Source organism: Mauremys mutica, chromosome 3 (assembly GCF_020497125.1).
Source record: "Mauremys mutica isolate MM-2020 ecotype Southern chromosome 3, ASM2049712v1, whole genome shotgun sequence".
In the NCBI taxonomy this organism is placed as follows: Eukaryota; Metazoa; Chordata; order Testudines; family Geoemydidae; genus Mauremys; species Mauremys mutica.
Window position 1 is genome coordinate 199605054 of NC_059074.1, and position 72089 is coordinate 199677142.

Below are 72089 nucleotides of genomic sequence, written 5' to 3' on the forward strand. Positions count from 1 at the left end.
TAAAGCAGGAACTTACCACAGTCTATGAAGGGGAAAAGAGGGTTCCTTTTCTGTTGACCATGTCTATGGTATGTCTACACTACCCGCCAGATCAGCGGGTAGCGATCGATCCAGCAGGGATCGATTTATCGTGTCTAGTCTAGATCCTTGAGCGCTCTCCCGTCGAGCGGTACTCCAGCGCTGCGAGAGGTGCAGGGACAGTTGACGGGGGAGCGGCAGCAGTCGACTCATCGTGGTGAAGACACCACGGTAAGTCGATCTAAGTACGTCGATTTCAGCAGCGTTATTTATGTAGCTGAAGTTGCATAACTTAGATCGATTCCCCTCCTCCCCCCAGTGTAGACCAAGGCTGTTTCAATCCATGTTCTCTTCTCCTTTCTAGAAACTCATAAAGCCAGATTCTCCTTTGTTCTTTGCCTTGTGGAGTCATCTACACCTATGCAAAGTGATTGTTTGCAATGGTGGCAAAACACTGCCAAATCACTACTTAGTGTTTTTCACCCTCATTGAGTAAATGGCTCCTCACGTGCAAGTATATAGTGTAGTTGGAGCCATGTCAGTTCCAGGATATTTGCGAGATCAGGTAGGTGAGGTGAGGTAATATCTTTTATTGGACCAACTTCTGTTGGTGAGCAAGACAAGCTTTCCCTACACCTGCCTCCCAGACTCTCTGCCTCCATGACTGGCAGAAAACCCACACTGGTTTGCTAGCTATGTTCTCACTAACTTATTCCCCTAATAATGCTGTTGCTGTGATCTCGAGAAGAGGGGTGCCAATAACTTTAATGCTGCTCTCATAAAAAGTCAAGGTGTTTGTCATTCCCAGGTAAGGGGCGGTTCCTTTCCATCTCCCCTGTTCTGCCTGGCTGCACCAGATTTTTGCACATAGGACACTGCTGCATCTTGGTTGTGGAGAGCCTGCTCTAGAGGCATTGCCTAGTTAAGTGACTCCCAGTTATGTACCAAGGAGCTATAAGCTGTTCACCTCCATGCCCCATAGGCCCTCCCATTTTAGTCAAGCATGAGGCAGCTGCCACTCCCTGATTCACTTTCCCTCACGGAGGTTGGTTTCCTCAGCTTCCCAGACACTGGTTTGTGCTGGAGATGTGGCTTAGCACCACAAACATAACCCTTCCAGGGTACCAAAAGTCCAAACTAAAAAGTCCCAACCGAGCAAAAACATCTCTCTGCTCTTCAGGGCTTCTCTTCAGCTCACCCTCTGGGCCTTGCTGCCAATGCTGTTCTGGGCTCTGTACCTCATGTCCTTCCCAGCTGTGGTATAGAGCCCTGGAGGGCCCTTTTCCTTGCAGCTCATGGTCTTTCAGCAGAGCCAGCTTGCCTGCAGTTTCACCTTCTTTGTGAGCTCACTTTCAGTTCTTTATAAGGCCCAGGTCCATTAATTTTTCACCTGACCCTCCTTAGTCCTGATCCCTAAAGCAACTAATTAATTATGGCACAGGAGTGGCTGGCCTCATCTCCCATTAAAGGGACCAGTCACCCTGTGACATCTGTGTCTAGGGGAACTTTCTTCCTAACCCCGTGAGTGGATGCTTGATGTCTCATAACTTGAGGGTTTATATGCTTTCTATTTTGCCCTACCTAATGTAACTGGATGTTCTCGTTGTCCATATAAATGTCTAATAGTCTTTTAAAATCCTGCTAAGCTCTTGTCCTGAATGGGGTCATAGAAGTGAGTGTCACAGGTTAATTATGTAGTTATGTATGAAGTATTACCTGTCAGTCTTAAATCTGTTGTCTCTCCAGTCCATTGGCTGCCCTCTTCTTGTATTGATTAGGAGTGCCTGAACCTGCCTTCTCTGTACAGTCATGATTTTATATACCTCTATAATGTCCCCCTTTTATTCTTCTTCTCCCTAAAATAACATGAGCCTTCACCTTTTCCCCTTGTATGGAGACATTTCTAATCCTCTTGTTGCCTGTCACTGGACCTTCTGCATTTCTGGGTGGGGACCAGAACTCAATGCAGTGTTTCAGGCTGAGGACGTAGCATCACTCTCTAAAATGGAATTATACTATTACAACCTCACATTTTATATCCCCTCACTTTGTTCTGTTTGACCATCTCTGGGCATGGAACATGTCAGGGTTGTTGTTTTTTCCCTGCGCAGTTACGGTTACTTTAGAGGAAAGCTGTGTGCTTGAATAGTCAAATTATTCTTTCCAATATTCTTTACGTTGCGTCTTGCATTTGCCAACACTGACGTGTCTGCCATTGTGCTCCCAATTCATTTAGCTCAGTTAGGGTCTCCCAAAAGATTTTCAGTCTTCTCTCAGTTTGAGCAAGGGAAAATACTTGCAACCTGAAAATGTTGCCACTTTCTGGCATTCGCCCTTTCATTATTATGAACAGAATTTGAGGCATCCTACTTAATCTTGCCAGGTTGAAATCTCAGCCTTTATACATACTCTGCTTTCTGCCTCTCAGCCAGTTTCTAATCCATGACAGTAATTTTTACCTCTCACCCCATGACTACTTAGCTTCCTGAATAGCCTCTTGTGAGGGATTTTGTCAAAGGATTTCTGTAAATCCCAATAAATTATAGCAGCCAGTTCTCCATTATCTCATCTTCCTGACACATTCAAAAAATCCTAGATTAGGTCATTTTAGTCATGTGAAAAATGGTCAGTTTTATAGTCAATGACAGCTCTGCATTTGGGAACCTGGGGTGCTGACCATTGCAGGAAAATGAAAAAACTGAGTAAAATTCTTCCTCATCCCACTTCTGTGTGCCATTCACAGCTCTTAATTTAACAGATTAGTTCTTCCAGCTGACGGAGCAGGGTGAGACATTTGTCCCCAGGGACCTGTTGGCATCTGTCAATAGTCAGATGTCACAGGTGGTGCAGAGGGTTTTATAGGGACCCCCTGGGTTGGATATATGCATAAGAGTTCACAAAGGTGTCATATGATGTCTCTGCCAAGAGCCAGTGGCACACTGGTCATCATAATAATTGCAAAATGTATGTATGGATAATATCTAAGGAGTTCTGTATCTAAACTGCAAATTACGTTAAGGTTTTGGAGTTAGGGCAGGTCACCAGGAGGTGATATATTTCAGAAATATTCCTTTCAGGTAACAGATGCCTATCTCCCGGTCTGGCCATTTGTGCATTGTGTGTTGCATGCCTCACACTCAATGCTTGTTTGCATACTGAGCTAGTTGCAAAAATTTGCCGAATCGGCAAGAGAGGAAATATACCAGATGTAACAAGCAGCAAGGACAAAAGATGGGACCAAGGCTAATGACAAAGGATGGGACTGGTATAAATCAGGGAGGGAGCAAAAGGCTCCTTCATCTAGGAGGCAAGCTGTCTCATAACGGGGTGGGGGGAGGGGAGCAGCCAAACCTGGCTGTAAAGAGCTGCAAGGATTTGGGGTCGGCAATGCTTGGTGAGACATGAGAATACCTTGTTAATTAAGTCCAGACTTTAGCATGCATGTTCTGATTTTATTTATATTATTTGTTTCCAGTACTTGTGACTACTCAAATCTCTGTGCATTGTTAAATAATCCTATACTTGATTTCACCGCAAACATATCTAAGTGGAGCAGTGATCTGAGCTGGAATTGGTAAACTGGGGGGTACTACTGATTTGGAGGCAGCAAATCTGGGAATATTGTGAGTGGCCAGTGGACCAGGGACTGGGCACTCCAGGGAGATGCTCAGAGAAGTTGAGAGCTGGGCTGTGCCAATCGTTAAGCTGTAAAGAAAGAGCAGGACCTGGCTAGGTGTGGGGCAGCTTGTGTTGCCTGTAGCTGGTGGAATTGGGAAGCTGATCCCTGGATGGGCACAGCCATTGCTTTGTCATGCTAAGGGAGGTGGTACCAAGATGCCTCACAACCATTGGTAGCCCCCAGGGAGCATCACATGGGGTCTGATGCTCCTGTGGCCCAGGCCTCTACTGAACACAGGCAGGTTCTGATAGGTCTCCAAAGCAGCTTCAGGACTCCATTAAACAAAATGCCTGATGGCCACTGCTGGAGGAACAAGGGTCAGTTGCCAGAGTGCTCTTAACTATTCTGCAGGTGTGTAAGAAAGTTGGTTTCCAGTGACCCTCCTAAACTTGTGAACTGGAACCTCCGTGGCCCTCAATTATTTCAAGCTTCCTGCAACATGGAACAGGTAAGTGTCCTTCAATGACACTTCAATGTCAGACCGCTTAAAACAGGCTCACCTCCTGAAATATACGAAAATGAATTCTAAGCTTGCTAAAAGGCTTTCTGCTGCTGTGTTTTTTGTTTTTGTTTTGTGTCTTAGATGAGCAATACGACCTTGAGAAAACAGCTTTGTAGTTTAAGGAAATAGGAACAGCTGTTCAGGGGCTTTTTTGTATTGCAAGAATTTATGGATTGAATATTTAGACCATGTTCTCTGAAGGAACACTTCTTAATAAAAATGATTCACACACATCCACAGCAAGCTCTGCAGGTTACTCTATACAGGAAGCCCCTATACTATGATGCAAGTGTCTTGCTAAGCTGTTGTATATCGCTGCAGCCGTTGTGTGCCTGGGACGGGTGTTTTTTAAATCCTATCATCACTCCTCGGTTTTATTTGAAGCTACATAGTGAGTTTCTGATTGAAATTAAGAGAATATGAATATTAACTGTTTACTTGTACTTTTACGACTACCTTATTCCCACCGGGCTTTGCGACAGAAAACAAAATCAGCAAGCAACCAATTTGTGGACATTCACGCAAAAATAACTCCCATGGAGGAAAACATGAGTTAAAAGAAGAGCTTACCCAGGAAGGGTAAAAGAGTGAAGCAATCGTCCTACCAACTTCCCCCTCCTGCTCAGAGCATGAGTTTGTATTACCGTTGCTTTTCTTTCTCCCTTCACTGAATTCAGCACCTCAAGGTATATCACAAAGGCATGCAAGTGGTGGAACTAATAAGGTCATGAACCTTTAATTCCACTCTAATGAAGTGTTTTGCTATAGTGCTTCCGTGGCTGCAGTTAGCTAGATTGAGCAGTCTAATGCTAGCTTGCCCTGTGACATGCAACACAAAGCCATAGGCTCTTACGCTGAAATGCTTCCATCTTGGAAATCCTTTTCTTTAGCTCCAGTTTTTCTGTAAATCTCTGAGCATTAGGAACTGGTACCCAGTTGTTTCATATCGGAGACTGGAATTGTCAGGGGAACAAATCTTTCCCCCTCTTCTTGCAATACACAAAGCCCATAACACATTAAAATGGATTTGGTTTCACAGTATAGAGGTAGGCAAGTAATGCGAAGTGATGGAGAGAGTCCTATTTGAACATACATTCTTATATTCCAAGGCTAGAAGGGACCATTGTGATCATCTAGTCTGACCTCCTGTGTAACACAGGTCATGGAACTTCCCAAAATAATCCTACCAGGGTTTCTCAACCTGTGGGTCTGGACCCAAAAGTGGGTCACCAGAATGTTTCAAAGGGTCACATGGCAGCTCCTGTCCTACAGGGCTGGCAGGGCTCTCTTCCCTGCTCCAAGCACTGCAACCTCTGGGATCCCAGGTCACTCAGGTTTCGCCCAGCTGTCATGATGATGGGAGTCCAGATAGGCTAAATATGAGTGAGTGGCACTGCAACCCCATGAGCCAGGTCACGACTCCACTCACACACATTTGGTCCAGTCAGTCCTGACCAAAACCTTCCCAGGCCCTCCACCATCAGACTATTTACTGGGTCACAACAGGCCATAAACATTTACAAATGAGTCCTGAGCCCAAAAATGTTGAGAGCCACTGTCCTAGAGCAAAAAAAACCAAGGAGTCCTTGGGGCATCTCAGAGACTAACAAATTTATTTGGGCATAAGCTTTCGTGGGCTAGAACCCACTTCATCAGATGCATGGAGTGAAAAATACAGGAGCAGGTATAAATACGTGAAGGGATGGGGGTGCTTTACCAAGTGTTAGGTCAGTCTAACGAGATTAAATCAATTAACAGCAGGATACCAAGGGAGGAAAAATAACTTTTGAAGTGGTAAGAGAGTGGCCCATTACAGACAGTTGACAAGAAGGTGTGAGTAACAGTAGGGAGAAATTAGTATTGGGAAAATTAAGTTTAGGTTTTGTAATGACCCAGCCACTCCCAAACCGGACAGTCTCTACACAAAAGAATAAATGGACACAAATCTGACATCAGGAATCATAACATTCAAAAACCAGTAGGAGACCACTTCAACCTCTCTGGTCACTCAATAACAGACCTCAAAGTGGCAATTCTTCAACAAAAAACCTTCAAAAACAGATTCCAGCAAGAAGCTGCAGAATTGGAATTAATTTGCAAACTAGATACCATCAGATTAGGCCTGAATGAAGACTGGGAGTGGTTGGGTCATTACAAAACCTAAACTTTATTTTATGCCCAAATAAATTTGTTTGTCTCTAAGGTGCCACAAGGACTCCTTGTTTTTTTTGCTGATGCAGACTAACACGGCTACCACTGAAACCTGTCCTAGAGCAGATCTTTTAGAAAAAAATTTGATCTTGACTTTAAAATGGTCAGTGATGGAGACTATACTGCGAGCCTCGGTAAACCGTCCCAATGGCTGTTACCGTGCTGATTGCCCAGCCACAACTCCCTGCAAAGGAGAGTCACAAGCAGTGCAGAGGAGATCGTGCACCCTGCTCCTCAACAGTGGCTGCAGAACAGCTTTGCAGTAACCGTGTGGCCTGGAGATAAGATTCCTTCTTATACCACCCCTTCGCCCCTATGGAGATCCCCAATGCTCCAGGTTTAGCATGGTTTATCAACATGGTCCTTGTTTACACTTGCACCTAAGGCTTATCTACACATGAAAATTAATTCAGAATAAGGTAGAGTGTGAGTTTAAAGTAGATTAACTATTCCTGTTTAATACCATTTGTGGATGCTCTCGTTCTCAAGTGGATTAAGGTAATTGGGAATAGGGCCCTCTTATTCCAGAATAATAGCATCCACATGTGGAGTTAATCAAGAATAGTTATTCTAGGCAAACTTCTTGTGCAGACAAGCCCTAAACTGTCTTCAATCCTGTTTCAGCCATACCAATTGATGGTACCAGGTGATTTTAGTAATGTAGACAAGGCTTAAGAGTGCAGGTCTCGTTCAAACAGATCGCAATCTTACAGTTTCCAGGCTCAGAAGCCAAGTGGAAATCAAGGGAATGACTTACCGTTATGTTAAGAGCCAGGCCTCCAGCAAATAGCACAGACTCTAAACTTGCAATAATGTCAATCACAACTAGCGGTGGTTGGATGGTTTGTAGCGTTTTTGTGGGGAACAAATTGACAACGGGGGAAAAACACTTGTGAAAATTTTGAGCTGAAAAATTTGACTTTTTGTCAAAACCCCCCTAAAAACCTAAGTGATTTTTGAGGGGGCTATTTAGGGATCTGGGGCAAAAATCTGTCTGGAGATTGGTCCTGCTCTGAGCAGGGGGTTGGACTAGATGACCTCCTGAGGTCCTTTCCAATGCTGATATTCTATGATTCTATGACTAGTACTATGAGGGTTTGCTTGGCCTACCTCTTCTGATGCTATGCATGGACTCTCATTGTTATGTGTGGACTCTCGTTAAGGCTATGCTCTATACAAATACACAGATTGCAGGAATGGGAGGCATTCCAGCTGTCTTTGGAGATATAGCTCTCCTCATCACAGACCTTGTGAAATCAGCTATTATGCGGCAGGGCAGTAATTGGTTTGACAAGATGTGCAATGATGTGAAGCTATCTGTGGGCGGGATGAAACCTATAAACTCTGCTGACCTAGGGGTGGGGGCTCTGAAGAAGTCTCCTATGGACCAATTTCCTCACCTTTCCTTAAAGACTGTGGTGGGGTTGGCACAGCTCAGGGGCTGAGGTGTTCTGTCTTTGGGGCACTGAGCCAAATCAAACCAAGGGCTCAATTCACCATTGCCCTCTCCCCTCTGGAGTCACTTACACCAGCGTCAAGTGAGAAAAACACGTTACCGAATCAGAACAGTACATCTGCTTCACACTGGTGCCACTGACTAGGTGCAGGGCAATTGTTACTTGGGGACAGGCATAGTAGTAAAAAAAGGAGTGTGTGTAAACTAACCTAACCTGAACTCCATATTCCCCAAATGAAAAGCAGGTAAACTTAATTTAACTGATTTACACTTTACTATATTACTGCTTGGGCCCACAGTCAGTAAAGTACCACCTGGTTCCTGATCAGTAACTGAAAGAAGTTCATGCACTTAGTTAAATTCCTAATGGACATGTGTCCGAATCCTAAGTGGCACATGCATTGGTGGTCTCGGCAGGCTGGAGGAGCATGCAGGCTTGGCTTCCCTCTTGCCCTGAGAAGGGATCTCTTCAGTTCAGACTGGGGCATAAATCTAAGGTTGCTGATCACTAAAAATCCCCTGGCATTTCTGCACAAGAGACGGTGTGTTTGCCTCTGGTGAAATTCAAATTTCCAGTGCCTCAGTGTGTGGCCTACACAGGGGAAGAAACTCCCCTAAGACAAATGGAAAATACAGTGACCAAGGGCTAGCACAGCAGTTTCTACTTGTATCATCTAGGTACCATTCATGAGTCCTAGAGAGTCACTTCCCCATGATTAAAAAGGACAACTTAAATCATCATAACCCATCCTCGTTTGGAGCTAACTTATAGAGCTGGGCAATTTTTTTTAATTAGTAAATTCACTAAAAGTACCTTATTCTGGGGGGCACCAAAGTTCTTACATTAATTGGTTCATTTTTGCCCCTTCAAAATGAAACATTTTTGTTTCCAGCCGGAGGTTTGTTTTGGAATTTAGCCAGCTGTCAAAAATGAAGGATGAAAAACATGAATCCAAAACCCTTAGTTTCAGTTTAAACAGAATGTTTTTGTTGAGAAAACCTAGAAAAAAATCAGTTTTGGTTCAAACCGAACTGATTTTTTTTTCCAGTTCAGCCCCTGAATCACACTACCAGGCCTTATGCATTTTTCTGTGCTTTCTAATGAGGGTCTTTCCACCTTCCACTGAATTTTTTTTTCCTTCCAGTAATGAAGATGATAACATTGAGACAATCAATTTAAACCGCACTGAGTGAAAAGCAGGCTAACAACATCCAGAGCATTCAGAATTAAGGCCAAGGTGCTGACCTCCACACCTGCAGTGGTATTAACAAGTAGTTAAAAACCACCCCAGTGGGTGACAAGTTAAGGGTGGAATGTCAGCCTGAGCTATGAATTGCCTGTTTGTCACAGCCTTCGCACTATGCAACAGGGGTTCTTATCTGTGAATAGTTATAATGTGCCTTGCGCTGACAGTAGGTTATGTCTGAGCAGCTTTACACTACAGAAGTTTTAGGCTTTCTGGTTGTCAGCTTGTCTAAGATTAAAACAAAGATTTTCAACAGACTGCACAGATAGAATTTTAGAGGCATTTCGGTCACTCTCTGTTATTTGGTTCCCATTTGGTTTCATTCTGAAGATCTGATTTCTGCTTAATGAGATTGCAGTGGGCTTCGAGAAGAACTTAAACTGTTTCATTAAAATACAAAACTGGTAGATCCAGTCGAAGCCCCAGTTGGGACAGGATCCCAATGTGCTCGGCATTGTACAGAAAGACTCATAAGAACATAAGAATGGCCCTACTGGGTCAGACCAAAGGTCCATCTAGCCCAGTATCCTGTCTACCGACAGTGGCCAGTGCCAGGTGCCCCAGAGGGAGTGAACCTAACAGGTAAACATTAAGTGATCCATCCTCTGTCGCTCAATCCCAGCTTCTGGCAAATAGAGGCTGGGGACACCATTCCTGCCCATCCTGGCTAATAGCTATTGATGGACCTATCCTTCATGAATTTATCTTGTTCTTTTTTGAACTTTGTTATGGTCTTGGCCTTCTCAACATCCTCTGGCAAGGAGTTCCACAGGTTGACTGTGTTGTGTGAAGAAATATTTCCTTTTATTGGTTTTAAACCTGCTTCCTATTGTGGTCCTTGCGCTGAGTTTTATGGTAGCAATTCCCTTAAGCCTGAGCCAGGCACTTGGGATTGGAAACTTTAGCCAAAATGGTAAAAATTTGTCAAAAGTTATAAGCAACTAAAAATAAGGTTGTATAATTCGAGGTGCTGGGCAACCCTAAATATATGTATTGCTACCAGCTCTGCCTTGGGGTGTGGATGCCTTGACATAACTCATAACAGTTATTGTTTTTTTAGCACAGCAATATAACTGATTAAAATGTATTTGATGCATCAGTGCCTCAGATACAAATAAATGGGACAAAAAATGGTAGTCATCTTAGATGAGTTATTTGCTAAATTATGTCAGATGGATTTCTCCAGCTGTGACCTGAGAAGTCTGCTTGCTAGGAATAGCAGATAATTCAACGATCCTTTATGCAAGCTCAGCTCAGGGCTTCTCTTAAGGAAGGAGTTCAGTCATATGAAATTTGCATCACCACATATTAGTCCTATGATATGAATAGTGCTCATTAGATTTTATCTGAAACCAGCAAATTCATTAAGCTCAGCACCTCTGGATAAACTGTGTCTTGAGAGCTGCAAATGAAAGGTCACTGTTTTGCCAGCTTTGCTGTCCAGCCTTCTCTCATTAAATGTCCATCTAGTTAACTGCATATTTTGCTTCTTAACAAGCAAGACGTTTAAAAAAAATAGGTTTACGTTTGCCAGACCAAGAGAAATCTGACAGGTAGGAACCTGTCATAGGAATCCCAAGATTTAAGAAATGGAACCCTCTTTGCATCCCTCGAGCATGACATCTGCCAAATCTTTCACTGTAGTTAAGCAACTAGTGGTACCCAGTGTAGCGGGTTTCCTTGTCTGTCTTGGGGGGTGACACCTGTTAGTTTGGGGCTTCACTGACCTGGAAAGGCTTGAGTGCTTGAAAGTTAGACAGGGCTAGTGCACACCCAACTGATTAAACCCAGGGGCAGGTGGGATAGAGTGACCTGATGTCCCGATTTTATAGGGACAGTCCTGATATTAGGGGCTTTGTCTTAATAGGCACCCCATCCTGATTTTTCACATTTGCTATCTGATCCCCCTAAGGTGGCTGCAGAATTAGCATTCCCCTGGTTGCTGAGCCTGCAGCTCAGCTACAAAAGAGATGGTAGGGGGGAAAGGTAGTGATGGCATCTCACTGGTAGGAAGAGCTGGACAGGTAGCTAGGGATGGTTTTGGGTCCACGTTCTGGGGGGAAGGCCAGGAAGCAATCCCCATGTGTGGCCACTACATTTTGAGGAAACAGGATCAGAAGAGATGCTTTCCCCAGATCTACCAGCACTGCTGGAGCTTCCTGGTTAGGAAATCATACAGGAGTATAGGCTGAAGTAGAATATCTGGCTCAGAAACAACCCATCTGTTAGATTCTGCAGGGCTAGAACTGACAATTAGGGAGGTTCTGGGCTGCTGATGCTGCCACATCACTATAGGAGGCTTAGGCTAGGCTTCTACCGGAGGACCCTGTGAGGTGGGGCTGGGCAGGAAGTACCGCCCAGCAGGGCCGGAGCGACGTCTCCACAGAGCCTCCTGATTGGCCGATACAGGTATATAAACCAGCAAGCCATTAAGGGGGACTGCCTGAGGAGCAACAGTACAGACAGCCTGCCTCCCTCCCTCTGCTTGAGACCCTCAACTTCAGCTTCTAACTCTGGTTTGTCCTCAGTCTGGCTATTTGATTGCTGTCTGTAACCTGATGCCTGACCCCGATCTCCAGGTAACCTGACCCCACCTGCCTCCTGACACCTGACTCTTGGTTTGCCCTCTGGCCTGTCTCAAACTCTGGCCTCCCAGTACCTGATTTGGCCTGACGTCTGACTGCCTGTGTCCTGGCTGTGACAGTTTGCTCAGGCCTGCCACAAATCCATCCAACCCCTCCACAGATGATGGAAGGTGTGGGCTGCCCTCCAACCACAGGCTCCCGGCTGGCCTAGGATCTGCAGGACCTAGTCACCCTTCTACAGGCAGAGAACCTCACATTACAGACCCACACTATACAGTGTGCACTTGCGTGAGCAATTAGACTGGTCACAGGCTCAAGTGGTGCAGCTCACTGCTGAGGCACAGATTGTATGAGAGCAGCTTGCAAGCTCACAGGGAGAAGCAGTGACACCATATGCCTGAACAGACAATGCATCGCCTGAACCAGCCCCTGAGGTTTCCTGAACTAATGCAGGCTTCTCTTCCTGCTCCACCTCCTTGCATGCCCCACAGACAAGACTAAGGTGGTGCTGGTGGTCAGCCGGCTCTCTGGTGAAGCGCTCAATTGGGCCTCCCCACTGTTGGAGCAGAACAGCCCAGTGTTCTCTGACTGGGATGCCTTTGCGACCATCTTCTATGACCCGGATTGTGTCCGCTCTGCAGAGGCTGCCCTCCGGAAGCTTTGTTGGGGCACAGGCTGGCCACCTCCTAGGCCACCAATTTCGGACAGCTCATGGGTAAGGCTGCGATTCTGTCATGGAGGTGATGGATCCTGTGACCTCTGTGACTTCTACAGAGGCAGCGCCCTGGACTGCCCCATCCAGAACACCTAAGATTTAGTCGGGGTATTTATAGTAGAAAACATGGACAGGTCAACAGCCATGAATTTTTATTCACTGCTTTGTGACCTGTCCATGACTTTTACTAACAAATACCTGTGACTAAATCATAGCCTTACTCATGGCTGATGTTAGTTGGTTTAAACTAAAAGAACTTTATGGTGAGAGACATCAGCTTTCTTGGCCTTGTAACCTGCTGTCTGCAATTAAATTCAGGTAGACATCCTAATAGCTTCACTGCCTAACAGGCGGGTCTGAGGGCAGGAGATGCCTCCTCTCCCATACGCAGTGAAAAAGCACTAGTTGTTGAAGCTTGAAAACTCTTCCTTCTTGATGAACACAGATCGCTCCTGCCACCCAGCATGGGTTCACAGCATGCAGCTGAGCATAATAAAAGCTGTCAGACTGGCACAGGAATCAGGCCTAGTGGCTCCTCTGATACAGTTACTGTCTGCAATAAATCACACAGAAGGGCTACACTAAGGATTCTATGAAAATCTCTTCCCATTGTATGAATATTTGGGCTGGCAGCAGTGATAGCACAGCTCAGCTTCTGCTGCAGTTGCCACCTTGTCAGCTATTGCTGCTCGGAGCAGATCTAGACGTTACAATGGGTAAAGCTCCCGTGGCTTTTCTGCACTGCCACTCCTCTCAATGCGAAGCTTCAGAAACATGGGAGACTTCCACAAAAAAACCTCAGTAGGGCTAAGGCCTAGGGGAAACAGGTTAACTCCGGTGGATAGCCTGAAAGATAGCGCTCAAACATGTTTCCTGGCCACATATGTGGACAGGAAAGAGCCTGTGTTAAAACCACGTATAGCATGGCTTGCCCATTACCCAGCAAGTTTAAACAACTTTATGTAGAGGTGGCTGAAACTTCCGGAATTAACCCCCCCTTTTTTAAAAATCAAAAAGCCTCTTTTCAAAAGCAAATATTTTCATGAAGAAAATTGTTTAATTCCCATTCCCCAATTGATGAAACCCCCAGTGAAAACATATTCATTTTTGCCCCTCTTTCAGTGACAAAAAGGAGGAACATCAAAAAAAGTTAATTTTTGCAAAAAATGTTGACCGGATAGAAACTGAGCGAAGGAGCAATCTGGAGAATGAAAAAATCATTCACAAATTGAACTATTTCCATTGAAGGAGCTGCGCCGCTTCACAACATCTGAGTATACAGTAACCCTGTGAGGTGAAATTAAAAAAAAAATAAATCAGAATGTCTCCATTTAAAAATTTACTCTCATCAGGAAGAATGTTTTAAAAATGTTACCATCTTTTGTCAATAGGTATTCTACCCCACTCACTCTCCTCTTCTGCATCTGCTCCAATGCTCTCTCCTATTACAGCTGCTTGAGTGGAAGTTTCCAAAATGCACAGTCATCTTTAATATCATTCCAGGTCTGAAGAAGTAGGCGAAAATAGCCTTCCAGATTTCTTTTGGCCTTCACAAGCTTATAACTATGCAAGCAACGAATGAGTTCTAGCCAGCATATGGAATCTGTGCACAGGTTGGAATCTTCATTTGTCAGACTGAGGTGATTCTGTTTAAAATGCCCCAAAAGGCTAGTAAATACAGGTAGGGCCTGACTCTCATAGAGACTGAAAGACTTCACCTGGAGTGACAGGCTATAGAACTTTCCTAAGATAATTCCTTGAGCAGATCTTTTAGAAAAACATCCAATCTTGATTTAGAAAATTGCCCGTGATGGAGAAACTGCCACAACCAATGATCCCTGTCAAAAATGTACACCTTATTTCCAGTCTGAATTTGTCTAGCTTTAACTTCCAGCCATTGGATCATAGTATACCTTTCTCTGCCGGATTGAAGAGCCTATTATTAAATATTTTTTCCACATCAAGATATCTGTAGATATCTGTAGATCTGTAATCAAGTCACCCCTTAACCTTCTCTTTGTTAAACAAAACAGAGGTCCTTGAGTGTATCACTACAAGGCATGTTTTCTAATCCTTTAATCATTCCCATGGCTCTCTTCTGAACCCTCTGCAATGTATCAATATCCTTCCGGAATGGCGGGCACCAGAACTGGACATAGTATTCCACCAGTAGTCACACCAGGGCCAATTAAAGAGGTAAAACAACTTATCTACTCCCCTGTTTATGCATCGTAGGTTTTCATAAGTTCTTTTGGCCACAGCGTCACGCGGGGAGCTCATGTTCAGCTGATTATCCACCACGACCCCCAAATCTTTGAGTCACTGCTTCCCAGGATAGAGTCCCCCATCCTGTAAGTATGGCCTACATTCTTTGTTCCTAGATACATACATTTAGCAGTATTTAAGTATGTGTTGTTTGCTTGCATCCAACTTACCAAGTGATCCAGTTTGCTCTGAATCAGTGACCTATCCTCTTAATTGCTTACCACTCCCCCAGTTTTTGTGTCATCTGCAAACTTTATCAGTGTTGATTTTATGTTTTCTTCCAGGTCATGGATGAAAATGTTAAATAGCGTAGGGCTGAGAACCGATCCCAGATGGGGACCCCACTGGAAACACCCCTTTAGCAAAGACACACATAAGAGCAAAATATTAAGTATAAATGCTATTAAATGAAGGGCATCCTAAAGCCACATCTCTGATCACAGCCCCAAGGTCCATATACTGATTTCTTTTTCTTCATCCAGAGAACAATGAGTCTTCAGTTCCATTCCTTTTCCTTTTAAGTTTAACAATGGGTAGCACAAGTGCAGCGAGGATCCTATTCTGCACTACTGAGCTAACATATCAGTACATTAAAACCCATTTTGTCAGGCGTGCGGGAGGAGATCTGCAAATGAATTGTCTTCCATTCATCTTGCAGCAAACAGGACAGCCAGTAAAGGGCAGCCTGCCAGCCAGGCTTGCTCTCTGAAGCTGTGAATGACCTGTCACAGAAATTGGTGGTGATTTTGTTTTTTGTTTTGCTGCAGCTAAACAATATTGTTACCCTCGTTAGAAAGGACCGAGGCCCAGTCGGCAATGGACATTGGCAGGGGAATTAAACGGGGACAGGAGACGGCTGCTGCAGCTCATCCCAAACTGCATAACCACAGAAATGCCTGATGTTCGGCTGGAGAGGTTGATAACTAGCATTGTTGCTGTTCAGCCCCAGGACAGACGGCAGCTTTACAGTGCTGCAGCCTGGTCTCCGATAGGGCAACAGCGCTGCTCAAGCAAGAGGCAGGGGGTCTGACGCTCTTCTCACTCACACCGCTTTTCCACCTGTGTCACTCCGTTCACTTCAGTGGAGTCACTCCTGATTTACCCTGGCAGGAGTCAGGCCCAGCGAGGTAAGACTGATACAGCACTCATCCAATTTCTCCTGCCGGTGTGAATAAAGAGGCCGCAGCAGCAGCTGGCAGGCTGGTGAAGGGGGAATACAAAATCCAAACAAAACAAAGGGAGTCAGCACGACAAGAGGAAAGCGGTGATGCAGGAGCAAACGAAGAACAGGTGCTCCCAGAATGTTTGCTGTGGCTCCCGGGGTCTTGTCATCCGGCCATGCCAGTCCTCTGGCAGCGAAATTCTAAACGTCCTAGCGTGGTCTGGTCTGGGGCGCTGGGGGAGACCAACCAACTCTCACTGGGGTATAACTGTCTCTCTCATTCCAAATGTCACCCCTGCTGCATGGGGATTAGTCTGACAGTTAATTCAGGTTCAGAGACAGAATTTTCAAAAGCAGTTTGTCATTGGGATTTGAACCTACTCGAAAGTGGGAGGAAGCTGTCTGTTCTAATGACATACACACATATGGATATTTATGGCATATTGAGTCCCTTCAGACTCATTCTAATCTCTCACAGGTCACTGGGGTGACTCCTTTTAATATGCCAGAAAACGCTAGTGAATACAGCTAGCGCCTGACTTTCACAGGGACTGGAAGACTTCACCTGGAGTGACAGGCAATGAGAGTGTTAGTGTGGCTGTTAATATTATGTAAATCTATTAGATGTGCCTCTAATTTCATTAGCTGTGTGTAACCCCTCTGCCAGGTGGAGCCGGCAGTAACCAGGACTGGGTTCAATATCTAGGGTTTACTTTACAACAAGACAACACAGAACTTGCTCTAACCCCCACACAGTAACCTGGGGAAATTATACACCACCCCTGGGTGCTTCTGAGAGGCAATACTTCCCCACTCGCAAGCACAGAGTCTGACTATAGCAAAGAAACTTTTAATGAAAGGAGGGAAGTCACTTGACATTAATTAGGGGAAAATGCTGCAACTACGCTTCATAAAGCTAAAACTGTGAGCAGGACATCCACCCCAGAGTGCCTGGGGCAGAGTCTTCTGCCTCATGTTCTTGAGTTATACAACCAAAAGTTCCTTTACTATGCTCCCGTCTGCTCCCACACCACACCCACTCACAATGGCTGTCCTTGGTCAGTGAGGACACAGGGTTCAGAAGCGCTCTGTGTGAGTTCACCTCCCACACGGGGAAGAAGATACCTGGCTTGCTGCGCCATCTGAGCACTTGCTTTGGCTGGCCGCCCTACCAGCTGACTGCTCGCCACCTTCCCCGGTCACCCATCAGTCACCTCCCGCTGCCATCTGCCTCTCTGCTGTGACCTTTGTAGGTCAGTCTCTTAGTGATTTTCAGTTCTCAGCAGGCTGGGCAGAAACACTGCCCCACCAGGAGTGATTTCAGCTCTCATTGAGAACTTAACCTAATAAAAGCCTCCTAATGAAGCTTATTTAGTTCTATCTGTGAACAGTGGGGAGGAACAGGTTAAACCAGACCAGGTACACAGAGGGAGAAGCCATACCTTCTGGCTGGGACATCTGTCTCCACCTCCATCTTATTTTCACAGGGGTCTAGCATTCCAGCCCCTAGCTTAACGAGGTCCTTTCAGCTGAGGGTGATTCCCCTCATTCGGGACAGGTTAAGCACAGTTCTGCTCCCCTTTATTCATACAATACAAAGAACAGTGTTGATAACAGCATTTCACTACCCCGCATTCAGCACTAGACTGATTTGTAACCCAATACCTGCCAACCTTGATCACTTTGAAAAACGCCCTTCTATCTCCTACATATCTAAGCAGAGTGTGTTCATGTAAATACAGTTTGCTCCTGAAGTTTCTCCCCCTCCCAGCTAGCTGTCAGGGGAGAGTTCATTCAGCCCCTGCTTACATATATAAGGGACTTTGGTCATGGCATGACCACTTCTTCTTCATTGTGTGCTAATGAAGATAAGTGGAGGAGGGGACAAACGAGACAGGTAGTAAAGGGGAGATACAAAAGTCATCTCAGAAACCTGCTCTTTCAGAGCTGGCCATCCTCTTAAGGGCAAACTAGAATTCTGTGGTGTAGAAAAATCTACAGTGCTTCCCCAGTCATCTGGAAAACAGGGACAATTTGTCATAAAAAAGACTGCTGCTTCTTGTCTGTGTCACTCACGTGTGCCCGAAGAGATACAGGGAGGCAAGGGAGTAAACAGGAAATAAATTGTTAAAAGACCGTGAAAATGGCCTCTGTTACTGTTCCGTGGCAGGCACGAACTGCAATCAGCTCTCACCAGCTGGGTCCTCTTGAGGATGGGCGTTCATCTCCCACTGTCTTTCTGACAGGCCTTTCTCCCAGTGACTTATAGTTGAAATATAAGGGGATTGTTAGGCCAAAGTTGCACATCACAGCACATATATTCACTAGGTCCTTAAGTGTCATTTTTTCCACTTCCTTGTTATGGGCAGAGAGGCCCTACACCCGCAGAGAAGGGGTTAAGGAGAGGCTGTGGCCCCAGCTAGCCCCGCCTCCACTATACATGAAGCCAATGCCAAACTTGGAGGGGGAATAAAAAGAGAAAGCCTGGCTCAGTTGCAGACTGGTGGGCCAGGAAGAAGGATGGAGCTCTGCCTCTGTGCTGCTAGCTGGAGCAGCCAGACGCCAGGAGTGAGCAATGTATGAGCAAGAGAAGATGGGGCGCCCCACTGGAAGACTGGGGGCTGGTCCAATATTGAGTTGGATTTGCTTTTATTTTGGAACTTTTGGGGGTTCAACTGTCCTCCCCCACCAGGGAAAGTAAGACTGGAGGGACAATTAGCTGGTGGGCTGGAGCTCTGCTACAGCGGGCACTGGAGGTGCAGACTTTTTCCCCAGAAGACCTGCAGCCACATTGGGACAATACAAGGCCCACAAGAGGAGTCTACTCCTGCCACGGCACTACACTCCTCCTTTTCAGCTGCAGTTTGAGCCTCAAGTTTTTCTACCAGGCCAGTAGAAACATTATCCTCTGGTGAGGAGGCATAGGTGAGTATAGCTGAGCAAATAATGGATATTTTTTGGCTCGCTGATAATTCCAGGGGAGGGGGAAATGTTCATGTTGAATCGGAATTGAAACTTTTCTAAATTTTTGGTGAATTTAAAAGTCAAAAAATACTTTGTTTAAGGTTGAAAAACATTTTCGGTTGTTTCAAAATTTCCTTTATTTTTTTTAAAGTTGTTTCAAACCTAAAAACCAAAAGATTTCATTTTTAAAATGTTGAAACAAAACATCTCTGTTTTTTACATAAGTCTTTCACACTGTTTTTCCAACTGAAATGTCTTGGGGATACTGAGGCGAACTTGTGTTTCATGTTGATGAATCTGCGTTTATCTGCCGAAAAAATTCATCCAAAAAAATTCATCCATTTCTACACATGAACACCTTAACAGATCCAGCTTCTGGGCTCTGTAAAGGGGAAATGTCAGCTTCTGTTGAGAAAATAAGTGTGTTTCTAACACCTCTCCTTGCATAGATAACCTTGAAAATGAAAATCAATGTAAATTGATCTGATGAAACAAGGAGCTGAGCTGCACTCAGACTCCTAGCTGCTTACCTGTGTGTGTGTGTGTGCCTGTGTGTGTGTACCACCTCTGCTTGTTACCATTTTCAGCCATTTCTCAGGTGGGAGCTAAGCTGAAGGTTATCTACAAAGGCATCTATTTCTGTAAGAGGAATGCCCCTTCTCATCTGAAGCATTGTGTCCATTCTGGGCACCACAATTTGGGAAAGATGTGGACAAAATTGGAGAAAATCCAGAGGAGGCAAACAAAAATGATTAAAAGTCTAGAAAACATGACCTATAAGGGAAGATTGAAGAAACTGGGTTTGTTTAGTCTGGAGAAGACTCTTAGACATTAAGGTCAGAAGGGACCATAATGATCATCTAGTCTGACCTCCTGCACTATGCAGGCCACAGAATCTCACCCACCCATTCCTATAACAAACCCCTGACCTATGTCTGAACTACTGAAGTCTTCAACTTATAGTTTAACGACTTCAAGGTGCAGAGTATCCTCCAGCAAGTGACCCATGCCCCAAGCTGCAGAGGAAGGTGAAAAAATCCCAGGGCCTCTGCCAATCTGCCCTGGAGGAAAATTCCTTCCCGACCCCAAACGTGGCGATCAGCTAAACCCTGAGCATGTGGGCAAGACTCACCAGCCAGCACCCAGGAAAGAATTCTCTGTAGAAACTCAGATTCCACCCTCTCGAGTGTCCCATCACAGGCCATTGGGCATATTTACCACTAATAGTCAAAGATCAATTCATTGCCAAAATTAGGCTATCCCATCATACCATCCCTTCCATAAACTTATCAAGCTTAGTCTTGAAGCCAGGTATGTCTTTTGCCTCCACTGCTCCCCTTGGAAGGCTGTTCCAGAACTTCACTCCTCTGATGGTTAGAAACCTTTGTTTAATTTCAAGTCTAAACTTCCTGATGGCCAGTTTATATCCATTTGTTCTTGTGTCCACATTGGTACTGAGCTTAAAGAATTCCTCTCCCTCCCTGGTATTTATCCCTCTGATATATTTATAGAGAGCAACCATATCTCCCCTCAGCCTTCTTTTGGTGAGGCTAACCAAGCCAAGCTCTTCGAGTCCCCTTTCATAAGACAGGTTTTCCATTCCTCGGATCATCCTAGTAGCCCTTCTCTGTACCTGTTCCAGTTTGAATTCATCCTTCATAAACATGAGAAGACTGAGAGGGGGACACAACAGTCTTCTAGTAAAAGATTCTATAAAGAGGAGCATGATAAATTGTCTCCTTAACCACTGAGGACAGGACAAGAAGCAATGGGCTTAAATTGCAGCAAGGGAGATTTAGGTTAGACGTTAAAGAAAAACTTCTTAACTGCAAAGGTAGTCAAGTACTGGAACAAATTACCTAGGGAGGTTGTGAAATCTCAGTCATTGGAGGTTTTTAAGAACAGGTCAGCCAGAACTTCATCTGAATCACCCAGGTGAGGTCCAAACCAAAAGGGTATAGATCAAGAGTGCAACACTTAATATATACATATTAAGTCCATCAATGGCTACTAGCCAGGGCAGGGATGCAACACCAGGCTCTAAGTATCCCTAGCCTCTGTTTACCTGGAGCTGGGAATGGACGACAGGATCACTCGATTGCCTGTTATTTTCATCCTCTCTGAAGCACCTGGCATTGGCCACTGTCGGAAGACAGGATATTGGGACTATTGGTCAGACCCTGTATGGCTGTTCTTATGTTCTTATATTCACAAACCTTTGCCTGGTCCATAAGAAAAATATACAAAGCCAGATTCTGCCGCTCTTACTTAAGTTGAGTAACACCTTACTCTAGAGCAGTTCCACTAACTACTCTTGGTAGATGATGCTACTCAGCTTCTAAAAGCATATCAGAGTCTGGACCTTAGGAAAGAAAAAACAGCATTAACTTAACTGCAGCTATATTAAACTGTTTTAACATGTCCAAAGCATGTAAATCCTGTGATAGAAAGGTTATAGGAATCATTCAAGGTTCATCCACTAAAGCCCTATTGAACTGTGCCCATCTTCAGTCAGAACTCCCAGGAACAGGGTTAAGGAACAGCTTTGTAACTAGATAAATCCTTCAGCCACCTTCTAAATCCCACTCTCCTGGGAGGACTATGAGACGTTTGACGTATTGGCTAGCTCCTTAATCACTAATTTTAAACATCATGTCCAAGTTAGAGATGTATTAGCTCCTGTCCTTGGGCTCTGTGGAGTGGGGCATCTGATTCTACTGTGAAGCCATTGTCCTTTAATGTAATGGTGATTTAGTAATCCCTCACTGCCAGCTGGCAAAAGGTTCACTGTACTGTCACAGCTGCTTTTGTCAAGCCTGACAAACTCATTACGTTGAACACTTTGGTGCCATAGTGAGATCTTAAATGAAAGCCAAAATCATGCTAGTCCTTAATATCACTGTGAAATGTACGTGCTGGTTATATTTAAAAAGTTGTGTGTCTGTACTGAAAAATACATCCTTATAGCTTGCATCAAGGTGTTACTCCCCAGCACAAGTGGAAAAAAACTGATTTTGCCAGACCAAGGGATGTACGTTCTCATGTCTACTTAGGTTTCCATGCAGAATAAGCAATTATCAGCCAAATACAATGGGCAACAGGAGGATTTGAAGACAACACACTGGAGAACAAACAACTGGGTGCCATCCTGGCTCTGGGGTCAAAACAATGAGTTGGGGGAAATATAAGGAGAAACAAAAAGACATTTTGTTTTCCTTCACTGAGGAAGCAAAAAGGACATTTTTGCAGTCATGAAAGTCGGATCCTGGCCATGTGGGCTACTGATTCAGGGAGATTGCTTTAGGTGAGACACTGTCATGTGTCTCGAAGGTTAACTCTGTGTTCTAGCATAATCTTCTGTTCCTATGCTCAGGCATTAAACACTCTCTTGCTACCTGATTGTTGAATTGTTTTTCACCAAATCATTTCAGAAGTTCCCCTCTAATAATCTCTCTCTCTAAATTGCACAAAGCCGCTCCAAAACAGGTTTCTCACAGAGCCCTCTACTAATGGCACAACAAAACTGGACTGTATGAGCTGACCCTTAAGATGGCGAAATATTCTCCAAAGGCTAGATTGTGCCCCCCGAAATCACACTGGGGAGCACAAGCTGGGGTGCGTTGGGGTGTCACAGTCTCGTCCTTTTGGCCCCACTCGCACTGGGTAGTACTTTACTCGGCAGGTAGCCCTATTGAAAACAAGAGACCTACTTGCAGAGCAAGGTACTACCCAACGTGGGTAAGAAGAAGGTGAGAATCTGGCCCTGAACATGTCTATGAAAAGGTGGATGTTTTCACATTGCTGCTCTTTTGGCCTAACCATTTAGCCAAAATTCCTGGCCTGGCAAGGTTGTTTCCATGAGGATGAGACACCGAGCCATAAAAATCAGTTATATTGCTGCAAATATGTTTTGTGACTAACAAGTCCTGCTTCCCTGTGCACACTAGAAACAAACAACAGCAAGCAGAAAAGCCCCAAGTGAGCCCCTCCAGCGAGCTGTGTGCCCAAGAAGACCAGTGTCTCTGCTTGCTCTCAGGGGCAGCTCATAACTCCTTTTGACTTGTTTCCTTCTGTAAACACCGCCTGCTACCCCATCCTACACCCTGCATTTGTAACCATGGGACAGCTCTGTCCTGGCCATACGGCCTCGTGCCCTGGGCAGTAGCCCCCATTGACTACAGTTGTTTTCACTATATAAAGGTGCATGGTTGCTCCTCCTGCTGAGCCTACAGGAAAGTGGTTGGCAGGCCCATTGGCTTCGATGGGGTCTGTGACTGTCTTTGGATCCAAACCCCCTTGTGGCCAGCCAACAGCACTTTTCAGCATACCCATAGCTTCCTTGAAATACCTCCGGGGGTATAGGGGAGGGCCAACATTCAAGTTCAGTCCTTGAATTTTTGGTATTAGAAGGTTTTGGTGAACTTCTCCAAGGTGTTTTTGATGGGGGAGGGCGGGGAGGATTGAGGGCATGGCAGGCTCAGGAAAGGGGGCGGGAAGGAGTGGAGTGGGGGCAGGGCTTGTGGCAGAGCCAGGGGTTGAGCAGTGAGCACCCCCCACCGCACATTGGAAAATTGGCACCTGTAGCGCCAGCCCCAGAGACGGTGCCTATACAAGGAGATGGATGGCAGAAGAGAGATCACTTGATCATTACCTGTTAGGTTCACTCCCTCTGAGGCACCTGGCATTGGCCACTATTGGCAGACAGGATACTGGGCTGGATGGACCTTTGGTCTGACCCAATATGGCCTTTCTTATGTTCTTATGAGCTGCATATTAACTTCTGAAGAGCTGCATGTGGCTCCAGAGCCACAAGTTGGCCACCCCTGCTCCAGATCAAGAGATGTGTCCCTTTGGGGGTATGTCTCAGGAGGTGACCTAATCCCAACCCAAAAGGCAGTAATGCACCCTTATTGCTAGCTCTGATATGTGCAGAGGAACTTAATGGAGTAGTTAGGGAATTTCCTAGGTTTTTTCAGCAGCCACACACTAGCTGTTTGACCCCATAATCTCTACTGTGTGGTTTCTGGGGACTCCTAGGGGGTTCCTTAGCTACCACACTAAGGCATATGCAACATTAGGGCTGTAAGCCATTTCTGTCATTTAGACTGAAAACTGCTTGAAGCAGAGAGTGCCCCTTCCTCCATGTTTTGTACAGCACCAGGCACAATAATAATAATGAATAGTGTAGCAACCACTTCCTGCCCCTCCCCTCTGGAAAAAGGAACAAGACCTCTTTGATTACCTCCATTCCATAATCACACTGATGTCGTATCCTAAGGTTGTTCTTAAATGCCCGGTTGCTGATTTGTTTTTAAAGAGCAATTAACGCTTTTGTGATGACAAAAGACACAGAGAATTACAGAGACTTTGCAGAGAGAGACAGGAAAACAACGGGTGTCAAATCTGGGATTTACCAACCTTGACAGCTTCTCCGTAAGTTTGTAAAGTGATCATTTTCAGCGCAATGGATTTTAATTAATGCTCTTTTTCTATTAATTATATGACGGCAAATTTTTACCTGGCATGTGTCATTTCTGATCTGCAGTATATTAATTAGTAGAATAATATCACAAATGAAAAGTGTCAGGAAATGTATTTCTGTGGAGCTGGCCTGTCTAGCGTGTTAATGAAGTGTGATATGGCACCAGCATACCATTGTGTACAATGATACAAAATGAATGTGGATAATATAATTATTTATGGTGTAGCACAACGGCTGCTCTAGTAGTGTAACTGACAATGACTGTTGTTCTGATAGGAAGGTCCTGCTAATGCCACGTAGTGTTAACATCAATTCTTGAGAATATCATGTGACCCAAGCTAATAAATTGGAGATGATGTGCATTTTGCACACTTATCTGTATGTGAGCGAGGGTTTGTTTGCTAATACGGCTATAAAGAATCCTGTTGGTAAAATTATCAGGAAGGCTGTACTTTGAAAACAAACCATCACCACTAACAACAAAAACAAAACCCAAGCCTCCTGGGGTGGGTGGGTGGGATGGCGTGTGTGTGTGTGTGTGTGCGCGCGCGCGGGGGTGAGGGTGGGGGGGGAGAAAGGTTGGCACATTTGCTTCAAATGGAAGTACAGCACACTAAATAAAAACGTAAAAGTCACCTTCTGCAAAGACAGCAGAGCAGCAGGGAAAAAAAACAACCCACAAAGAAACCGTAGGCTTGCTACGAGCCAGGACTGTTACATGTGCTAATGTAACACATCCCTATTGAATTTCTAGTGGTGTGAAAAGCAGAACAGCTTTGGCTATCACATGTAATGCAGTGTGCAATGGCAGGCCCTTGGGTCTTGTTTCTGCTGTTTCCAGGCTTGCCAGCTGCATTGCTGAAAAATAGAACGGTCGTGTCAGCAAGAACGAGGCGTTCCATGTGCGCACGCTGGTGCAGAGACCAAACTGAAACGGCGGGAGATAAAAGAAGGGCATTTTGTCTCTGCTTCTATACAAAGTGAAAACCTGTGAGATGTGTCAGCAGGTCTGGAGAGACCCTGTCATATGTGTGTCACCAGGTTGGAAAAAGCAAAGAGAAATTATTCAGGGAGGCTCTGCAAGCTCCCACATGAAACCTTTATCCTCCCCAGAGAGTGTGAGCAATTCTCCTTTGAGAGGCTTAGGGCTTGTCTACACAGTGCTGACACAGTGCTGGCAAAGTGCACTACAGGGATGTGATTTGAAAAGTACTCTAAAGCTCTTCACTCTGTGTTAGCGTGACCAGATGTGCCGATTTTATAGGGACAGTCCTGATTTTTGGGTGTTTTTCTTATATAGGCTATTATTACCCCCCACCCCCGTCCCGATTTTTCACACTTGCTGTCTGGTCACTCTACTCTGTGTAGATCCTACGGGCCTGCTCTGAAAGGAAGCTAAATTCAGGTTAACATAATCTGCCTTAACATGAAGTAGGTACCTTTTTAGATCGCACCTGCAGAGTCTACGTGGGTAGTTAGAGTGCAGCACATGAGTGCTTTACAAATCACACCTACCATACCGTGTAGACAAGGCCTTATAGGAGGGATGATGGGTAGTATAATCCTTGCCATTCACTGACGGAGCAACTTGAGCGATCGCTCAAATGAGGCAGAGATTGAAAAGGGACCAAACTCTGGTGAGAATGCAAATGAAGATTTGAAAAGTGGCGCATTATAATGATGGAGAATATGGGAAGATTAAACATTAGAGGGGATAATTCCCAACAAATGTATTCAATACATTTCCTCTTTTCTATCTATCTTAAATATGTATCAGGGCCCCATCACAATAATACTTTAGCACCTCACAACATGTTAATCCTTGCAGCACTGCTGTGAAATAGGAAAGGGCTATTATCCCCATTTTACAGGTGCAGAACTGATACACAGAGAGCTTACGTGATTTGCCCAGGGTCACCCAGGAAGTCTGTGGCAGAGCTGGGAGTTAAACCCAGATCTCTGGTTAGCGCCCTGACTACTGGACCATCCTTCCTGAGCTGTCTGTGAATAGCTTGGGAAAATCTGGAGTGTATTTGCTATTCGGAATTATTTTTCAGCTAGTAATTTTGGGACTGCAGATAATTTGAATGGGAAAAAAACCATTAAATATACTGTTCACAATAAAGAATGGAGATTTTTAAGAACAGGTTGGATAACCCCCCATCAGGGACGATCTAGGTTTACTTGGTCCGGCCTCAGTGCAGGGGGCTGGACTAGATGACTCGCAAGGTCTTTTCTAGCCCTTCATTTCTATGAGTCTATAATAGGATTTTCCAAAGTGCTCAGCACTGGCTTAACTCTGCTCCCACTGAAGTCAATGTGAGTTTTGCCAATGATTTCAGGAGGAGCAGAGAAAGGCTGCCACTCTAAAACTGTAACTTTCGCAATTAACAAGCACAGCATGAGTTGCAAATTGTAGAGCAATAACAATGTTGAGTTTGTGCTGTGGAAGGAACAGAAAAAATGCTCCATGACCTGCATAACGCCCTGATCCTGCAATTAAATTGACTTCATTCAAACTCTACACTGGCACAGGGATCCACCCAAGCAGCTCTGAGAGCAGAATCAACTCCTAAGCCACCAGTGCAGTATGACTGGTCAAGTGTACAACTGAGTATAAAACTCACAGTGGCCTCAATGGGAAATGTGTTTGTGGGACAAATGCAGGAGAGAGAGCAGAAATTTAAGAAGGGGGAAGATCGGTTGACCCTTGAACACAACATCCCTCTGGGCCCTGGCAGCTTCACGTTTTGACCCTTAGACTCTGAAGTTCAAAAGAGAAATAACAGTAGGCCCCATTCTGGGCATTTGTGAGGGAGGTTTATTAGGAATCCAATAGCAATTTCCAGTAAGACAGACTCCTATCAAATGCTCTAGGACTGTGAATACGATATCAGCTAGGTCTAGAAGCTGATGTCCTACTGGCAGGTGAATGGGGAGCAGGTTAATGGGGGAGGGGGAAAGGAGCGTTTGAGGAGTAGTTGCAGATCTTGTGCCAGAGGGTAGGGATTTGGCAAGATGGGCATTTGGTCTGTGTGTTGTGTCTCTACGGGATCCTTGGGTGTCAGCTTTTGGGGTTCTGATTAGGCCATGTGTTGGCTTTGGTCTGTTGGTTGTGTCTCCGAGAGGCATGTGACTGGGCTTCCAGGCTCATTTATCAGGCCCAGGGTTTGAAGTCTGAAGTGTTGCTCCTTCCCTGTTAATGAAGGGGCGATGCTGACCAGCTACTGCAGATATATTATATACACTAGAGGCCAAGTGAACTCCTGAGAAGGTTAATGGGCGTTTCTGAGAGCGTTTAGGCACTTTCTGTCTAGGGTACACGTCTACATGAGTGACGCCGATGGCCACTGATGGAACAACTGTTGTGACTCGCACTGGAGGTGCCATGTTTTGTCTTGAAGCAGGAAACCAAAGGCACTTCCTGTACATGAAGCACACATGGATGGATGTATTGGAAGAAAATATTCATAGTCTTAAGGATGACTATGGATTCTGTATAAGAATCTATGAACACTCCCCCTCCCAACCTGTGGACATTTTTGGTCCAGGTCTGATTCTTTCAGGCTCCTACAAGTCTTTCTGGTCTAATGCAATGTATTGTGGCTGTGACAGGTTGGATCACAGAACCCCCATGGGAGCTGCCAGTTGATGTGCCAAGACTACCTCTGCTCCTGTTTTCCCTGACAGCTCAGGACTCCAACACCCTGGCTTGGTGAGCCAGACACTCCTGTGTGCTCCAACAAAGACCCAGGGTCTGACTTACTTGCTCCAAAGCTGCAGGTTTCTGCATCAGGATTGGTTGATTCCAGCTGCTGTCTGAACTTAAGGAGACAGCGTGCCAACACATTCAGTGTCCCCCAACACACACACTCCCCCCACACACACACTTCTGTGGGCTTCTTGTGTTAGTGCTCAGCACTGTCAGTTTGATCATATAAGGTGCAAACCCTTCCCAAAGCACCCTGCGGCCAACTGCACAGTGGGATAGCTACTCCCAAGGCAACACTCTCTGTGTCGATGCAAGAGCTGCTAGTGTGGATGCGCTCCCATTGACACAAAGATCATAGTATGGACATGCAACAGCGGGGGCTGTACGTCGGCATAACGTGTGCCGACAAAATACTGTAGCATAGACGAGGCAGAGGGCAAACTCAGCTGCTGCTCACACCAGCTCCCTCAGAAAGATCCTGCCCTCCAAACTTAACAACAGAGCATTTCTTCAAAGTCTGAACTGTGTGTGCCTGCTCTGTAAAGTGATTGGAAACATCCCCATCTGGTGACTCTTGCCCTAATTGTATTACTGTAGGGTTTTCAGGCCCCAACAAGATCAGGGAGCCAGGGTGCTAGGCAAGGGACAGGCCCAGCCCCAAAGATCTTACAATCTAAATAAACAGACCAGGCAAAGCTGGGGAGGGAAAAGAGAGAAATGAAGTGATTTGCCTGAGGTCACAGAGCAGAGAATAAAATCAAAGTCTTCAGTCTCCCAGTCCAGTGTCAAGACAATTACTCCAGTGCCTACTACACTAGCCTGTCACTTACAATAATGAAGTATATTTGATTATCCTGCTTTCCTATGGGAATAATCAGTTTCAGACCCATCAGCCAGAACTAATTAATTCCTGCTAAGGTTTGGGGAGCATTGAAGGTGATTGGCCACCACTCCTTTTCTATCATTGTAAGGACAAAGAACTAGCAATATGCAGCAATTTAGAACTTGACTTTTCCAATTAAGGATTTGACTTGTTTTTAAGTCTTTTAAATGACAATATTTGTCAAGCTGTTTGTTCAGCCAATTGTCTGTGTGAGCAGTTGTACAAGAATTGGTTTAATTAAGGTTAATTGGTGCATAATTAGAGCAGTTGCCAGCACAAAAGTAATGGCTGCAGAGCTGGGAGAGTCAATTTCTATCCAACTCTGAAGGACAAACCGGGAGAAGAGCTAAGCTGCTGGAAACTGGCAGGCTGAGTAGTAAAAAGGTAATTGTTTAATATGGTAAAACAGGTTTTTGTTAAGCATTATTTTTTTGCTTTGTGGAGGTTCCCCCCTTGATTTTATTGGATGTGCTGTGTAGCTAAGCTCCCTACCCCTGTATGTACTAGCCAACAAACCTATTTTGAACAATGTAGGGTGTTTATGGTTGAACATAATCAGTTAGACAATGGTTCTCCCATCTTTTCAGTCTCCCTCTTAATGAAGGATTGTGTGTGACTTCAGCAGGGCTTTAATTCAGCTGGAGCAGAGTGCTGGTAAATGTTTTCAACCCTTGATTCCAGTTTGATGCTGTTGGTTTTCCACTGGGAGTCCTTGGCCTCCAAGGGGGCTGCAAGCTGGCTTCAGGGGGATCTGTGGGGCCCAAGTGGTAGGGGGGTGGTATAGGGGACTCTAGGGAATACTCTGAGAATTTAAACCCTGAACTTCAGAGTTCAGTGTATGGTGTTATAGGACACAACAGCTGTTCATGGAAGGCAGGAATTGGTTAATGGGCTACTGAAGGCCCTATCAGCCCAAATGGGAACATCTGGGGCAGGAGCCAGACTTTCACTGAGGCTATGGCTACACTTACGGTTTGCAGCGCTGGTCATCCAGCTGTGCAGGGCCAGCGCTGCAGTGTGGCCACATTGGCAGCATTTCCAGCGCTGTACTGAGAGGTGCATTGTGGGCAGCTATCCCACAGAGCACCTCATCCCGTTTTGGCGCCGTTTTGGCGCTGAGTATTGTGGGAAGGGGAAGGAAGTGTGTGGGTCATTCCGCTTCCTGTTCCAACGCCCCGTGGTGCATCGCTTCACTTCCCAGCAGTCACAGTTTCACCGTCCACGTTTCTTGCCATTGTGAGTTCAGCACGCTGTGAAATGGAGCCTGAGCTGCTGAGGAATTTGCTGCTGACTGTCGCCAGCACATCACGTTTGGCAGTTGAGCTATTCCTTCAGCTCCAAAGTGACAGTGAGGAGTCCGATGATGATATGGATTTGCCTAAAGCGGGTGACATGAAATTGCTTGTGGCGGTAACGGAAATGCTCAGCACCGTGGAACGCCGCTTTTGGACTCGTGAGACAAGCAGTGAGTGGTGGGATCACATTGTCATGGAAGTCTGGGATGACGAGCAGTGGCTGCAGAACTTTCGTATGAGAAAAGCCACTTTCATGGGACTGTGTGCTGAGCTCGCCCCCACCCTGCGGCGCAAGGACACAAGATTGAGAGCTGCCCTGACGGTGGAAAAGCGGGTGGCTATTGCAATGTGGAAGCTGGCAACTCCAGACAGCTACCGGTCGGTCGGGAACCAGTTTGGGGTGGGAAAGTCGACCGTTGGAATCGTGTTGATGCAAGTTTGCAGGGCCATTAATCGCATCCTGCTAAGGAGAACCGTGACTGTGGGGAACGTGCAGGACATTGTGGATGGCTTTTCAGAAATGGGTTTCCCTAACTGTGGAGGGGCAATAGATGGGACGCATATTCCTATTCTGGCACCACCCCACCTAGCCTACGAGTACATTAATCGCAAGGGGTATTTCTCTATGGTTCTCCAGGCGCTTGTGGATCACCGTGGGCGTTTCATTGATATTTACACAGGCTGGCCTGGAAAAGTGCATGATGCACGCATCTTTCGGAACAGTGGCCTGTTCAGGAAGATGCAGGAAGGTACATTTTTCCCAGACCGAAAGATCACAGTAAGGGACGTTGAAATGCCCATTGTGATCCTTGGGGACCCCGCTTACCCATTAATGCCTTGGCTCATGAAACCATATACAGGGAAGCTGAACAGGAGCCAGGACCGTTTCAACTACAGGCTGAGCCGATGCCGAATGACTGTGGAGTGTGCTTTTGGCCGTTTAAAAGCTCGCTGGAGATGTCTGTATGGGAAGCTAGACTTGGGGGAAAGCAGCATCCCTGCAGTTATATCCGCGTGCTGTACCCTCCATAATATTTGTGAAGGGAAGGGTGAAGCATTCAGCCAGGCATGGACCAACGAGGTGCAAGTCCTGGAGGCTGAATTTGCACAGCCAGACAGCAGGGCTACTAGAGATGCCCACCACAGGGCAACAAGGATTAGGGATGCCTTGAGGGAGAAATTTGAGGCTGAAAGCCAACAGTAATGTTTTTTTGCCTTGACCAGGAGTGACGTGCACTGGTTACAGTGCTTTTAAGTGCCTGTGTTTTCCTTGATGTTTGTTACCTGTGTTTTCATTGGGGTTTGTTATCTTTCACTTTATGCAATAATAAAAACTGATTCATAATCAAAGAAATCATTTATTTTAAAAAAAGGAAGTACACGGGCAGGGGGGTTGGTTGTTGAACTGTACATTCATAGTTTTTCATATGTACTGCCAGGAGTGCTGTGCACCTCAGGATTGTACTGTTGCATGGTGATGGGGGTTGAGTGCAGAGGGTAAGGGTCGTAGTTCTCTGGGCTCATAGGTGACCGTACAGGTGTCGGGGGCAGCTGGTGATGGTGTAGCTAAGAACCTGGATGCTGGGGAACGGGACTTGGAGCTGACATTGGTGCATAGGGGAAAGAGGTTTGGGAGGGTGGGGGTTTGGCACGGTAGTGCTCTGCCTGCATTGCTACCATTGACTGCATACAGTCTGTTTGGCGCGCAATGAGGTTTATAAGCTGCCTCGTGGTTTTCTTCAGCGTCAACGCCTTTCTCCTGCTTTCTGTTTGCCTCCAGTGATGCATCTTTTCTCTCCATTCCTGCGCATTTTTATTCTCTGTTGCACACTGGTTCATAACTGCCTTCACCAATTCTTCTTTGCTTTTGTTCGGTTTCCTCCTCAGGTTTTGAAGCTTTCTTTCAGTCACTGATAAGACCGGCCCAGGACTACTCAAGGTCACTGTAAAAATACAGCAAATGATACATTTTAAGAGAGCTTCCATTGTGTATAATCTGAAGTTATTTTAAAGTCTCACAAGCATTCCTCACACATTTCAGCAACTGCTAGAGAATTCACAGCCTCCCAGAAATGGTAATGGTAATTAACCCTGGGGTTTCCTTCCACGGTCTGCTCGAGCAGGGTGCTGGGGCTTTGTTAAACGCAGCAGTGCCATGTCCCTCAGGAATTAACCCTGGGGTTTCCTTCCGCGGTCTGCTCGAGCAGGGTGCTTCTTGCTTCATGGCTAGGCTGCCTGTTTCGGGGCTTTGTTAACCCTGGGGTTCCTGGGGTTCCTGCCTGCCGCGCTATGCAGTTGGGGAAACCAGCACTGAAACACTCCCTCCATTTCCCACAGGAGTTAATACTGGAAGATATCTCCCTTCTGCGGGTTACCAAAGAAGCAAGGGAGGGTCTCCTACAACAATGCGGATTCCGCCCGGGTCCTTATGCAGCGTGCCTCTGTGCAAGCATGGTTCCCCCACCCCTCCTGGAACAGTGGCGCGGACGCGTTAGCCTGAATGGGACAGGGACCACAATGGCTCTCCCTTTAAACTTGGTCACACGAATTGCCTATGCTCTTGCAGAAACTTTTGAAGAGATTACAGAGGCAGATTACTGCGACGTGATAGACCACATCAATGGGATATTCCATGTCTAGGCATGCAGCCATACCATCCCCCCTACTCTCCCAAAACCTTTGCATTGCAATAAAAGCTGCTTACCTGGGACCTGCTCCTGTGATTCTTCTGCACCAAGTTCCAGGGGCTGCGACTGGCTAGCTTCCTCCTGGCTTGAGAAGAGCTCCTGACTGCATGCCTCCTCCGGGCTGGCTTCCCCCACCACAGTAGCCTCACTGTCTGCCTCCCCCTCCCCCTCCTCTACCGGCTCTGAACTGTCCATCGTGGTCCTTGGATTTACAGAGGGGTCACCCCCATAAATCGCATCCAGCTCCTTGTAAAACCGGCAGGTCGTGGGGGCACTGCCGGATCTGCGGTTTCCCTCGCGTGCTTTGCAATAGGCACTCCGCAGCTCCTTTACTTTTACCCTGCACTGCACCGCGTCACGCTCATGGCCCCTTTCCATCATGGCTCTCGATACCTGGGCAAAGGTATCATAATTCTTACGGCTAGAGCGCAGCTGTGCCTGCACAGATTCCTCCCCCCAAACACTGATGAGGTCCATCAGCTCGCCATTGCTCCATGCTGGGGCTCGTTTGCCACGTGGAGGCATGGTCACCTGTAAAGATTCACTGATTGCATTCCATACCTGGCTGAGCAAACAGGAAGGGGATTTTTAAAATTCCCGGGGCATTTAAAGGGCGGGTCACCTGAGGCCAGGGAAGTAGAGTCTGACCTGATGAGCAGAGTGGCTGAACAGGCATTCTGGGATAATCCTTATACCCTGGAGGCCAATCACAGCGCTGGTGTGTGGCCACACTTGATGACCAGCGCTGCAGCACCAGCGCTGGAATCCTTATTCCCCATGCCGAGAGGGGTGTTCGGCCAGCGCTGCAGCCAGGGAGTTGCAGCGCTGGAAGTGCCTTGCAGGTGTGGCCACTTACTAATTGCAGCGCTGGTGGAGGCTTTCCAGCGCTGCAAATCGCCAGTGTAGCCATACCCTGAGATGCTTTAGAGGAAGAGTCCAGCTCAGGTGGAGGGGGCAGCCAGAGAAAGTGGATGTGGGGCTTTCACAGGGGGTGGGAAGGCTGGCCAGGGCCAGCAGATTTCCTGGAGGTAAGGGAAGAGTTTGTGTTTCATGCTTCTTTTGGACTTGGAGTGCCCTTCCCCCTCTCCCCTGCCCTTACCTCTGAGATGACCCTGCTGCGTGCTAGGAATAACCCTTGAAAGGTCTATGCACACCCCTCTTTCTTTCATTGGGCGGGAAGGATGATCCGGTGGTTAGAGTGCGAGCCTGAGATTTGGGAGACTCAGGCTCCATGGACTCTGTGTGACTTGTGGCAAGCCATTTCACTCTCTGTAAAGTGAGGATCACAGCACTTCCCAGCCTCAAGGGTGTGTCTGGAGGACACATACACTAAACATTGTGAGGGGCTTAGATACTGTGATAATGGAAACTGGCACAGGGTAACTGGCCCCTTTAAGTGGAGGGGGGGCACCCACCCTGTGCCATTATTGATTAGCTGCCTCCCAGCTTGGGGGGGGGGAGGGGGAGGAAGGAAGGCCGGCCAGGAGAGCATGAGGCTAATCTGGAGTTGGAACTACACGGAGTGGACAGGCTCCTGTGGAAAGCCCTGAGCCAGTGCCTGCAAGAGGATAGGTGCTTCCGAGGAACATGCCTGGGGACCCAGTGCTCCACACCAGAGCGAGACCAATTCACACAAGCCCTCTAGAAAGGGATTGGGGGAAAGGGCCCAGCAGAGGGGATGGCCTGAAGAAAAGCCCCAGAACAGCCTTTTTGTTCGTTGGGACTCTTCACCCTTTTCTGGGGTAGCAAGTTAGTCTGGGGCTTCGCTGGAGGGCTAAGCCACAGCTCCAGCACAAACCAGTCTGTGGAGAGCGGAGGAGACTGATCTTGGGAAGGGAAACTCATCTTCCCATTGATCTTCCTTTTAAGTGCCCAACTATATGCAAACTGGCCTTTTAGGTACCTTCTGTGGCTTTGAAAATGCCAGTCTATGATTTTTTTAAAATGCATCGATTGGTTTTATTTCATGCTTTTTAGTATTCAAACAAATAAAACAGTTTGACTATAGCTATTAATATTCAGATGACTTTGAAGTGAAGTGTAACGTTGGAGTGTAGGAGGGGGATTTCCTGCTTCTACCGCAATTTGTTTCCTTCTCTGGCTTATTATTTATTTGTAATATTGTAGCGTTGAGTGCCCCTAGTCAGGATCAGAGTCTCATTGTGCTAAGAGTAAAAGAAAACTCTTGCCTTACTAGAGAGAACTTATTCCCAGTTCATAAGGATATTACTGAACATTCTTCCATCCGCCCCCTGCATTTGCAAATCACCAACTGACCTGAATGTCCAGAGAGGTTTCCCAGGGAAAGACATCACCACCTCCCACTGGAAAAACTTCATCCTTTTCAACCCCCACACCTCCAACTTGCAAATGACTTACTGTTATTGCGGTAGAAAGAGAAACTGGAGATCACACGAGCTGTCTGCCCACCCAGAAGGGAGCAAAATGGCCTGCAAGAAGATATTTCTGAAAGAAAAATCTTTTTTGGCACATTTTCCTCAAATGTTACCTTGCACCAATCCTCACAGTTTCCAAGGCCCAGGGCAAACAGCATATGCTGTTGCATCAGAAACGAGTCATTTTTTTTAAGAAAACTATTATTGTTTAGCAGAAAACATGCAAAATGGTCATACTTAATGGATGTTCTTGTGTGTTAGATGTACCAGAAATGCTGCAAATCTCTAGTGGTGTGAAGTGGAAACATGTTGGTACAAATTCTGGAGAGGTCTGTTTTTTCAGTGCAGAATTGCCTGGATGGATGGTTTTGCAGTTAAAACTAGAGCTGATCAGAAACTCTCAAAAAATTTCCATGAGAAACACCCATTTTTTTCCATGAACTTTTTTTTTTTCTCTTTTCTGACCAGGCCTAAATAATATACAAGGCAGGGTTACAGGACCTGGTTTCTGATCTTGCTCTGCCACAGATTTTCTCTGTACCCTTGGGCAAGTCACACAGGGCTTCTCTACATGGTGGGGTAACAAGTGCCACTGAGATGTGAGTTCTAAAGCGCACCAATGTGCTATGTACTAACTGGCCAGCATAGGCCCAGTGACGCACACTAAGGGTACGTCTTCACTACCCGCTGGATCGGCGGATAGCAATCCATTTCTCGGAGTTCGATATATCGCGTCTCATCTAGACGTGATATATCGAACCCCAAATGCGCTCCTGTTGACTCCGGAACTCCACCGGAGCGAGTGGCGGTAGCGGAGTTGACGGAGGAGCCGCGGACGTTGATCCCGCGCCGTGAGGATGGGTAAGTAATTCGAGCTAAGGTACTTCGACTTCAGCTACGCTATTCACGTAGCTGAAGTTGCGTATCTTAGATTGACCCCCCCGCCCCAGTGTAGACCAGGCCTTAAAGTTCCCTAGTGCACACTAATGTCATATGCATTAACTGTTTCAATATAGCAGGATCTACATAGGTTAGTTAGCATGTAACACTTTGGTGTGCTTTAGAACTCGCATCTCAGTGGCCCTCGTTACCGCTCCATGTAGACAAGCTCTTATTCTGTGTTTTTGTTTCCTCACTTTTATGCTTCCTTTTCTCCCACTGTTTTGTCTGATTTAATTGTAGACCTTTTGGTCTATTTTAATTGTAAACTCTTGTGGGGCAAAGACTGTCATTTATTTTCCTTTCAAATTTGAGTACTGGAAGCTAGATAACAAAATCCATATTTAGACACCCCAGTAAGTGGTCTGTTTTTTTTTTTTTTAATTAGTTGCTCTTCACTTCTGCAGGAGCTGTCTTGTTGGCTCCTGTGAAAATTAGACCATTTAAGTGCTTAAATATGAAATTAAGTGTTTAATTTCAGGCACCCGAGTTCACAAATGTTAGTCTATGCCTCTGTGTCCCCCTCCACTGTAAAATGTACTTCCCTTCCTCAAAGCGTGTTGTAAGGACTCTGTTAAGCCATGTGACTAGTGCCATTGATGTTAGTGACTACTTGTGTGCTTAAAGTTAAGCATGTGTTTAAGTACCTTCCTGAATTGGGCCCTTTGATATCCTTGAACAGAACTCACTGAGGGCCTGATCCAAAACCCACTGAAGTCAACAGATTCCCATTGACTTAAATAGGCTTGCAAAGTAGTATTGTAACTTTTCAGCTGGAGTTGCTTAAGAAGCCAACTGAGTGTTTGCCAAGTCCTGATCCAACTCCAAGGACAAATTCACTTCCAAGCTGCCCTCTTGACCGGTAAGTGCTGTAGCTTTAACAAATTCATTAAGTGAGAGAGTGCAGGGGTAGGGAAAGAAAATATTACAAGACTCAGCCACACGTGGTCTGTAGGTGACTGCAGGTTGCTGAGCTGCAGGGAACAATTAAGTAAGAGCTTCCAAGGGAGCAGAGCAATGAAATAAGAGTGTAATAAAAAGCAAAGGCATCAGTGCACACGTGAACGGGAAAAGCAGCTTTGTTAAAGAGTCTTTGGTAGCTGGGTGAAACTGAAAATAAGGATGAATGTCTTTACTAGTGGGGGAGTATTATTATTTATTTTTTTTTATTATAGTTTTTATTGTGTGCTCTGGCTTATACAGAGTCTTTCCCCCCCACCCCCCAAGCAGGTAGGTTCATTACAGAATTAGGAGTCTCTTCACTCCATCCAGCACTGAAATGCAGTCTCTGGGAAAGAACACAGTAGCCATTATAACTCTCTAGTAGTTTTGAAGACAGGCAAGTGGTGAAGAATGCATCATCCAGTTGAAGCGACATGGGGATTTTAAGCAGGTAAAATAGTGTTCCAAATTGGAATTTGGCCACTAATGCTAGTATTAACAAATCCCCCAGACAGCCTTCAAAATAATCCAGCAAGGAAACAGAAGATAAACTTACACCACAGCAACATTCTGCTATAAGAAGCTACTTAGTACATAGGCGAACAAGTGACTTTGTCTCTACTGGAAACTGTGAAGGTCTGGGTCAGTTTTGAAAGAGAGCCTGTTAGAGGTGAAACCAGTTTCCTAAATTATCTTTATATTTGAAGGGCCGGATTGTTATCTGGTGTAAATTGGCATAGATCCACTGATTGGCAAGCAGCTGGACTGGCTCAGGATCTGGCCCTAAAAAGAATAGAGAACAAGCTTCTGCACAGCAGAAAATGGCTCTACCCTTGTTTCAATGTCCAGCAACAACATCCCAGAGGAAGGAAGGGCGGCCAGCTTGTATAACAAACTGTACTTCATTACAGCGCTGGAGAACAGCCCCTCCAAGGTATCGAACGTGACGTAGGTTCCTCACAGTCAAGAGAGCAGCCTCTTCTTTTTATTATTATTGATTTCAAGATCTCACACACAAATTGGCTTTGCAAGATGACCATGAGTGCAGAAGAACCAAGTAACAAATTTAAGAGTGGATCAATACTGCCAGAGCAAAATCATTAGGAACGTAAATAACAAGAACCTAGTGTCTATGGGCCGCCGTGTGGGGAAAAGTCGATGTAGGGACCAGGAAACTCTAAGCTTTAATTCACAGTATTTCCTTCACCATTTACATCTGGAGGGCAGGGTTTCCCTTCTGGCAAAGAGGGTAAAACACACCATACATGTGACGGTTCTTAGATCCATGGGTGGATCTAGCAGGATTTGGTCCTCTACAAAGGGTCATGTGACAGGATGAGCATCTCCTCACAGGTGGAGCACAGAAGTAGGCCTCTGAGTGGGGCAGAAGAAAGGGACAAATTCTCAGGAGGCTCATTTTAGGCCAGGAATTGGGATTCTGACATCTGTGCCTTGGTTGAAGGGTCCCTGAGAACAGAGATCCCATGAATAGGGGGGAAGCACCTCGTGTCTAATTTGTTGTGTGAGGGCTGAATTGGCAGTGACACCATCACCCGCAGACGGGATAGTTCTGGTGGGCTTGATTTCAGAGATGGAGAGCATTCCAGAAGGCTGTGGCGAGGCTGGGTGGAGTGCTGTATGGAGTTGTTTGTGCTAAGTTCACACGCTGAGGCAGAGGTTTCCGTTCCTGAATACCAACATACATTTGCTAAGAGCCCTGTGGTTCTTGATGGTCAGCAGTGCATTATCATTATCAGCCTCTTACAAGGGCTGTATTTCTGTCAATAAAAGGCCAGGGATTTTGAATTTGTTTAAGCAGGGGCAGAATTCACAGCCAGAATCTATAGAAGCAGGGCAGGGTAATAATCAGGCCCTTTGGGTTCTCCTCTCACTCTGGTATAAATCAGGAACCACTTCACTGAAGTCAATGGAGTTACAACAGGGTAAAAACTGGGGAGACTGGAGAATTTGGCCACAGTGTCTCTATGGTTATCCTCCTGGCTGGCTGTTACTCCAGCACTCCATAGAGCACAGATAGGAGTGCCAGTGTAACACAAGAATATCATCCACAGAGAAGTCCCTGCAGTACTGAGGAATAGAAAATGCCTCTCACCTTGCTCCCTCACAAGCTCAGGTGCGAGAGGAGCATGCTGCATAGCGGCTGCTCTCACATTTCTGCAGTTGCTGGCTGGCTTCCCCTTCGTCTGATTTCCCTCCTCCCATGTTAATGGAGGAGGGGAATATCAGACTGTGGAAAGCATAGCAGTTAAGCCTACTGTCCCTTGCCAGATGTTTGCTGTTCCATATATAGTTTTCTTCCGTATAGATGCAATTTCTCCAATGACATTTCTCCCCTTTAATAAATGTTGGCTGAGTATGGTATTTAATACACTCTGCTGACTGAATCTCTCACCCAGGCCATTTCATAAAAAAAACAAGCTAATTTATGGCTCTTTTTCATAGACTGAAGTTCAGACTTGAACATATGTCCCTGGGTGATTTTTCTAAAGTCTATTTGTTGATTCACGGTGTCCCCTTTAAATGTTGCTGGCTTATTGGTGACCCTGTCTGCTGATCCCGGTCAATAACTTACTCCCTTTGTGTTTCTGAGCATAGCTCCCCAGAACGAAAATCAGGGCTAATTGTGTTTTCACACCCCCGCCTCCTGCTAATAGGAATCTTCATATTTTCCACAGAATGAGTGGGGAAAACCTATCCTGAGATGTACAAATGGCTTATTTATCCCTTTAGTAGGATGTTCCAGTTACATTTGCCCTTACATCTACCCATTGGATATGCATTTTGCTCTGCTCATTAGGTGGTCTTACCAAATTCATATGGCAGGGTTTATGTACATTCACTAACAAGTGCATTAAAAACAATGTACACTGTAGCTAATGGTTACTATAGCCTGTGTAATGAATCCCATATTAAGCTACCACCCAGGGACCAGTTAAAACCACGTGCCTAATTAAAAAAAGATGCTTAACTAAATCCAAGTTGAATTTGAAGTGATCACTTATGAGACAAATGTATATATTGGCTCAGATATTCAGCTAAGGAATGACCAGTGCCGGTTAGGACCAGGTCGTGCAAAGGTGGCAAAATGGTTTGGTGTCTTTCCCATGAGGAACTTCAGTTTTTTTCAGTGAAAATCTGTATTTAAAAAAGGATTTGTTTGTAAATGTTGTTGCAGCACCTCATTTTATACTCCCAGGGTACGTTTTCTCCCCCTCCCTGACCCCGCAGAAAACGAAACAACAAACAGGGCAGCCACTCTGAAAGCCTGGGTCAACAGACGTGGGCCCGCACTCAAAATAGACACTGTTTGTCTACACTAGGGAGCTTGGTGTACACCATCTTGCTTGGCTGGAGCCTGCGCTCTGAGACTCGCCTCCCTTGCCAGATATCAGAGCCCTGACTCCAGCCAAGGGAGGTGGGTCTCGGAGCCCAAGCTCTAGTCCGAGCGGGAAAGCTTACGCTACCATTTCTAGACCTGGAGCGTGAGCCTGAGTCAGTTGACCCAGACTCTGAGACTTGCTGCTGTCGGCTCTTTTTCAGTGTGGCCACACGTCCCCGTTCTCTTCCATAGGCTGGGCTCCCAGGATGCACCATGATCTTGGAGGGGGAAGGTGTAGCCAAGCAGGGCCGGCTCCAGGCACCAGCCAAGCAAGCCCGTGATTGGGGTGGCAGATTCTAAAGGGCGGCATTCTGCCCAAACCTAGGGTGACGCGGCTGCCCTTTTTGGTTTGCTGCTCCCTGTTTTTGTTTTTTGTGTTTTGTTTTTTTTTCCTTTCGCCAACGACTTGCAGTGTGCCACTGTAGGGGGCGGTGGCGTGGAGGAGGGGAGCGCCCTGCTGGGAGTGGGCTGTGCGCTCTGTCTGCCCCAGCGGTGCCAAGTCTGCAGCAAGTCCAGCAGCCCACGTCCTTCACTCCCCAACGACTTTCAATTCACCTGCAGGCGGGAGCGGCGCGGAGCCCTCCCGGCAGGCAGCTCGGCAGGAGGGGCCGAGTGGTGAGCACTCCAGCTGAAGGAAGCCCTGGCCACCCCCCTTCTCTTTCTCCCTCCCCATCCCCCCCCACTTCCTCCCCCTGCTAGCTAGGGCACGCACTCTGCTGCCCAGGGCATGTCTGCAGCGCAGGGAGTCCCGGTAGCCAGAGTGCAGCTGCCCGCCCAGAGGCTCACCAGCGCAGCTGCGGGAGGCAGCCGTGAGCCACCAAGTAAGTGGCACCGAAAGTTTGCACCCTGTTTTTTTTGGTTCGCTGCTCCGGTCTCCCTGCACCCTTTCTCCGAGCAGCAAAAAAGCCAGAGCCGGCCCTGTAGCCAAGGATTACCAAGGCATAGGGAAGTTCTGACCATGCTCATTTTTTCCAGTTGCAGCAAACAAGGGTTAGGAGCCTTGATATAAACAAAGGATCCCTTTTCACTGAGTATTCCTTCAGGGGTCTGTCTGTGCCAGCTTTAGGACCTGTTGTGGTATTAGAGAAAACCTTGGTCTTAGTTTGTGCTCCAATTAGTCTTTAACATACAATTTTTTTTTTTAGGTTGCAGACTAAATTACTGCAAAGTGAGAAATGATGATGCAGCAGAATATATGCAGTAGGGCTTATACTTTGATCCACCTTGAATTCTTGTTCAGGGATTATCTTTTGTTGCTTAGTTACTGGATGCTGCCATCACCAAAAAGCACCGCTTTCAAGGATGACCAACAGGAATTGTTTCTGGAGGAGGTGGGGACAGGGAATCTGTTTAATACTTCAATGGTGTAAAAGAAGCAGTCAAATGTACACCTATGGGAAAGACTCTGATAATAAGGAAAAGTTATTTGGTGTTGTACAGAACTAGATTTGATAGAAAAATCTCAGAACACTTCAATATCACCAAAGCCCTGAAAATTAGGTTTGATGCTTGTGAAAGCCAAATATATTTGTTATGAAGTAGGCCCTATGACCACTACAGAAGCAGCCATGGTAGTGACCCAAAGAATGTAAGAGACAATGAGGGTGGCTGGATGTGGAAGCTGAGGCATGCACATTATCCTGGAATGGGTATTAAAAAGTGCTTCATTTGTATGAAGAGCCACCTGATGGACCAGAAGATCTGAGGCTTGGAGATGCAGGTAGAAACCATGCTTCAGTTTTGAAGGGGATTTGAGCAGATAATAGAGGGAAGGTGGGAGGAGGCTGAAGGGAAAACTCAAGACTCGCAGATGCAAGCTGGACTGGAGAACTGTGAGGGTAGACTGATGGGTGAGGAAAGTGGCCAATGGAAGCATGTGACTATGAGAACCAGGCAGCGTTAAACAGCTAGTGAAGGAGAAATAGAGCTCAGGAATAGGTTTGCTAGCCCTGCAGTAAGAGGAGGAAGAATCAATGGAAATAGCCAGAGTTCAGAGCCTCAGGAGGATAGAGAATGACTTGCAGAAGATTGCAAGGAAGAACAGAAGACAAGGACTTGCAGCCAGAAAAAACAGGAGGAGGAAGGTTGGAGAATCACACCAACAAAGAGACAGGTCTCCCTGATTGGGGACTCCCTACTAAGAAGAACAGATAGTCCTGTCACCAGCACTTATCCAGAGAACAGAAGGGTGTGCTGTCTGCCAGGAGCTCAGCTACAGGATGTGGCGCAGGAAAGAATCCACTGATTAGCTGTATCATTTGTTCCTACATTTAGGGCAGATTCTCACTGGAGTACATCCAGGGAGACTGCGCAAGGCTGGGGAAGACTCTTAAAGAAAGAGGGTCACTTGACTTTCAGTGGAATTCTACTTGTGCCTGGAGGACAAGAATGAAGGTGAGACAAAATCAAGATGATCAACAGATGGCTCAGGCAGTGGTGCTATGAGGAGGACTTTGGAATATTTGACCACTGGGAGGCATTCTCGGACAGAGGACTGTTCCCATTGGATGGATTCCACCCGCGTAGGGCGGGAAATAAACTTCTGGGATGGAGGTTGGCACAATTGACTAAAAACTCCAAGCTAGGAATTCAAGGGACATTGTTGAGAGATGCTTATGTAATTTCTATGCCTCCTGATATTGAGTGGGAGGAATATCAAGTAAAAAAAGATACCTTTCTCCATTGCTGTATGACAGAATGTAGAGAATGGCAGTGGCGCACTCTTTCCTCTTGATGTCGAATGATAACAGGTAGGTGATATTGGCAATAGAATGACTGTACCTAATCAAGGAATCTGGGTGAAGCCAAGCAGAAACAACTAAGATGTCTGTACACCAATGTAAGGAGCCTAAGTAACAAATTCGAAGAACTAGAACTACTGGTGCAGGAAATGAAACCTTATAACAGAAACATGGTGGAACAGTAGTCATGACTAGAGTACAGGTATTAAAGGGTATGTGCTGTTCAGGAAAAAAAACCCAGAAATAGCCATTGTGACGTTATTGACATGAACTGGGACCATATAGATCACTGTTGCAACCAAAGTCCTGTAGTGGCACCAAATTCTTTATAAAGGGGTCAAATAAGGTGTCTAAGACAAGGTTATGGTTTGCTGGTTATGATTATGCTGTCTGTGTATCATTTTTGTAATTGAAGTTATGAATATTGGTTCTATACTGTCTGTATTTCAAACTTATGCTATGCTTCTGGGTGACACCCCAGACAAGTTGGAGTCAGCTCTACCTAGCCTGCTTGATGGCTCATTAAGGACCGTCAGCTATACAATTGACCCATGGAGAGAAGGCAGATACACCTTGTAACTCAGCAGGGTGTGCAGGGACTTGCCCATGTGACTCCAAACTCCATTTTGCTGTAATTTTCCACAGTAAGAACAAAGACGTGTTCTTACACCTGGAAAAGACTATAAAAGGCTGATGCCTCATCTCCATCTTGGCTTCAATCCTGCTTCTTACTTCTGGAGGGACTTTGCTACAAACAGAAGCTCTACACAAAGGACTGATGACTCATCCCAGCTGGGGATGTGCTCCAGAGACTTGATTTGAACCTGCAATTTATTCTATCACCGCTACAAGCTTGAACCAAGAACTTTGCCATTACTATATGTATTTGATTCCATGTAACCAATTCTATCTCTTATCTATATCTTTTTCCTTTTAGAATCTAAAGTTTTATTCATAAGGGATTGGCAACAGCGTGATTTGTGGGCAAGATCTGATTTGTATATTGACCTGGGTCTGGGGCTTGGTCCTTTAGGATCAGAAGAACCTCTTTTCTTTTACTGGGGTATTGGTTTTCATAACCATTTGTCCCCATAATGAGTGGCACTGGTGGTGATACTGGGAAACTGGAGTGTCTAAGGGAATGGCTTGTGGTTAGCTAGTGGGGTAAAACCAAAGTCTAGTTTTGGTTTGCCTTAGAGGTGGAAAAACCCCAGCCTTGGGCTGTAACTGCCCTGCTTTAAGCAACTTGTCCTGAATTGGCACTCTCAGTTGGGTCCCACCAGAACCAGCATCATTACAGCCATATAAATAAAAAGAAAACCAGGAAAGATGAAGTGGGACCATTAAGCAGTGAAGATGGGCCATTCCTATATTATCTTTCGTCTCCACCCCAACACCTGAACACATACATACTCTGCCTCAGTTTTTAATAAGGGTAATGAGGAGTTTAGGGTAGTGGCAGGGTGGCTAATGGAAACAAGGATATGGAAGTAGAAATTACCTCCTCTGAGGTGTAAGCCCAACTCAAACAGTGTAATGGGATCAAACTGGGGAGCCTGGATAATCTCCATTCAAAATATAAACAAACTGGCTCAACTGGCAGTGGCCCTGGAGGTTTTTCGCCTTCCTCTGAAGCATGAGGCAGGGGTCGCTTGCTTAAGGAGTGGGTGGATTGGCTTATGTGGCCTGCATCTTGCAGGAGGTCAGACTAGATGATCATAACGGTCCCTTCTGATCTTGAATTCTATGATTCTATGAAATGACAAGCCCAATAGGAAGGATTTTTAATGAATCCATAAACTTGGGGGTTGTACCCTGACAGGAGTAGTGGGTGCAAAAATGCTAACTTGCTTAAGACTTAGCGTAATAAGTTCATGGAGGGAATGGTATGATGTGATTGGGTCACGTGCCATTGTAGACAATCTTAGACTGCTAGTAGCCCATATCTCTATGTGCTATGGAGAGGGCTCTGAGGAAAGAATTCTCTGTAGCAAGTAAGTGTCTGGCTGGTGTGTCTTGCCATCCAACTGATTGCCATATTTGGGGTTGGGAAGGAATTTTTTCCCAAGTCAGATTAGCAGAGACCCTGTGTGTTTTGTTTTTTTTCTTTTTACCATCCTCTGCAGCATGGGGTACAGGTCACTTGCTGGTACAAACTAGAACGGTGGATTATCTGTAACTTCAAGTCTTTAATGGGACCATGATTTGAGGACTTCAGCAATTGAGCAAGAGGTTAGGGGTCTATTACAGGGTGGGTGAGGTTCTGCGGCCTGTGATGTGCAGGAGATCAGACTAAAGTCAGAAGGGACCATCATGATCATCTAAAGTCAATAAATCCGATTGTCTTAAAATAACCTTCCAATGCCATTAACACTGTTGCACCAGCTTTGAACCAGTGATCACGCTTGCTTTTGTGTAACTTGTACTTCAGTGCATATTAATGAGGTAACTGTTATTTGCAATTATTTTTATTACTAATTACATTAGCAGTTTGTGTCTTTAGTTTGCTTGTATAAGCATTTTAAGAAGAGACTTAAGTAGAGCATTGAGTAATAGAGCATTAACTTTTGGGTACTGAAACTGGTTTCAACTTCAGTTTGGAAGTTGAGGCTTGCAAAGCCAGTCTGCTGAATAAAATATCACTTTTTGTGCAAATGAAAGCAAGCAAGTTATCAATCATCCAAGCACTGTTAATTCAAGAGGGATATTCCCCATGTGAAATGAAATCATTTTAATTTTACATAGTGCCTTGGACAGACCGGAAACATTACAAAACGAGGATGCAGATACCGCTGAAATAGGGGCTGTGCAGGTAAATGCAGCAATAATTCATGTGCTTTGCAATAAACCTCACATACAGCCATGGGACTAAATCATGGAGCTCGTTTTAGTGTCTTATATTGAGGCCGGCACATCTAGAAATGCAGTGTCTGAGAACATCAGCAGAGTTGCCAGCAACAGCTATGGGAAATCACCGATTGTCATATAGTGAATGAAAGTCCAGGTGTTTCAGGATCATTTACAAGACATTGCCAATATAGAGCCAGAATCAATGCGTATTAAATCAATGGGTATCTTTCCATTGGCTTGAATGGACAAATGGGCAGTGGATAAGGCCTTCATGAAGACATTTTACCAACACAAAAGGCGGTTGGATGTTTAACTCTCATTTTTGCTTTTGAACATCTTCCCCTTATCCCTCGAGACTATGTTGCTATTTATTCTGATCAGCATGACAAAACTTTGCTGCTGACCAACTTCTTCATACTGCTCAGGGGCACCATTTTTGTACTGTTCATTTAACAGTAGGGTTTCATCAGCAAGAACTGCCTTTGGTTTTGGAGTTTCATAGATTTTTTTTTTTATTTATTATTATTAAAGTTCAGAAGGGACTATTGTGATTTATTTAGTCTGACCTCCTGCATCAGATAGGCCATAGAAATACACAAAGTAATTCCAGCATCACGCCCTTATCTCTTAGGCATCCAGTCTTCATGTAAAGACATCAAGTGATGGAGCGTCCACTATATCCTTTTGTAAGTTCCAATGGTTAATTTATCCTCGTTTGCACCTTATTACAAATTGTATTTATCTAGCCTCAGCTTTCTGTTATTGGATCTTGTTATGCCTTTAATTTAGCAAAGAGCCCTCTACTATTAGAAAGATTCTCCCTACAAAGTTATGTATTGACCAAGATCAAATCCCCTCTTCACCTTCTCTTGGATAAACTAAATAGATTGAGCTTCTTTAGTGTCACCTTATAAGTCAGGTTTTCCATATCTCATATTATTCTTGTTGCATAATATGAATCTTATCCAACTTAACAACCTTTTTACACTGTAGACAATAGAACTAGACAGGGTATTGTGATTATGGCCTTGCTAAAGCTGCATACAGTGACAATAACACATCTCTGCTTCTACTCAATATTACTCTAGTTTCCCTAGATCAGGAAACATAAGACATACGTAACTGGTAAAAATGTGCAGATTTGCACCTGGGATCAACTACACAAAACACTTTGGGTTTCCTTAAATCTATGAATATGACTTTTTACAGGCTTTACCAAAGACCAGGGGCTGTGTTGGGTGTGTGTGTGGTTTTTGATGAGATGAGACTAATCTCCACTTACATTTCCAAAGGCAAACCAGTATTGGGGGACTGTAGGTGGAGATACCGATGCACTTGATTTCTGTGCAGAAATACTACTTTGTAGGTACATTCACATACACTGAAGCCAGTGACAATTTTGCCTGCGTGGGTGCTAAGTATTGCAGAATTTGCACCTATGTAAGAGTTCTGCTTCTGAGAAGGAGCAACAATATAATAGACTGGATCCAACTTCTATCGAAGCCAAGGGAAAGACTCCCATTGACAGCAATGGGAATTGGACAGGCCCATAGTCTTTCGGCTATATTGGAAGGAGAATGATTGAAATACCATTAACGCATACCAACACATGTAGGGGAGACTCAATGTTACAGTTTTAATTAAGACAGATAGCCAAGGGATGTTTTCTGCTAACTTGCTACCCAGCAGTACTGCTGTGTGTGCACTCTAGCTGTGCCTCCTTGGGTATCTTGCATCTCTGCTTGCTAGGTTTGCCAGGAGAAGTTATCACAGACCTAGCTGGGCCTGTGGACTAGCTTCCTTAAGAATTCTTTCCTTAGAAGATATGGCATTTGGTAGCCTGCCAACAGCATATTCATTATAGAAAATAAAGTTAAGCAACAGCACAGTCTGGCTGGATGCCCAAATCACTATAGAGCTGGTGTTATTGACTGTGTGTGTCTGAATTGTTTTCCAACAGCAGAACTCAATCTGCCTTTCACAAATGGTCAGTTCACTTTCATTTGCAGGAAGGTGTAGAAAGCCCAGGAGCTGCCCCCGTCTCCAAATCATTGAGACAGAGATGAGATGTGACTTTAAATGGCAGAGGGGGAGAGAGAGGGGAGTGGAAGGGATCTCCAGCAGTTTGTGTTCTTTCCGTAGCAAGGCCAACGTCTGCACTACTGGGGCTGCTTTCGTGATTTCCATTGATGTTTACCAATGGCTCTGCGATTGATTGATTCATTTTGCAGTGGGTTGCATTACAGCGACCCATTATGCCCAATGCAGTACATGAAAGAAAATGCAACTGTCGGCTCCTATTATCTTGGGGTGACTGCCACCCATACTGACTCTGGGGAGGCAGTGTGGGCTAGGGGCACTGGAGTCAGGAAATAGGGATTTTATTCCCAGCTCTGCTACTGACTGGCTGTATGACCCTGGGCCAAATCCCAGTCACTTCATTTCTCTGTGCCTCTGCTTGCCTGCCACCATCCTTTGTCTGCTTAGATTGTAAGCTCTTTGGGACTGTACCCAGAACAATGGAGCTTGGGTCTTGGTTGAAGCCTCTAGGTGGCATTCTAATACAAGCAATAACAACAATCTGCTTTGCCTGTGTCTATACACTAGTTAAATTACCAGAACACCCCCTAGAAGCTAAGGTAACATCTGATCCCACAAAAACTAAGAATCATATCTTCTGTCTGAAACCCTTGTCTTTCTCTCGTCCTGTTTGCCATCTGTATGCCATGACACAGAATGGTAGGAGACAGCTGCAATTTTTAAGCACAAATGAGATGGCTTAAGAGTGGAGTTTTATCCTGATCTACTTGTATGCATTTATCAAGCACTATGCATGTGGCTGGCACTATACAATGCAGAAAAGAAGTGGTCCTTGTCCCAAAGAGCTTCAAAATAAATAAACAACCAGCCCACCTCAGGCATGCAGCGTGTTGGCTTCTTAAGTGAAAGTCAATCTTAAAACTGCATGGGGCTTTTGTTTAAATGTTTTCCTAGGTGTATTACAGCTAAAAGGGTGCAGGAAAAAATGTTGTGTGATGGAAGAGAAGGTGGACGCTTAACATACTAGAACAGGGGAAACTTTTAATCAAAGGCACAACATGGGCAAATGAACCAAGTTCCATGCCAGAGAAATATAGTGTTGCCCCTTCTGACACCAGTGTCCCATTTTGACACGTGCGTCATCCTCTGCAGCCTGGAAACAGAATTCTGGGGTCTTGCTGGTCAGCTTCCCTGTGCCGAGATCAGTGACACTGAGTCTGGGTACACTCTAGTGTAACCCACTTTATTGGCACACACCCCTCTCCTGGAAGGGAGGCAGTCACAAGGAGCACATAGGCAAGCCCCTCTTTCAGCTGATAGGCCAATGCTAGGTCCTAGGAAGCTATTCTAGTTAGGCCAGCTCTACTCGTCAAACTACGTACAGCAGCACTCTCTGGGGACTCCTGACGTGAAGGCACAAAAAGGCTTTCTCTTTGTATAATTAAGGCAAACCTTAGCATCCCATTAGAGCAGTTGGGGTTACTGGGTTTTTATTAATAGCCCACATCAAAAAAGTCATTGAGATTATTGAGTTCCAGAATACCTTGGACTCTATATGTTTTTTGCTTATCCTAGCTAGGTGCTTGGGCATGTCTATGGGGAAAGGAGGCATCTTCTTGGCTGAAATATCTTCTCCGCCCCCTCCCCCTCACCCCCCCCCCACAAATGAATTCTTTGGCACCGCTCTCAGCCTGAACCTGCACGTATGCACCAGTTCCTTAGACAGGAGACCCTGTTAGCAGCAGTCCAAAGGAACCTCAGCAGTGTGTGAGCAGAATCCGACCCTGTGGGTATGTCTACACTCAAGTTAGCAGACCCTGGATTTGTTAACCTAGGGCCTGAGCTTCCATACTCCTTTGTAAATCAAGATTATGTATTGTGGAACCCTGGGGCTCCAGGGTCTACACTGCTTTATGAAGGCCAAAGTCCAACCACCCATATCCCAGATTTGCTAGTGCCGTCCCAAAACGTAGGTACTCTAGCCCTTTGTTTGTGGTGCAGTGAGGGAAAATTTGATTGTCCAGAGGGCAAAGAAAGTTGGCCTGTGAGATTGAGGGATATTTTTGGCAGGCTCCCAGAGCACGAGTCCAGGAGGGCTGCATCTATGCTGTAGACCACTAGGGCTTTAACCCTGGCTTCCAGCCAGGGGCGGCTCTACAAATTTGGCCGCCCCAAGCAGTCATGCCTGGGAGGCGCCCCCGAGCCGCGGGAGCAGCGGACCTCCCGCGGGCATGACTGCGGAGGGTCCGCTGGTCGCGTGGCTCGGCTGGACCTCCCGCAGCTGCGGGCGGTTCGCTGGTCCGGCGGCTCCGGTTGAGCTGCCGCAGGCATGCCCGCGGGAGGTCCAGCCGAGCCGCGGGACCAGCGAACCGTCCGCAGTCATGCCTGCGGCAGGTCCGCTGCTCCCGTGGCTCCGGTGGACCTCCCACAGGCATGACTGCGGCAGGTCCACCGGCCCAGCCTGCCGCCCCCCCGGGAAAGGGCCGCCCCAGGCGGGTGCTTGCCCCGCTGGGCTCTGGAGCCGGCCCTGCTTCCAGCTTGACCCAAGCTAGGGCCCTCCACTCCGTGGGGTCCTAGGACCCAGGATTCAAGCCCTGGATTAGCATGACTTGTGTATAGATAGCAGGGGGGTTAGGATTGCAGTGTAGGCATAGACTATATGTCAGTTGCATAAATATATAGGTGAAGAACCAATTGAAAATATCAGCTGAAGGCTTAGCTGACGTAGGGTGGGGATCTATTCGCACTGGTAGCGGCTGCTGTGACACAAAGACGTTGCTTCTTGTAGATAACCAGAACCAGCTAATCAGCGAAAATGCTTCAGATGGCACACTTCCAAAGCAAAACCTTTGCCAGGTTCCTTATTAACAGACTTTATGCCTTCTGAGGATTGCAAAGCACTTTACAAATAGGAATTAAAATTCAAACTATCCCCTTGAGGTATCAAGTATTACTAACCCCATATCTGTAGTTCTTCCTTATTGTCTCCTGTGCCAGCTACTCTGTGTGTGTGTGTGTGTGTGTGTGTGTGTGTGTGTGTGTGTGTGTGTGTTTAGAGGATGGGGCAGGAAAACTGCAACTTTTCACATATTCTGTCACAACAGCTATGTCTCATTAGTGCAAAACCCTTTTTTTTTTTAACATTCAGTGCAATATTAGATGAAATTCATTTTATTCCATTTCTTGTTTTCCGAATGGTACTTGCCATCTGTTAATGGGTCTGAGTTAAAAGTTCACTAAGTGCAACGCTTTGTGATCCCTGCTTTCGCGTCACTAGAGACCAGCTGTTTTCGTTCTTTTCATTCTTTTAGTTGCAAACTAAATTAGAATATATCAAACTGCTGCCAAATGCAATGCTTGTTATCCAAGCCCTGGTGCGCTTTGCTGAAACGATGGCTACAGCGCAGCCTATGCAAACACTGAGTACCCTCAGGAGTACTTACCACCAGGGGTAGATCTGATTTGGAATCCTGGTGGAATTTTACCCCCACAGTATGTGGGCAGGAATTTTTCTCTAGAGCTCAGTTAGCAGGTGAAAACTGAGACGTGAACGTTAGATGGATGACCTTGTGACTAAGCGCGGGACAGGAGGTAGGAGATCTCAGTTGAATTCCTGGCTTTCACAGTCTCCCCATCTCACTGTGGACCTGTCACTTAATTTCTCTGTACTTCTGGTCCTGCCCTGTAAAGTGGGGGTGTTAATGCTGCTTTTCCCCATCCCTTTATCTATCTTGATTCAGTTTCTCAGGGCAGGGACTGTTTCTTACTGAATGTTTCTACAGTGCTTAGCACCTACAGGGCCCTGATTTTTATCGAGGCCTTTATGTGCTACAGTAATGAATAATAATAGTTTCCTCTGAGGGTACGTCCAGACTACCCGCCGAATCGGTGGGTAGCGATCGATTTTGCGGGGATCGATATATCGCGTCTCATCTAGACACAATATATCGATCCCCGAACGCGCTCCCGTCGACTCCGGAACTCCACCGGAGTGAGTGGCGGTAGTGGAGTCAACGGGGGAGCCACGGACGTCGATCCCGAGCGGTGAGGATGGGAGGTAAGTCGGGATAAGATACTTCGACTTCAGCTACAGTATTCCCGTAGCTGAAGTTGCGTATCTTACCTCGACACTGCCCCCCAGTGTGGACCAGGCCTGAGTGTCTAAAGGATGTGGGCATTTGTGGACCTAGGTTTTTTCATCTTTGACACCTTCTTTCTTTACATGTATTTATTAATACAAATTGTGAACATTGATTTTTATTTTTAACTGGGAAAAAATCATGCATTCTTCCTGTGACTGGTTCCCCTTGAGGTGGCATCTGGGACTGAGGTACCACTGAGCCCTCTGACCCACCCGCCTGGGCTCCCTCTCGCACTGTGCTGCTCTGACAAGTTGCAAAGCCCTCTATCCTTGCATATTCACACAGGTAGGGGCACACCCAGCTGCAGCCACAGGCAGGCTCTCTAAGCACCGGCCTCGCAGCCTAGGAACCCAGAGCAGTACTCTCCTCCTGCCCTGGTCAAATCTGGCCAATATATGGGTTTAACGCCCGGTCTGCCTCTCCCTCAGTGTGAAAAGGACCATGCACACTTGTGGTAACCAAACTGAGATTTTCCCCAGATACCTTAGTCAAATGCACACTGGTTTGGATTAAAACAAGTTTATTCACTCAAAAGGGTAGATTTCAAGTGATTATATATGATCAAAGCAGATTACCTAGTAAATAAGCTCAGTTTGCAATTCTGTTGAACATAGTTCTCACCCTGAGTGATAAACAGGCTGGAAGATTCTTAAGGCACAAGCTTCCTTGGCTTTGCAGCTTGGGTTTCCCAGGTTTACATGCACAGGATAGAAATCCCTTTAGCCTGGGACCATCACTGCCCCCCTGTTCAGTCTTTATTCTTCGGGTGTTTTTCCAGGTGTGGTGTTGTAGAAAGAGTGAGGTCCCCTCTTGATGTCACTTCCCCCATTTTATATCTTCTTCCCACTTGCTGGAAAGCGATTTTGCCGTGACCTTGGTCACACAGCTCCCATTGTGTAGTGCTACTTCGGAGAGGGCTCCATTGTACATAGTTCCTGGGGTCATCCTTGTGCATTTCCTTAATAAGCCATTAACATTATTTGGCCTTTTTGCTGCTGTACTTGAAAAGCTGCTTGTGGGTGTTTTCAACCTCACACCATGTTCCAGTAACACATACGTAGCCAAACTCCGTAACTTCACATGCGGCGATAGCACATCCAACTCAATGAGATACTACTCTCTAGCAGATCAAGACTTTTAAAATGAGACCTCACAAGGCACACTTTGTACAAAACATATCCTAATTACATGACCGTGGTGAATATTGGGGTGCCAGGGTGTCACACTTCCCTCCCTCTCAGATACACTCAGGCAGTTGTGGGAGCAGTCTTGGAGAGACGGGGGCTGGGGAAAGGAATGGGCAATCTTTGGCTGCTGGGGATTGGGAGTATGTGCGCTGTGAGCAGGGTCTTCTCTCGGCTGGTTCCAACCCCATGTCATTTATAAGGCCATCATCACCACAGGACAGGAGCACTTCAGAATCATTAAGGTAAAGAAGTGAGGCACAAAGGCTAATGACTTGCTCAGGGCCACACGGAAAGTCATTGGCAGAGCTGAGAATTGAATCCATGTCATCAGAAGGCCATCCTTTTCCCCCCATGTATGGGAAGTGACCAAACTCCATATTAGCACCATGTTGTTATGGTGGCATCCCTGAGCCAATAAACACGTCCTTCTGTTTGTTGATGCCAAGCAGAGCTAATTAATACATCTGTAACTGATGGAAACCTAGCTGTCATGCCCTTTAATTCCTTTTTTTTTTTTCTTTTCCTAGCTAACTGGAAAGACACAAGGATAACAACAAAACATGAATATTCATCTTCTAGTTTTCTTCCCCCTCCTACACTTTCAATTATTGTTCTGCTACGGTTGCCTAATCAACAGCTTGTGGTTATGCATAAAAAAAATAACAAGGCTCTGCTGCTAATTATGGCTCTTGTATTTGCAAGATGAAATAAGAATTTCGGCTGGAAAAAAAATAAAGCCAAAGGTTCAAGCAAAGTACCACGTGCTTTGGTCTTGTGGGGTATTGCGTGAGAATGGAACTTTACACTCGTCTTTGAAGTTTTGTCAACACCCTTGAAAAGAAATTGTGGAGATTTTTTTTTCTTGAAAATACCCACTCCAAACTCCACGTTTAATAGACGTCACCCTTTGTATTTTAGGTAGCGTTTAAATAGAAAAGGAGAATATTAGCAGCAGTGGATGGCTAACCTGTGTTACTGCTCAACACCATGTTTTAAACGGCAGGACTGATGCCCTGATCCAGCACAATGGGCCTAACTTCAAGCATGCAAAGTCAATGAATTAGTTGCCTGCTTCAAGCTAGGCCTGTGCTAAAGTACTTTGCTGATTTGAGGCCCCATAAGTACGATTTTTAACAGCTCCGAATACAGTACTTTGGTAGCCTTCATGGGAAGGCCATGTGGGAAAGAGCTTGACCCTGCACTTTGTTGATAGGTTTCAGAGTCGGAAGAGCCAAAACGCAAACACAAATGTGCAGCTGCATTTTCCTGCCTGACTGCAGGGGTCTGTGTGCAGCTGCATTTGCCTGTGACTGGGGGTCAAGGGAGCTGCGCCCAGGAAGAACGATTTAAGGCATGCGCTGGCCAAGTGCAACAATTGCCTGCTCTGAGCTGTGTTTAATGCACTTGCCACTTACGCACACATCACACAGGAGGTCATGAGTCTCCACCCCATGGCCCTGACTGCATCAACTAATGCAGAGTAGGGATGTAACTTTTGCTTAATGTTGATTTTTCTTTTGCTTGCAGTGAGTATTTAATGACTTACAAAGCATTCTCAGAGACATCTGAGACACATACTATTGGCAGGCCCAGGAGGCAAGTTCCTGGGGAGATGGCTAGCTCAGGGGATTAGAGGTGGGATACAATTAGAGCTGGTCAAAACTTGGATGTTCTGGTTTCTGGGAAACCATGACATTTGGAAATCCTTTTGTTCCCATTTGGAATGAAAGCTAACACTTTCAAAATTCCCCACCAAGTGGAATTCTTGAAATTTTGATTTAGGAAAATTTTCATGTATGAATTTAGAAATTCCAAAATGAAATTCCAGAATTTTATGAAACAAATTTTGCTCTAATTTCAAAATAGATATTTTTATTTTGGTGGCAGTTGCCATGAAAATGGGTAGGGTTTTTCAGAAGTGTTCGGATTTCAGCAAAGGCAGCAGGTTTTGTAAAGGAAAATAAAAAATAAATTTGTGTTTTGACAAACTTCCAACCGGTGTTAGATATGAGATATTTTGGCTGATCTGAGGGTGAGGAGAGTTCAGCACAGCTCCCCAGATAGGGGTGGGATGGTCCTAATGCTATTCAACAGCTCTGAAAGCTGGTCGATTACTTTCATTTTGGGCATGAAATAAATAAGTACACTTGGTCAAAGTGTCCCAGTTTTCATCAAACCCCAATTTTTTCCCCCAAAAAACTTGTTTTTTTCCTGAAAAACAAACATCAAATGATTCCCCCTTGTTTTTTTTAAAAGTGGGAAATGAATTTTTTCCCATTTCCCACAATTTTTTTTTAAATAGCTCTAATACTAATGCTTTGTGCCTCAGTAGCACTTTCAACCAAGGTTTTTAAAGCTTTTTAACATGAGCTTCCCAATTCACCCACATCAATGTTTGGTGTTCTCCTCATTTGATAGATGTGGGGGGAAAAGAGGAACAGGTAACTTGTTCAAAGTTGCACAGGAAGACTGTGACACAGCCAGAAATTGAACTAGATCTCCTGGATAGCTCAGTGGTTTGAGTGTTGGTCAGGGTTATGAGTTCAATCCTTGAGGGGGCCATTTAGGGATCTAGGGCATGCAAAAAGAAAAATAGTTGAGGATTGGTCCTGCTTTGAGATGACCTCCTGAGGTCCCTTTCAACCCTGATATTCTATGATTCCCAATTTTAGTTCTCAAGCCTATATATAGTACTCCCACTATTCTTCCCAAATTGGATTAAGAGTTTGTTTTAAAAACAACTCGAGATTAACAATACCTTTTAATCATTATAATTTATAAATAAATGATGGGCTTCATTGTTTCACAGGGGACATCATACAAATAGCCTGTACTGGAGTAACATGACAATTCCATGTAAACGCTATGTGTGATTTTTGGCAGAAGACTAGCACTCATACTTGAGATTGCTAAATGTTTCTGGCAGCTTTCAAATCTCATGAGAATGTTATAGTGGAGTTGACAGCTATAACTAGATAATTATTACCTTGTGATGGCACAATATTTACTACTTACTGGGTTAGTAATTATCCTGCAGTTTCTGTGTTTTGCAATCTGTGACATGTATAAACATTAAATAGACCTGGGCAAAAATTTTAATCCAAAACTTTTTTTCACTGAAAAATGCAGATTTGGATCAACTGAAACATTTTGCAAATTCATGTTGAACTTGCTAAATTAGTTTCAGTCATAACCTCCCACTGCCCCCCTCCCCCTCAAAAAATTATGAAAACAATTGAAACATTTCATTTTCAAAATGAAATATCTTGATTTTTTTTTTTATTCAGAGCAACTTTTCCTTTTGAATTTTAATTCAATTTTATTTAAAGAAAATATTAAGAATCAAACAATGAAATATTTCATTTTGGGCCACCAGAAATGTTTTGTTTGGCCAAAAATGAATTTTCATTTTACTTTTGTGGTTACTGAAAGAAAATAAATTGTCATTTTGAATGATCCTGAAACAATTTTTTCCCCCCAGATAATCCAGCAAACCCAAAAATCAGTTATTCTCACAGCCATCTCTAAACCCAGTTTCTATATTTTCTATATTTAGAAATTAATTCTTTCCAGAATTCACTGAAAGGCTGAATCGATCTCATTTAGCCAAGTAGTATTGCCTGAGAAACATGATTAGTTGAGGTTGATAGTGTCCCTCACAATGGAAAGGTTCATGATGGTAGTTTCAGCTGGTGAATTTCCACTGCAATGCTAAAAGTCCTTGCTTGGCAAAAATAGGAGAATGACCTATGGTAGAGCAACATATGTTGGGACTGCTCATGGTTCAGTTTGAATGACCATCAGTAACGGTGCTTAGTGGGGTTTTAGCTTTGTGGTTCTGTCTCCCATAACATTTTCAAGATAATCTTCATAGCATAAGAGCAAAGGCTTTACAATCATTCTCCCTGCTTGAGCAGAAGGTATTTAAAGCCTTCTAGTTTAAATATGACCAATGACCACAGTTATAAAGTGATCATCCAGTACAATTCCATAGCTCAAGAGTCTATAAGATGTCTACCTTCACAACAGACTATTGTCACAAATACCAAGAAAGATAGTCCACTTGACATACCAGCTCCAGCAGCATGTCTCATCCCAGCATGCCCTAGCCGTCCCTCACTCATCCACCACTAACCCTTCCTCCTTGCCAAGCTGTGAAAGGTTAAGAAAACAACATGCAGCATGGTGGGTGCCTTAAAGGTCACCAGATTGAGGCTGTGGTGGGCCAAGGAGAGAAGCAAATTCCAAAGCCAATTTTCAAGTCCATCTTTTTTGTAAGCAGAGACATCTGATCCAATGGTTTCCATGTTTACTTGTTACAGAGTTGGGAGGTGACTTGCAGTTGGTTGAAGTTTGTATGTCATGAGAACATGGTCATTTGTGGCTCCTGAGGTATATCTAGTAATTTGGGATTGTTTTCTACAAGCAGTTATGGCTTGGAATTCTGTGTGGTGGTATCATTAGGCTTGTAATTTTGTCAGGGTAAATCCTTATTTAGTTATAGTAAAAATGATCAACAATTATCTCAGTAAAGTGGAAAGATTACAGGATCAAATCCACCCTCTGATAGCCATTCCCAACTCCCCTCTACTTCAATCAGAGATTCAGGTGTATGTGGGAAGGCAGAATTTAGCTTCAGTTTCGCTAACTGAACTACCAACAGAGAGAATAACTTGATCAAATGAATGATAGCGAACTACCCCCAACACCCATAAGACTGGATGGCTGACAAATCTTTACCTGAACAGCCTTTCCCAGAGCATTTCTGTTACTGTTTCTGGCTAAGTAAGAAACACCACGAGACCAGGTTATCTCAGGTAAGTTGGAGGATCTACTTTATGTGAGGTCTTCTCATGGAAGTCAATTGGAATTATTCCTATCTAGAGCTCACTGATGTTTCTCAAATGTTGACAACTTATTTCACTGACTTTTGAATTTGAAAAAAAATCATAGGACACAAACTCAGGTGGTCAAAAAAGGGAAGGAATGAAAGACAAATTTTCAAGTTTCAGCGAAAAGTTAGATAAAAAATATTCAAGAAAAAATGAAATAGGGAATATATTGGATGCCACTTTAGAGTACCTGTAATAATATCCTGCAATGGGAGAATAGGGCCACGGAGGACCAGATATATACACACACGTACAGATATTCCTTGTGTTTATAATCAGTGTCCCAACCTTTGAAAGGTTTGATTCAAGTAACAAAGCAATGTTTGTGGAGGCCAAGTGTGTCTTTGTTTGATATGAAGCATTTTGCACTGTGTTGCTTCTTGAATAGAGCTGGCTGAAATGTTTTGAATGAAAACATTTCATTAAAATATGCCCCCTTTTTTTTGAAAATGGGAGTTCTTGCCAATATTTTTTTTTCATATTTTTCAAAATGATTTTTCTATAAAACTTGTTTGGTTTTTTTTCATTTTCCTCTCTTCCCCATTCCTCTCCCCACCCCCAGTAGTAAGTTGGAAGAAGGAGGAGGGGACACAAGCCCCTTAAATTTTCAAAACATTTTTGATGATTTTGAATAACTGAACAGCTACTTGCAGAAAAAATATTTTGAATTTTTTTTCAGTTATGCGAACGCTCTTTACAATGTTTATTTGCCAGCTCTGTTGAACCCTTTCCAAAACTCTATTTGGGCAATCCCAATAATTCCAGTCATGTATAAAGGGCATTTAACTACCTTCATGTGTCATTGAGAACTCCGATGGAAAATCAAGGTTGTCTGAAGTGTCAGCCAGGAAATATAAAGTGTAGAAGACCCAGGATTAAGTCTTTAAAAAACAAAAAACACTATATTATGTTGTCATTCAGAGTCATGACAGAGATACCAAACTCTTATTTGAATTACTGAGATGCCGGTAGCTCACTTACCACATGCTGCTTTTTAAAATGAGGTGGCGGGGACATAAATATGTACACTTCTTTTGACGTGAACAGCATTTCCAGACTCTTATTTCAATGACCGATTGAGTCATTTGTGCAATGAACTCTGGCACTGGTATTAAGACCACCGCATCTGTTTTCGATATGCTTGTTCGCTTTCACTGCCACCAGCACTGATGACGGTATCAAAATGTCTTGATGCATTAGAGAGCATTTTACCATAACTGACTCTTGCTTGTGACCTCCCTCCCTCTATGCCTTTTCCAAATGACTCTGCTATTTTAAGAGAGAGCTTTTCAAAAAGTGAAACCTGGAAATACTTTGTATACTGAGGCAGCTGGGTGGGAAGGAGGAGGCTGAGAGCAAAGGACATTCAAAGTGTATTCACCCATCACTAGATTGCACAACACGTTTGTAAATCACCGTCACTTAGAATAAACTCCTGAAAAATCCAAACTGAACATCACTCCAACTGCAGTCTGCGGTAGAAAGCCATCCGTCCTATAGCAAAATATCAACATGATTCATCTCTTCTCTTCCAGTGGGCTTTGGATTGGGTCCATAAGCATATCTATAACTTTAAATGGAGAGTAGTTGCAGTGATTTCAATGGGTCTACTCGTGTGTTTCAACTTATGTGCATGCTTGCTGAATTGAGGCCTCCGTGACCCTTTTTTTTCCTTAGAAAATATTAAAATTTAAATCTTCAGAAGCAAATAGATTTTTCGGTTAGGGGAATCTTGTTTATAAGGGCCTTGGAGCAAAGTGCTAATATTTTCTTTGTTGGCAAAGCCCCATGCACACCTACAATGCGGTATAGATTGGAAGCTGTTTGGGGTAGGGGCCATCTGTGTTCTCTGTCTGCACCGCACCTACCACAATGGGGTCAATGATGGGCTCCTAGATGCTACTGTAATACAAATAATAGAGATAGATAAATAACTCTTGAGTTTACTATCTCAGGAAATCATTTCCAAAGATGGGAAGAAAGGGGCTTACCTCAATGGTCCTCTTGTGAGTACTGATTTTTTTGTAATCGCTGGACCAAAGGCTGCTCACTCCTGCACTGACTGGGCACTCTCACGGGCTAGAGAGGAACAAACCCTCAACACTGGGCTTTCATGCAGAGGGTTTGCCTATAGGGTCTTTACCCTGAGTCTGCAATAAGAGCACTTGCATGCTTGAAGATAGACTAGAAGATGATCGTGGTACAATGATTTTTACATACAGCAAAAAGGTCAAGGGATTCAGACAATCTTCCTCTGTCTTCTACACAAGTGGGGTGGCTGGTGTGATGCTGGGTGAGAGACAAGGGGGTACAATTTCACTCACGCTCTTGCCCCCAGATGCCTGAGACATCAGGGCTCAGAGAGGTAACTCTCTAGACTGGTTTGGGTAAGTTTGATTGAGTTTATCTTTCTCCACAGCAAAGCACTCCAACAACAGGAATAAAATCTTAGTTTAACAACGCTGTTACTGTACATAAACAAGATGAAGTCACATGTTCTATGTAGTTTTGTGTTGCCTGTAGTGTACGCTTGCTTACTTTGTAAATGACCACCACCATTTTATAATTCTTTTTGATGTTTCCATATTTAAAGATATATTTGGTCAAAATGTCCCTCAGATACAGTATCCTGAAAACCTCTGCATAATCTGGATGGGCCTGTCAGATTTCATTAGCTGCAAAAGCAGGAGAGTACACCGTAAAACCATTGTCTTGTTCAAAGACAAGCTGTGAAAACTGTACCTTACAGTATAGACTGCAACATATGATAAGTGCTGAGGAGAGACAGTAGCAAAGTGTCTGAGACAAGACAGCCAGGCAGGCCGCACAGCAAGAAAGGATCCGTATGAATTCTGTGACGGATACAAGGCAAGGAATGCTTTGGGCACTTAGCGAATAAGAATTAATGGTACTAATCACACTGGAGTTTGAACTATCAGACAGAGAGAGGTGATATGGGAAATACAGCTAGTCAAAATGAGCCCAAGGAGATCCCCACTGATGTGGTAACAGGAGTAAATTGTATGAGCTGACTGGTATGTTTTAAAATGAGAACCGCAGCTAATTCTGGCTTGTGTCAGAACAGAGGAGTGGGATAGCCCAAGGTGTAGGGAATGGGAAAATGATGGCTTTCACTTCTTGTTCAGTGTTTTAAGTGCAGTCCAGGAGAAAACTCCCAGTCAAAATCCATAAGAGCCACCCCCTTGTCTTCCTTCAGGTGATTCCTCAGAACTCTCCTTTGCTGTAAGACTTACAACCAATGGCAATCTGATAAAGGGTAGGGCGTGGCCAGTTGTGATCACCACTCCTGATTGGCTAAGGCCCGGTCTACATTACAGACCTATATTGGTATAACTCCAATGTTCAGGGGTGTGAAAAATCCACACCCCTTCTGAGCAACATAGTTATACCAGCCTAACCACCCATGTAGACAGCGCTATGTCAGTGGGAGAGTTTCTCCTGTCAACATAACTACTACCTCTGAGGGAGGTGGATTAACTATGCCGACAGGAGAAGCTTTCCTATATGTTTGAACTGTAGCTAGCACAAGTGGCACAATCTGATTGGCCTTTCGGTGATACCCTAATACGTTGACTAATGAAACAATAGTAGCAGCTAAAATATGTTGCATTCTGATAAGTGTTCAGTGGCCCAGGTGAAATGATCTCCATTCTGAATAGGCAAGTATTTGCATCACAAAACTGCCCCACCACAGATTACCTGTATGACCTTGGGGAAGTCACTTAGTCTCTCTGTGTCTCAGGCTCCCATCTGTACAATGGGGATAATAGGATTGCCCTACCTCACGGGCAGATTGTGAGAGTAAATGCTTTGCAGATTGTGAGGCGCTCTGATTGCACAGCAATGGGGCCATGCAAGTACCTTACATAGAGAAAATACACCACAGTTGAAATCCTTTTTGTCCATCTCAGTTAAAGGGCTGAACAGGAGACTGAATTTCTTTCTCATTTCTAAAGGTGATTTCTCCAGATCAGGGTTGAGAGATTGTATTCATCTTGTATGTGGCTTGTAGGCCCCACCCCAAAGAGCTTGTCTTTTTGTTATATATGTGCACAGTGCCTATACACGGTGGGGCTTTGATCCGTGACTGGGTCCCCAGGTGCTATTTCCGTACTACTAATAATTACGTTAGCAGATCAGCCAGGAGAAGCTGCTGTTGCTAAGATAGCATCAGTTTTGCAGATGAAAAGATTCTCGTGCCTTTTTAATTTGACACTGTTCATGAGCAAATATAGAATTTTTAGAAAATGTTCCTAATATGTCTGCTGCTAATTTAATAGGTTGCACTTCTATTGTGCCTATTAACAAAGGATCTTTTAGCACTTCACAAACCCTAATCAAGCCTTGCAGCGCCCCCTTGGAGCAGCTAAGTATTTGTTCTCCCCATATTTTTTGAAGATGGGGAACCTATGCCATATAGTGGGTAAGTGATTTGCCCAAGGTCACAGAAGAAGCTAGTGGCAGTGCTGGGGATAGAACCCAGATTCCCTGATTCCCCTTTTTGGTGACATACCCACAAAAATGCCCTTTCTCCACACCCCTCTTTAAAAAGGCTACTTGCTTGTGGCAGGATCACGGCTCTTTTATCGGGTATTTGCAGCAGCTGGGGTCGTTTGGGTTGAAATCCCGTATGACATACAAAGATGGAACATGTATGGCATAAAAATATTGTACAGCCAGAGTACAGAATAATAAGACATGGCAGCAGAATATCCATCTAGACCAATTTAATCCAACCTTGATTTTGCAAACTTCAGGTGTTGGAAGGAATAGGAAACCCGTGGAAATACCATGTCAATTGCTATTCTAAAGCAAGTCAATGCCCCTAATGGCTCCATTCTATAACATGGGGATTGGTTGTTCAGGGTGGGAGCAGAGCTTATTTTCTGACTACATAACAGAAATCTCCATCACAACCGGCACCCACAAATGCCTCTCTGCAGAGAGGACAGTGACTGAATGGGCATGAAGATGGAACCTACCATCCAGGACGAAGCGCTTTGATGGGACAGCACCAGGGTAGCTTATCCTGCTACTGCCCTGTGACACTCTGCACCTCAAAGTAGCACCCTGGAATCCTCATAATCACCACGGTGATGTTATGATATGTTTTGTATGACGTATGCCTTGTGAGGTATTAGCTGATATGTCTTGATCTGTTGAACATTTATATCCTGTTGGACTGTATGTGCTGTCACTATATGTGAAGTTATGAAGCATTGCTCTATGCGTTACTGAAATACATTATGAGTTTGGGAGATGCCCACAGCCAACCTTTCAACTGCAACACAGGACCAGCCAGATGTGCTGATGGCACATTAAAGGGAATCCACTCTCCCAAAGGCCATCCCAGAGACGTATGCAATGGAGACTGCTTGACCAATGATTCCCATGTCACAGCAAAGATCTTCCCAGCAACCTGGAAGAAAATATAAAAGAGGGGAAGTGACATAATCACTTGGCCTCTCTCCCGCCCCCAACTCAACACCTGGAAGAACATCTGCAGGATAAATCCTCTGAACTGTGGAAGGGTGGTCCCAAGCTGGAAAAGTGAGTCCAGTCTGTGTATTGAGGATCTGTAACCAGGGGTGAAAGTAACTTAAAGGACTTACCGGTACTCCGGAGTCCTGAGCAGGGGGCGTGGCCTCAACCGGAAGAGGCGGGGCCTTTAAATTCCCTGGGGCCTTTAAATCACCCTGGAGCGATTAAAGGGCCTGGGGCTCCCGCCACTACCACAGCAGCACTCCGGGCCCTTTAAATCACCATGGGAGCCCAGCTGCTGCTACCCCAGAGCTCCGGTGGTGGGGCTCGGGCGGCGCTTTAAAGGGCCCGGGGCTCCTGAGCCCTGGGGTAGCAGCAGCAGGGATCCGGTGGTGGTTTAAAGGGCATGGGGCTCTGGCCGCTGCGGGGAGCCCTGGGCCCTTTAAATCACCAGCCAGTGTAGTCCGGCACAGTGTACTGGCTCTTGCTGGGCTGTACCAGCTAACTTTCACCTCTGTCTGTAACCTGCTTGTACCCATCTGTCGGGGTGAGACATTGCTTGAATCCAATTCTGTTTAGTTTGTAGAACTTAGACTGCACATTTATTTTTGTTTCTTAAGTACCCAACGCTAATCCCTATGCCTGCTATTTATAATCACTTAAAATCTATCTTTCTGTAGTTAAAAACAGGTTTATTATGTTTTACCTAAAACAATGTGTTTTGCTTGAAGTGCTTGGGGGAAATCAGAATCTAGTGTGTGTCCACTCCCTACCGAGGGAGAGGCGAACTGGGTAATGAACTTATGCTGGTCAGGCTTCTGACCAAAGCAGGATGGTGCAATTCTGGGGTGCAAGACTGGGGATCTGGGGAGAATTGGCCGGAGCCTCTCTTGTTGGTTCACGAGTGGCTGGGAGATCATTCATGTAACTTAGTTGGCTGTGTCCCTTGCTGCGATAGCTATGTAAGGCCTTGTCTATAGGGTTTTGCTGACAAAACAGTGGAGGTATACACACTACAAAGCTACTGTTGATGGCAAAACTCTGCTGTTTTGCTGACAAAGTAAAACCACCTTGACAAAAGGCATACAGCTTTTCGCGGCAAAGTTAAAGTGACAAAGCATCAGTGTAGATGCTGCAGTTTATGTTGACATAACTGGCCTCTCGTGACCGCTCAGCTCACTCTTTTGAACTCTGCTGCCCTGCATCAAGCTATGTAGGCATGCGCTCCTCAGCTTTCAAAGCTCACAGAACCATCAGTGTGGAATTGGCAAGCAGGCAGAGTGGGCTGCTGGTGGGGGGAGACCTGTGCAGAGCTGGGGGATAATATGGGGTTGTCTCTCCCTCCCCCTGCCTCAGGATTGGTTGCTCAGGCTGCTGTCTGAAATTAAAGAGACCACATGCCGACATACACTCCCCCAACACACTTGGTCCTGCTAGTGAAGGCAGGGGGCTGGATTCGATGACCTTTCGGGGTCCCTTCCAGTTCTATGAGATAGGTATATCTCTCTATATAACACACACATGCTATGTCTCTTTCCCGTATACACTCCCTCACCCAATCTCTCTCTCACTTCCCCAACACACACACACTGTTTCTATCTCTCCCCCCACACTCCCTGTCACACATTCTGTCCCTCCCTCCCCCACAGTTGAAAAGCAGCTGGCAGTCTATTAGGATGCCCATGGAATGATGGGATTGAGATGCCTGCATCCTGTGATGCTGTACCTGCCCCACGAGGCATTGCAAACCCTTCCCAAAGCACCCTGCGGGCACTTGCACAGTGGGATAGTTACCCACAGTGCACTGCTCTCTGTGTCGATGCCACAGCTGTTAGTGTGGATCCACTCGGCCGACACAAGGAGCATAGCGTAGTCACGCAACAGCACTTTAATTAAAGCGGCATAACTTTTGTTGACAAAACTCTGTAGTGCAGACAAGGCCTAAGTATAGTACCTGCCAGAAGTTTGTAACTTGACATCAGCAACACAGTGTGAGGGCCAGTACAGGTTGCTGGGACAGAAGGCTCAGCAGTCCCACAGTCCAGGTTGCACCCAAGGACCCTGTCACATACCCCTATTGTATCTGTCCTTCAGCAGAGAATGGTCTCCAGAGCTGTCCATCCAGTACTTTTCAAAAGTTTCATGGGCCTGATCCATATAGGAGCCTTTCCACTGACCTTAGTTGGCTTTAGCTCAGGAAATTCACTATGGCTTTGTGTGACAGCTTCCATCTGGGATTGAACTGGAGATTTCCGGAGGTAAAAGCATGAGTTAACAAACCAGGTTTGCTAGCTAACAGCAGCAGCAGGCTCGGATCTTCTGTGGCTTGGGCATTTGTACCAGTTGTTCCTTGTGTAGCCACTCACACGAGTGCAACATGGGTGTAAACCGGTACCAAACTGAATTGGGAGCGCTTTACATTCAGTTTGCACAGGTGTAGATGACTGCACAAAGTGAATTAGACATATGTATCCCTTAAGAAGGTGTGTGTAGGGGGAATAGCTAACATTGAGAGTCTGTCAGCATTTCCATTATAAACTATGTAGTTAGAGCTTTATTTCCCAGCTGCAAATAGCCGTAGGCTGAAACTTGGCAACATGATCTCAGCTAAAGAGTGCATTTTTATTTCCCTAGATTTAAAGAAAAATCTCTTTTTTGCCCCTTTTTTGTATTATGTAGATGTAAAAAGCTACAGACTGCTGTTAAAGATGCTTTTTCAGCGCTTGTGTAACTGAGAAGAGGCAGACACACCAAATTTCCTTAGTATTGTGAGTTTGTGTCTGACCCTCAAGATTATTTTAACATAGCTTTGGAAGTGTGAAAGTAAAGAAACATATTGTACATACACTGTCAAAGGAAAAGAGCAATGCAATCTTTCCCAGTGGTGTGTGTGTGTATAATCATTTTTTCTTCTAAAATGGCATATCTTTCTCAGCTTTGCAGGGCTATCTTTGTTAACTTGACAACATGTTACGTGGAAGTCAATGCACAGTTCTCAGCTGCTTGTCTGTCCGGGTCACTGAGTTTGCTAGACGAATTCTCAATTGTACAGGTATCTGCAAAAATCTGACATATGAAATGGGGGGAGAAGGAGAGGAGGGCTTATGTCACACGACACCAAGGCAAACCACAATGCCGAATCCACTGCTGTCTCCACCTCTTATCTCTGTCTTCTAGTGAAAAATCTCCCCATAACAATGAGATTTTGTCAGGACAGGGTTTAGATTTCCCTTCTCTTCTCTGTCATATCTGCTCCCTTTACTGGTGGATGGAATCTGATGCTTTCACCTCATTGGGGTTGCTTGTTCATGGCCTCCCCGATTGGTAGCACAGTCTGTATGAACCAGATAAAGACATTTGGTTGTAGGGTAGAACACTGGTTCAGAGAAACAAATCAATTGTTCTGGGTAATGGATCACGCGGAGGGAGGAGTATCTAATATGGGGCAGTGACTTAGTCTTTGGGTCTGAATTCATATGGCTGGAAATTGGATTGAGGAAGAAGGGAGTGGGAACAAATACCAAGGCATGTTGACATTCGGTCATGAAGAAGAAATCAAATCTGAGCTGAATTGGGAAGAGGTTTTGATATTCAAAATATGTCTCAAGAGCTGGGAGTCTTCACAGACCTGTGCTTCCCCACAAAAGTCCATTGGCATTCGGCAGGGGAGTTATAAGTGGCCTTTCACTTCTCCTTAGCTTGCCTCCATTGGGCCTTTCATGGCCTCTGGAGGCCACTCCCATGCATACCAGACATCACTGGAGGGTTTCCCACCTGTCTGCCTGGTGCATAGAAGGAAGTAGATTTCAAAGGTCAACTTGAGTGATTTCTTCAGAAGTGTAATCCTGCATTGGCAACAAACACCTTTAGTGGGAACCCCTGAGATAGCGCATTAAACCACCAGGGAGGCCTCTACGTGGTAGCCATAGCAACACTGGAGTTGCCAGACTGAATCAGACCCAAGGTACTTCCAGTTATATTGTTCTGTGCCTGTGCCAGATGCTTTAGAGGAAGGTGCAAGAACCTCCACAGCAGCAGATGTGGGATAACTTGGTCCCCAGGAAGGCCTCATCCTAAATCCAAATAGTCAGAGATCGGATTAGGCCCTGAAGCATGAGGCTTAGTATCAATTCAAAAACATTTTTGACTTAATTGTTAAGTGCTAACTATTCTTGTTATCCACCTAAAATGTCCAGCTGCTCTCTGACTCTGGTTAAGCTTTTGGCCTCAATAACACCAAGTGGCGATGAGTTCCACAGTCTAATTACAAGCTGAATGGAAAGGATTTCCTTCCCTCACTCTAGAGACAAAGCCACACATGGAATTCCAGAGATGATTTTACTTTAATACTGTGAAGCCTGCAGGGACCAGCATAGTCTGACCTTGTGCATAAGACAAGCTAAGTAGAGCAATGTTTTGCAGATGTAACCTGATTTCACCAAAGTTCCTTGCCTGGTTTTCTGCCAGCTCATCCCCCCCCCCCCTTTTCCCAACAGGAGCCTACCTGGTGGGCTGCTGGGGTGCCTGAACTTCCAGAGTCCACAGTTCTGGGGCACTTTGACTGACCCAGAGTCAGGCATTGCAAGGCGGCAACAGACTGCCTCAGGACTCCATTCACCTTCCTGGAGAACTTAGAAATGTTAGAATCATAGGGTTAGAAGGGACTGCAAGGGTCATCTAATCTAATTCCCTGTCAAAGTGCAGGATTTTTTGCTGGGGGGGGAGGGGTTCATTCCTAATTAGAGCCTCCACAAAAGGCATATGTGATTTACCAGACTAGGGCTTCACATAATTTTTCCATCCAGCAGGAAGGTAGCATACTGGGCAAACTTCATCCTACTTCAAATTATTCCTTACTCATCTCTGAGCCCAGTTATGCAACAGGAGGAGAATACAGCTGAAGCACAAAACGTGTCCTCCTCAGACACTGTCTGGTGCTTAGTGAGTGGAATGCTTCGCAATGAGCACACATTTTGAGATTCTTTTTATCATGCTCTACTCTGCTCTGCGACATTTTCCATGTGTCATTGATACCATTATCTTCCTTATAAAATCCCATCAGTTCTTGGGGGTGTGGTTACTATTTAGAGAGTTGCCAGCGTTTTAAGCAAAGCCATTTATGCTAAGCTAACTTGGCATGTCAGCCATTCTTTCTGTACTCCTGGTGTTTTACAGGGATTCAACGCCTACAGATATAGAATGTTACCTAAATCATCTCCTATTATGTTTGTATTCATTCTTCCAATAATACAAATTAAAACAAATTTGTGTCTCTCAATAGTCAGGTAAACCACCCATGAACAACCGATCTGCTCTGACACTCGTGACAAAGTAATTGACAGCTAATTATTACCATGTTATTACTATATAAGTACAACTAAATATGTATATACTTTTGCTAATTAGATTTTGGTTTGAAAATGTTAAATGAAAACCTCCCATTGACTTCAATGGACTGTAGATCAGACCCAGGGTAGCCTGTGGTTTCTCAGACTGGGTACCATAAAATTGCAAGAACTCACCCTCAGGGAAGTATTTGATGAGGAAATGGTCCTGTCCATGTGTGCAGACATTTCCTTCTATAAACTCAATGCAGTAAATTCATTCTAGAGCATAAATGGCCTGGCTCGTTTATTTTTGAGACCATTTTTTGCATTACCAAAGGGAGAGGGTTTTTTAAAGCTACAAAAATGAATTACTCCTCAGGCTTCATCCAGGGGTAGCGGGGAGAGGGGGAAATTATCCACCCCATGCTGCTGTGTGACCCTCCAAATGGAGATGGAAAGTCTGACAGCATCTTAGACATCATGGTGCTTGGCTGTGACATAGGAAAGCATGTGGAGTGAGATCCAAACAGCGGTGGGTAAAAATGTATTGCGTATCCAACTCCATATCGGATAGACAAAGCCAAACCTCCCCCCACTCTCTAATGGCAGTATTGCTTCCAGGCAATACGGCAAGAAAGCCGTTCCCTTTTTTAAAAAAAATTATTTGTGAATCAATACGATATTTAAGCAAGAAAATAATGCTTCTCCCTTTTGAGTTGCACCCCAGGGCCGTTTAAAATAAAAGGGTCTCCCTTTCCTGATGGTACTCTTGTATTTTTAGATAAGAATAAGGCAAGTGCAGAGACTTTTAACACTCTGCACCTTGCGGGGATAGGGGGAACAGGGTGGTCTGAGCGTGGGAGAAAGCATCACCTCCTCGCCACCTTGTGGCAGATCATTGAAATGGCAATCCCCCCCCCCCCGTCTTTTTTTTTTTTTAAAGGCCCCTGCAAACTTTTGTGCTGCTGGTTGACCTTGATTTCAAAGGTGAAGTTAAACCCAAATCAGGGGGTCTACCCCACCCACTTGCACTGGCTTAGCTAGATCACTTTCAAGCCCGTGTTTAGTGAAAATTATGCAAGTTTGGGTGTAGCGAAAGCCCTAGAGACAGAGCCAATGTGAATTCCGCAACCTACCCGCTGACGGATCAGCCTAGTTCTCATCTCAACAAGCCTGATTTTTTTCATGTGTTTATTTTACACTTTTGTTACATAAGTAATCATATTTTTTGGCGGGGGAAAGACAACAAAAATTAACTTCTACTGCGTACTGGGTAGAACTTTTGCAAAGGTACTGTGGACATAGCGCCCTGTGAGGGCGCACACCCTCATTCCAGTAAAGAGGGGAACAATTTCCAGCCTGTTAATGCCCTGGCCTTCCGGGCTTCACAGCAGTCCCCAGGCAGGGGCTTAGCACCTTCTTCACCCCCACCCCTGCCTTGGGTCCTGATGACCCCAGGGAGCGCGGGACTGGGTTCCCTCCCTTGCTGAGCCACCTCTCTGGCTGGGCTTGCTGAAGCCCCTGCAGTCAGGTTCCCTGGGCCCTGGTGCACAAGGCATCCTTAGGGTTTAACTCCTTCCTGCCCACGCTGTAGCTGCAGGACAGGAGGCAGCTGGGTTATGTCTGTGGCCAGAAGCAGCCTGGAGGTGTTAGCTGCATTTTGACACTGTGCAGGCAGGAAGGGACAAGCTGCTTCCAGACATGGGGGAGGGGAAGAGATGAGCTCTGCAAAGACACAGGCCAAGTCATCCCTTCCCCTCCTCTGCCCTGCGGCTGGAACAGGGGCGGCTCTGGACATTTTGCTGCCCCAAGCACGGCGGCACGCCTGCGGGAGGTCCCCTTCTCTGTCAGAATTCTACCACCCTGCAGGAGGGAAGGCTGAGCTGATGTCCTGGCCAAACCACAGGGGAGGCCTTCTCCAGAGGCAGCTCTATCATCTCTGCCAGGGATGTTGCGAACATATTTATTTCTGAACAGGGCCGCCCAGAAGGTTCAGGGGACCTGGGGCAAAGCGGGGAGCTGCGGCGCTTGTACTCACCCGGCGGCGGTCCGGGTCTTCGCTGGCATTTCGGTGGCAGGGGGCCCTTCAGACACTCCGTGTCTTCGGCAGCACTGAAGGGTCCCCTGCCGCCGAAATGCTGGCCGAAGACCCGGACTGCCACCAGGCCAGGACTTGCGGGGCCTGGGGTAAATTGCCTCACTTACCCTCCCCCCGGGCAGCCCTGTTTCTGAAGAGCAATTAGTTTTGGCCTTTAGAATGGGTGGAATTGCACTGAAGTGGAGATTTTTTAACAAAAACACACTTGCTGAAGAGGAAACCCTTTACCTCCTTGTTGGATTTTCCCATGAGCCCTCCTTTTCAATGGTGCCAGATGAACACTGTGCTGCTCTCTCATATCTGAGAGGGTCCCCTCCACCCCCCTCCCGGAACAAAAAATGAACATTTCTAGCCTTTCAAGTGCAGTTCAACTGAAGTATGTTGTCTCCTTCCTTTGTTAGGGTTATGAGAGGTGTGTGGTCCTGCAGCAGGGGCTCCAAAGCATGGGGGGGGGGGATAACACTTTGCTCCCCCGTTTCTGTTGCCTGTGCCAAACACACACTTCCCCTCTCCAAGTGCCCCATTCTAGCAGCTGTTTATTACAAGGGGGTAAATGTTCTCCAGAGCCACCTTGTGAAAATCTGAGCATCCCCTCACTAACTAGCAGATACACGGGGCCCTTCCCCTTCTGATAGACCTCAGTGCAGTTTGGCCAAGCAGGGAAGTAGTGCCCCTGGGCAGGGAATGGGAACTATGACGTTGTTGTTGAAATCAAACAAGTGAAGTGGCCCTGCTTGGAGGGTGGCTATCATTTTTAGTGAGTTGGCCCT

The 72089-nt window shown here is 45.4% G+C and overlaps 1 long non-coding RNA gene across 2 annotated transcripts; it reads left to right on the forward strand.

The window, feature by feature from the left end:
* Nucleotides 1-29094: 29094 nt before the first annotated feature.
* On the forward strand, nt 29095-54087 carry LOC123365922. Of its 2 annotated transcripts, XR_006577826.1 has the most exons (4): nt 29095-29265; nt 36972-37060; nt 46027-46093; nt 54028-54087. It is a non-coding gene; the product is annotated as an uncharacterized LOC123365922 (long non-coding RNA). The 2 variants fall into 2 exon arrangements; XR_006577825.1 differs by lacking the exon at nt 54028-54087 and having other exon boundaries at nt 46027-46164.
* Nucleotides 54088-72089: the final 18002 nt, after the last annotated feature.